The sequence below is a fragment of the Vipera berus genome (genome assembly GCF_964194415.1).
Source record: "Vipera berus genome assembly, chromosome: 1".
NCBI lineage: Eukaryota > Metazoa > Chordata > Lepidosauria > Squamata > Viperidae > Vipera > Vipera berus.
Genome location: NC_138202.1, coordinates 65,379,345 through 65,451,433, shown reverse-complemented (window position 1 = coordinate 65,451,433; position 72,089 = coordinate 65,379,345).

Genomic DNA, 72,089 nt, shown 5'->3' with positions numbered 1-72,089 from the left:
TTGTTCTCACTGTTAGGAAGTTTCTCCTTAATTCCAGGTTGCTTCTCTCCTTGATTAGTTTCCACCCATTGTTTCTTGTCTTGACTTCTGGTGCTTTGGAAAATAAATTGACCCCCTTTTCTTTGTGGCAGCCTCAAATACTGTAATACTGCTATCATGTCCCCCCTAGTCCTTTTTCTCTAGACTGGCCATTCCCAAATCCTGCAACCGTTTTTCGTATGTTTTTGTCTCCACATTTTCCAAAGTTTCAACATCTTTTTTGTAATGTAGTGACCAAAGCTGGATACAGTATTACAGATGGGACCATACTAAAACTTTATAAAGCAGTACTAATACTTCATATGATTTTGATTCTATGCCTTCTTTCCACATTTAGTAGCAAGACAAAGTTCTCCGTGACATATAGAATAACCATATAACTTAGGGGATATAATGCAGGCCATGTGACATCATTAGGTATCTATTCTACATTTGCTACCTCACACTACCTAATGGAAGAGCTTTCCCTACATCTTGGTTATACAGCATTAAATAGGTACAATATATAGAAGAAATCAAGGCTAAATGGGAAAAAATGTAGTTTGATCAGCAGCGTTGCTCTCAAACTTCAGCTGGCAGTAGTAACAAGACTTGTTTGCAGGTAGAAGGGATGAGCCACAATGAAATACCATTTGGAGTTGCCAAAATACTTCTGGGAAGTTGCACAATGTCTCTTAAACACTACTTCAACAATTTTGTTCTCCCACCAAAAATCTTAAACAAATTTAAAAATTAAAATAATGAAGAAGATTTCTTCAGATAGTGACTAAGGAACTAAAGCCCCGTGTCAGTGTAGTTGATTATGTTTATTTCCTTACCAAGTAATATGTTTAATATACCATACACTATGGCTCATAATAGAACTGTATGTTTGGAATTAAAAGACAATATATAGTCTGAGTAATCAGCAATCAGCAGTGATAAGTAATCCTTTCCCTCAGACTATAACATTTTGTATTAGTGGGCTAGATGACCATAGATTTTGGCCAGTGTCTCAACAATTATTAGTAAACAATACTGTAGTACTTTTCACACATTACACTGAATGCATGGAAGAAAGTCCCAAAATAGGTATGCTGTTTCCAATCACAGCTGTCCTGTATTATATCTGCATACAGGTGTTATCCGGCATGTGCACAGCTATACATAGGTAATGTTTTTTTTCTATAAAATCTAGATCTCTTCAAATCTCTTAATCATGAAAAACAAATATACACAATTAATAGACTTAAGCTGAATGGGTGAAGACCAGAATATGGTCCAACTACATAATCTGTCTGCTCCTGCCACTGTTCCACAGGTCATACCTATGGAAGGTATATAAAGCGCCTATAAGAACCCACTGTTTTTTGTGGAAAGTTAGAATGCTTAATGGGATTAGAAAAAAAAAATCTCTTTAGTAGATTTGGGTGATTTGTTGAAAGAAGTAGAATTATATTATTTAAAATTACATAGTAAAATATAATGACACACTTTTACTTTAGATATAGGTTTTCAGAGTAAAAGGAAGAATTTACTATATTGTAGTGTTTTATTACTTTTCTACTTCTCCTTTTTTATTCGTTTTTTACATACATACAATAGTAATTGTATAACCAACATGCTGTCTGAGTTTATTTATTTTATTTATTTTATTACATTTATATACCGCCCTATTACATGCTAGGTAAAGGTAAAGGTAAAGGTTCCCCCGCACATGCGTGCTAGTCGTTTCCGACTCTAGGGGCCGGTGCTCATCTCCGTTTCATAGCCAAAGAGCCAGCGCTTGTCTGAGGACGTCTCCGTGGTCATGTGGCCAGCATGACTAGACGCCAAAGGCGCATGGAACGCTGTTACCTTCCCAGCGTAGTGGTCCCTATTTTTCTACTTGCATTTTTACGTGCTTTCGAACTGCTAGGTGGGCAGAAGCTGGGACGAGTAACAGGCGCTCACTCTGTTACGCGGCACTCGGGATTCGACCCGCCAAACTGCCGACCTTCTGATCGACAAGCTCAGCATCCTAACCCACTGAGCCACCGCGTCCCTAATAATATGCTAATACATATTTAATTCCTAATCCTTTCTTCTTTCCTCCAGCCAATGGTAAAATAAATACTTTTCCACTTCTAAGGTGAGAAAGAAGAAGACCCAATAACAAGAAGACAAGAACTTGGCACAACTTCATTCTAAGGGCTTTTCTCAGTTCCAGTTTATTTTATTTATTTATTTTATTATATTTATATACCGCCCTATTACATGCTAATACATATTTAATTCCTAATCCTTTCTTCTTTCCTCCAGCCAATGGTAAAATAAATACTTTTCCACTTCTAAGGTGAGAAAGAAGAAGACCCAATAACAAGAAGACAAGAACTTGGCACAACTTCATTCTAAGGGCTTTTCTCAGTTCCAGTTTATTTTATTTATTTATTTTATTATATTTATATACCGCCCTATTACATGCTAATACATATTTAATTCCTAATCCTTTCTTCTTTCCTCCAGCCAATGGTAAAATAAATACTTTTCCACTTCTAAGGTGAGAAAGAAGAAGACCCAATAACAAGAAGACAAGAACTTGGCACAAGTTCATTCTAAGGGCTTTTCTCAGTTCCAGTTGCTACACTAATTAACATTCGCAAGTCTATTGTCGTTTGAATGGGAGATGCAGGCTCAGTATTAGAAGCTGAAGTTTGGTACTTTTGAGTGTAAACTTCCTCCTCCTCCTCCTCCTCCTCCTCCCCTTCCCCTTCCCACTAAATATACTGAATTCCAACTTCCATCAGCATTAATCAATACTGAAAATAGGATTTTTAAGGATTACCACTAGGAAACTCATGTGAAAACCTATAGAATTGCTCATGATTCTACCAGCAAATATAACAAGAAAAGATTATGAAACATAAAAACATTTACTAGTGAATAACTCCCAATGGCATTTGTTTCTGAATAAACAAGCATAGGACTGTCCTATTAGACTAACAAATATTTTACTTCAAAACAAGAGATGACTGACATACATATCTGAATGTTGATATTTATGTTATAAACTTGCACTTCAGTGTTGATATTTATCGTATAAACTGGGTTCTATTAAGCTAATTTAAACCTATGATATACAATAGTTTTGGTTTACAATTTAAAAATATAAAATGATTCTATTTGAACTGTGTAAGATAGTCCTTCTTTGCTTGTATCAGTTTTCTAAACTTTATAGCATGGTGATTCTTGCATTTCCTTGTGAATGATTGTTCGGTTTCACTATTGCTGTGATATGGAACAGAATTTTAATTCATCTGAAATATTAAATAATATATCTATACAATATGCCAGTGTAATTAATCAGTCAGTTCCTGATGAAAGTAATGTTCTTGTGCTCTTCTGGAAATTTATTCCATTAGTGACAAAATGTTACTAAAAGTTGCACCAAAAACTATATTAGAGATTCATTTGCTAAGGAAGGAAGGAAGGAAGGAAGGAAGGAAGGAAGGAAGGAAGGAAGGAAGGAAGGAAGGAAGGAAGGAGAAAGATTTCATATCTACTTGAAAGATGGATATGGTGCCATTTTTTTCTACTTTGTAGCTAATTACTATAATTAGCAAGTATTAGAAAAGCTTCCTAAACTTCAACATTCAAGTGGGGACATCAGTATTCAAACAATTTTAGATAATTTTCAACTTTCAAGTGCATCTTCTTTTTTTATTGAAAAGTTTTAAAATACATTTTAAAAAACATAAACTCCCTCCCTCCCCCTCCCCCCACTTCCTCTCCCTCCCCCTCCCCCCCCCCCGACTTCCCAGAGCTGAATACAGGGTATAAACTTTAACCAACTTAAGCTAAAATATGCTAACCAACTAAAAAAGACACTTTAAATTCTATCGCGCTTTAACTCCTCTTAACATAACTAAATAACTAAATAAAAATAACTAATTAATAATACATCATATAATACTAATACTTATTCATATACTAAATGAAACTTTCTAGTCCCATATTTATTCTGAATATAATCAATCCATCTGCTCCATTCCAAAATATATCTCTGTTGTGATTGTTCTTTCAAATACGCTGAAATCTTTGCCATTTCCGCCAGGTTTGAAACTTTTAAAGTCCACTCTTCTATACTAGGCAGTTCCTCCTTCTTCCAATATTGCGCAACCAAGAGTCTTGCTGCCGTAATTAAATTTAACATCAATTTAGTATCTATAACAGTACAATCTGTAATAATACCCAACAGAAATAACTGTGGAGAAAACCTTATCTTTTTCTTAAATATCTTCTGCATATTCCACCAAATTTTAATCCAAAAAGCTTTAACTTTTTTACAAGTCCACCATATATGATAACAGGTTGCATCATCACAACCACACCTCCAACATTTAGGCTGATAATTCGGATACATACATGCTAATTTTTTAGGATCTAAATGCCATCTATAAAACATTTTATAAAAATTCTCTCTTAAATTTTGTGCCTGTGTAAATTTCACATTTCTGACCCATATCTTTTCCCAAATATCCATCGTTATGGGCTCCTGAAAATTCTGGGCCCATTTTATCATGCAATCTTTAACAAGTTCCCTTTCTGAATCTATTTCTATCAGTGCATTATATATCCTCCTTATATGCGCTGGACTTTGATCTCTTATTTGTTTAACCAAATTTTCATAAGTTATCGAAATACCAACTTTCTGATCTTCCTTCCATCCAGCTTGTAACTGCCCATACTGAAACCAAGTCCACACTATTCTTTCTTCTTTTAAAATATTAAATGGCTTCAATTGCCATACATTCCTTTCCATTCTAAGAATTTCTTTATATGTTGTCACATCATGTTTAAATCCCATGGTATTGCCCAAATTGGTATTTTATAATTTAGCTTATATCGATATTTTTTCCAGACTCGCAACAGGGCATACCTTAATATATGTGTCTTAAAAATATTATCCACCTTCTTATCATATAATAAATATGCATGCCAGCCAAATAATAAATCAGATCCCTCAATATTCAATAATCTCCCTTGTGTTTGATTAAACCAATCACTAATTGATGATAAAGCCGCAGCCTCATAATATAGTTTAAAATTGGGCATTTTAAGACCACCTCTTTCACGTACATCTTGCATTATCTTAAATTTTACTCTTGGTCTTTTCCCTGCCCAAACAAATTTATTAATACCTTTCTGCCATTCTTCCAAATTTGAATCTTTCTTGAGTATAGGTATCATTTGAAACAAAAATAAAAATTTTGGTAAAACATTCATTTTCACTTCTGCAATTCTTCCCAATAAAGACAATTGTAATTTTTTCCAACTATCTAGCTCTTTTTGTATTTTTAACCATAACAATTCATAATTATTTTTATATAATTTCGCATTTGAAACTGAAAGATATACCCCCAAATATTTAATCTTTTTAACTATTTCAAATCCTGTTAATTTTTTTAGGACTACCTTTTGTTCTGTGGTCATATTTTAGGCAATATTTTAGTTTTTGCGTATTTATCTTAAATCCAGAAACTTTTCCATATAACAATATTATATCCATCAGGTCTACAACCGACTGAGTTGGTTGACTTAATGTAATAACCAGGTCATCCGCAAATGCTCTCAATCTATAATCTTGATCTCTTATGTTAATTCCCTTAATTTTATTTGAATCACGTATCTTAATCAATAATATTTCCAGTGTTAAAACAAACAACAAAGGTGACAACGGGCACCCCTGTCTTGTACCCTTTTCAATATTACATGGTTCTGTCAAACTACCATTAACTATTATTTGAGCTGTTTTCTTCTGATATATTGCTCTAATAGGTTGTAAAAACGCATCCCCAAACTCCATCTTCTCTAATACTTTAAATAAAAATTGCCAATTCAATTGATCAAAGGCCTTTTCAGCATCCAAAAAAATCAGCGCTGCAGAGACCTGGTTATTTCTCTCCAAAAATTCCAATATATCTACAATATGTCTCACATTGTTTTTCATTTGTCTACCACTTATAAATCCTGTTTGATCACTATGAATCATTTGCTGCATAACCTTCATTAATCTATTTGCTAAAATTTTAGCAAATATCTTATAATCAGTATTTAAAAGCGATATTGGTCTGTAATTTTTGGTTTGGGTAAGATCTTGATCTTCCTTTGGAATCAACGATATAAAAGCTGTTTTCCACGATGGAGGCACTTGTCCTCCAGATTGAATTGTTCTAAATAATTCTTTTAGAGGTTCCACCATTTCTAACTGTAAATTTTTATAATAAATGGCAGTCAAATCATCTGTTCCTGGTGCTTTACCCACTTTAAGTTGTTTAATTGCTAAAATAATTTCTTCAGCATTTATCAATTGATTCGTCCCTTCCCTTTGCTCTTGTGTAAGTACAGGGATATTCACTTCTTGTAAATATCTCAAGTGCATCTTCTATTTAACTGTGTACAGTGCTCTCTGCTGGGGAGGAATCGAACATTATTACTAATACTTTAAAGTTGTGGGTAACTTACAACTACCTGTGGGTATTTTTTTTTCTGAAGCTAATAATGTTAATTTTGTTCAGTAAGAATTCAATCACGAATTGGGAACAAGGAGTTAGAACTTTTTGGAAACCCAAATTGTTCTTAGGAAGTTTTTTGCTCTCCATTTTTGTTGTTACATCTGAGACCAATAAAAGCAAACTTTGTTTTCAATAGATGTGTAAAAGAGGGCTATGTATATGGTGTAATTTTTCTCATTGTGGGTTATGAGTTGTTTTTACTAAGAGCTCCTGGTTCCTTCCTCTGATATCCCCTCAGACGTTTGCCTAATTCACAAAGGTCTATGTGAAATATTAACTCCAATCAAACCAGCACCTTTCCCTTGCCAAAACTAGATTTTATATTTATACCAGGTTTTTTTTTTGAGCTAGCAATTGGTAGACAGTGTTTTCCATGTCAAGTGTTGCCATTCAACCTTCCAATTATCCTAGGGATTTATCAGAGAAAGAGCAGCAGAAAATTCAAATGGATGCTTTGGGTGTGGAAAGATTTTTAAGGATGAGAATAGAGCATTTTGCAAAGTCTTAGCACAGAAACCCATGTATATCTTCATTTGGGAGGTGGGGAAGAAAAAAGCTGTCTACTTAATATATCAAACGCCTTACTGAAATCTGAGTATACTACTGTATACCCATAGCATTTTCCTGGCCCACTAATTTAGTTGCTTTATCAAAGAAGGCAATAAGATTTGCCTGGCATGATCTGCTTCTAATGATCACTTTGTTCATTTCTCGGTGCTCACAAATTTGCTGCTTGATAATCTTTTCCAGGATTTTTGCGGGTATTGATGTCAACCTGATTGGTCTCCTGGATTCACTTTATTTCCTCTTTTTAAAGACTGGAGCCACATCAGCTCTTTTCCAGTCCTCTGGCTGTTCCCCATGCTCAAGCAGCTCTCAAAGATTTCATTTACTGATTCTGAAATTATATCTGCCAGCTCCTTCAGCACCTTCGGTCCAGGAGACTTAAACTCCTGCAGAATGGCTGGGCACTGTCCAATTCCTTATCTACTTTGACCTGCATTGCTTTTCTGTCTGCAGAGTGCTGCTTTTGACAGGTTGAACTTTTTTCCCCTTTTATGTAAAGCAGTGTTTCCCCACCTTAGCCATTTTGAGATGTGTGGACTTCAACTCCCAGAATACCCCAGCTAAGATTGGGAAACACTGGTGTAAAGGCTGATTCAGAAATGGAATTGAGCACTTCTGGCTTCTTTCTGCTGCTTTCTTGCCATTCTTTCCCATTAGTGGCTCAATCATTTCCTTGACTTTCCTATTGCTCCTTACATAACAACAGAAATTCTTGTTATTGTTAGATGCATTCGCTCATTCCTAGCCTTAGCCTTCTTGACTCTATCCTTACAGATTTGGGCTGTTTGCAGGTGTTCTGCTCTACCTATAAGCCTCTCTTTCCATTTTTTATACTTGTTCTTTTATACATTTGTCCCTTATTTTTTCAGAGAGCTCTTTGTGTAACCAAGTTTCCCTCATCAGGGATCACTTATTTTTCTGTCGTATTGTTTCATTGGGGAAATTATTATCTCATTTTTCAGTTTCCTAAGCATCCTGATCTGTTTTTTCTTCTAGAATTTCAAATCCATGGAATCTTTTCTATTCTTTCTCTTACTTTGTTGAAATCAGCTATCTTAAAATCTAGAACTGTAGGCTGACTTTGTTCAGCTACCCTTGCCTGGTGAATTCTAGCATGAAATGGTTACTCTCTCCCAAAGTTCTTACAACTTCCACTCCCTCAGTCTCTTCATCCCTATTAGTAAGTATTAAGTCCACTATAACTCCTCCATCTATTGGGTGATAAAGTTGTCAGCAATGCTTGTCAGAAACCTATTTAATATTCCACTTGCTGCAAAGTTTGTCTCCCAGGGGATATCAGGGTAGTTAAAGTCCCCTATTAGTATAGTGGCATGTTTCCTGGACACCTCCAATCAATCAGAATAGAGCTGAAAGGGACCCTGGAGGTCTTCTAGTCCAACCCCTTGCTCAAGCAAGAGACCCTATACAACTTCAGACAAGTGGCTGTCCAGTCTCTTCCTAAAAACCTCCAGTGATAAAGCACCCACAACTTCTGAAGACAAGCTGACTCTGCTAATTGATTTACAAATATATCTATTAAACAACTTTCCATGGAAGACATCAGTTAAATAAATCTCGTGGAGTTTTCAACAGAATCATAACAATGGCCAAATTTAGAACAGAAAACTATAGAGGTTGATGCCTGCTAATGATCACCTCAGGTCTTTTCTGTACTGATAACCAAGTCAAAGCATTGTGACCCTTCCATCAAAATAGGACCTGTTTTTAAATTAATTTGATGGCTGCATTGCTTAGAGAAACTTTTCTCTGTTTGAGCAGGGGATGTTTCTCCCCCCCACCCCCAATAGGTCAATCAATTCATTTGAATTTGGTGTCAAGAGAAGAAGGCTGTGGAGAAAGAGGAACGGAATGGTGTATAATACTAATCAAAGTCTAAGATTCCTGAGAGCAGCTGTGGATTTCAATGACACTTTAAAGCAGCCAGTTAATTATAATTGTAAATGTGTAGTTAAGGGGAAGGCTTTTGAAAATGTGGAGCTATTGTTAAACTGGGGCAGGATCTGGTTGATCTCTGACTCTTAGGGTTAAATGTTTGCTCTAGTAACACAGCAGGGAGGTGCAGATATTGAGAGAGGCAATGGACTTGTGGTTGAGGCAAGTTCCAACCCATTTTTTTCCGGGATACTGAACCACTGCAAGTAATTTAGATTTTTTTGATGACATAAAGGAATGTGTCAATGAAATCCATTGAACAGACACAAGCCTTGTCTCCCTCATGCTAATGATTCCCCGGATCAAATTGTTTCATAGAAAAGGCCTCCACAGCTTAGTGATGATAATGCAAACACATGCCCCATCAAATAGGAACTGTATTTGTAATAGTAATAGCATTACTGAGTTCAAAGTAATGGTTGAAGACTTGGATCTTCCCATACACATTGGGCTTTAAATGTTGTCCATTCTGAATCTGCATCCGCCCAGTTTGATTGTTTTTATTGTGCTTTAAAAAAACAAACAAAAATCATGTTTTAAGCCACCCAAAGCACCTGGCAAAAGGGAGGCTTTAGAAATTGATTAAATGAAGACATTGTTTGAAGAAATAAATGCACTCTCTGGTATAAGAAGTGAGATTGTGGTCTTTGTTGTTGTTAGTTGCGAAGTCATGTCCGACCCATCGCGACCCCATGGACAATGTTCCTTCAGGCCTTCCTGTGCTCTACCATCTTCTGGAGTCCATTTAAGCTCACGCCTACTGCTTCAGTGACGCCATCCAGCCACCTCATTCTCTGTCGTCCCCTTCTTCTATTGCCCTCAATCTTTCCCAGCATTGTGATCTTACTTGCCTTTTATTTTTACTTCATTAGAAAAACAGGCAATGCTACCAAACAGAAAATAGGACTGAAATAAAAAAAATAGGAAGCTACCATATATTGTCTTGGAATACAGTTCCAGTGGCTTCTTAAGATTTGAGGAAGGAGCCTTTCCCAGCAAGACTATAAGAGAGACTAATTGAACTTAGGACTTTTCCCCTGCAGGAGATGTGTGCTTACGTAGAGCTAACAACCACTTTAAAAGAATGAATTTCAAATGGAAAAAATGCATGGGAAGAAGATTAAATACCCCCTTTCCCAGTACTCTTTCCCTAATCAATTTAGTAGTTCCATATGTCTAAACTGAAGCAAAAAAATGAGCAGAAACAAACAGGAGATAAATGGATTTCCTGTGTAGTTATGTGCTTACAGTTATGGAATGAAGTTATTAGTTAGATGTTAAATAAATTGTGATTCTTAGAGAATTAAATATTGGCAAAGATTGTTACTTTTTAGATTAAAATACTAAAACGTTGAACTGACAACTGTCAGTTTAACTTTTCTGCTGAAATTTCCTCTGGGCCATCTGACATGGTTAAGCTAACTGAACGGTTATCTGTGAATTTGTAAAAACCTTTCATTCCATCCCACAGCATAAATTATAATTCTGTAAATATTTCAGCCCTGGAATTTAACCTTGACTCCTATGATACCTCACTGCTGTCTTTAAATTTTGAATTGTTTCCATTTATGATCTCCCTACATTTTCTATCCTAGTTAGCATCCATGTAGGCTTTATCATTTTTGCCATTTCTTTACTGACAAATGAGGGAGATCAACTGTTCAGAATAAGTTGGATCCATATTTCCTGCTGAAAAAAACAAAAAGTACTGTAGCTGATTGCTAAGAGACTTACCGGTATCTTCCAAAGTTTATTATCTTCATAAGCACTGTGAATAAGAAACATTTGTGACAGGATAAAAGAGTTGGAAAGGACCTTGACTCAAGCAGGAGATCTAATACCATTTCAGACAAATGCAAAAGTTCTAAAAATGCAAAGAAAAGAAACTTTTCAGTCTCAAATCTATTTTGAAGGATTGTTCTTTAAGCAGCGTGTATGTGTGTGGGACACGGTGGCTCAGTGGGTTAGGATGCTGAGCTTGTCGATCAGGAGGTCGGCAGTTTGGTGGGTCAAATCCCGAGTGCCGCGTAGCAGAGTGAGCGCCTGTTACTCGTCCCAGCTTCTGCCAACCTAGCAGTTCCAAAGCACGTAAAAATGCAAGTAGGAAAATAGGGACCACTCCGGTGGGAAGGTAACAGCGTTCCGTGCGCCTTTGGCGTCTAGTCATGCCGGCCACATGACCACGGAGACGTCCTCAGACAAGCGCTGGCTCTTCGGCTTTGAAACGGAGATGAGCACCGGCCCCTAGAGTCGGAAACAACTAGCACGCATGTGCAGGGGAACCTTTAACTTTACCTTATATGTGTGGGGGACTAGGTCAGTAACTGGATCAATCCTACTGTATTCTTATTTTATTTGTTTACTTATCAAAGTTAGATTCTGCCCATTTTACTGTCTGACTATGGGCAATTTACAAATGAAAGCTCTAAAACCATAAATAATACATTTTAAAACAGGGTTAAAGGCAGAATTAACACACAATTAAAAAGCAAGTTAAAAGGTGAAGGGAGCACTTTAAGTCACCACCCATCCACCCAAGGATTGCATTCTTTCATCAGTTTTTACTAGCTATGTTCCTGCATTTGAAAACAATTTCTTAGCAATTGGGAGCAAGATTTGTTGTTTTGTTGATAATTTGATCCATTTTCTTCCTCCTCCTAATTCTCCTGTGAGCCAGAAGGAGGGAACTTCCTTTCAGTCAGCAAGAAAGTGATAAAGACTGATGCCATGAGGAAGATTATCACAATATTTATGGTTTATAATTACTTCAACCAAAGATGGTGGGAGATCTTCTCTTTATACCTCCCTCCCTCTTCTGGTTATACTCAAGCACTATCTTGGCTCTTAATATTGGAATAGTCCATGAGACGCTAGGCTTCTGCACAGGTTATCTTTTTCCCCAAGAATTTTATTAAGATTATCATGGTATAAAATACAAATGAAGATAAAGATAATAGGAAATAAGCAAGGGAAAGAAAGGGGAAAGAGAAATGTAAGATAAAAGGGGAGGGAAGCATTGACTTTCAACTTTTTTCAGCACAGTAAAATACCAAATAAAATTATATCCATATTTTACTTTACCAATTTAACAAGTACTCGTTATTTCTATAGCAACCAACTAGATTAATCAGCAAAATTCAGCCAAGAGGGGGGTTTTTCTGTCACATGCACAAAACTCAGAAGCAGTTTCCAAGTATAAACATAATAGTTTGTCTAATTAAAATAGTCAATTTTGCCATTTCTGCTAGCTGCATCATGTTTTCCACCCATTCTTCTGTTGTGGATATCTTTTCATCTTAATGCTTAATCAGAATAGAGCTGGAAGGCACTTTGGAGGTCTTCTAGTCCAGCCCCCTGCTCAAGCAGGAGACCCTATATCATTTCAGACAAGTAGCTGTCCAGTCTCTTCTTAAAAACCTTGAGTGATGAAACTCCCACAATGTCTAAAGGCAAGCTGTTCCACTGGTTAATTGTCCTCACTGTTAGGAAGTTTCTCCTTAATTCCAGATTGCTTCCTTCCTTGATTAGTTTCCATCCATTGTTTCTTGTCTTGCCTTCTGGTGCTTTGGAAAATAAATTGACCCCTTCCTCCTTGTGGCAGCCTCTCAAATACTGGGACACTGCTATCATGTTCCCCCCCCCCGCCCAGTCCTTCTTTTCTCTAGACATATATTTTAGTCTCTAGGCCAGGGGTCTTCAAACTCGGCCTTTTTATGACTCGTGGACTTCAACTCCCAGAATTCCTCAGCCAGGCATGCTGGCTGAGGAATTCTGGGAGTTGAAGTCCACGAGTCATAAAAGGGCCGAGTTTGAAGACCTCTGCTCTAGGCCTTTAATTGTCTTAGTTGCTCTTCTTTGCCCTTTTTCTCTGTGCATATAGAATTCTCGCTGCAGACAACATATACGATAGCAAATCTTTTCCCCAACTCCTTGTCTAAATAATATTAGAAGAAAAACTTCAGGTATCAATTTCTATTTTAATGTTAATCATTCATTGGCATCCTTCAGTCTCGAGAGACTATGGTATCGTGCTCTGGAAAGAGGTCCTAAAGCAACATCTGGTGTGGCTAAAAAGGCCAATTTGAGAGTGACAGTCCCTTCCACACTGAGGGCAGATACATTCTGTCCCCTGTCCAGCCCCCAGATTTTGCTGGTTCCGGGACTGCCTCTTTGCCTCAGCCTGCCACACAAGTGGCTCTTCGAATTGGAAAAGGCCATGCTGCATCTTTAGCCTCCAAGCTGAGTGATCAGAGGTCAAGGTTTCCCAGCTGTTAATGTCCATTCCCAAGGCCTTTAGATCCCTCTTGCAGATATCCTTATATCGCAACTTTGGTCTCCCTCTGGGGTGCTTTTCCTGCACTAGTTCTCCATACAGGAGATCTTTCGGAATTCAACCATCAGCCATTCTCACGACATGCCCAAGCCAGTGTAGACGTCACTGTTTCAATAGTGTATACATGCTAGAAATTCCAGCACATTCCAGGACTGCACTATTTGGAACTTTGGCATGCCAGGTGATGCCAAGAATACGTCGGAGACAGCGCATATGGAAGTTGTTTAACTTTCTCTCCTGCCATGCGTAAAGGGTCCAAGACTCATATGCAGTACAAGAGTGTGCTCAGGACGCAGGCTCTATAGACCTGGATCTTTGTATGTTCTGTCAGCTTTTTATTAAGCCATACTCTCTTTGTAAGTCTGGAAAATGTGGTGGCCATTTTACCAATACGTTTATTCAGCTCAGTATCTAAAGAGAGTGTCGGAGATGGTTGAGCCGAGGTACACAAAGTCATGGATGACCTCCAGTTCTTGTGCAGAGATTGTAATACAGGGAGGTGAATCCACATCCTGACCCATGACTTGTGTTTTTTTCAGGCTGATTGTTAGTCCAAAGTCTTGGCAGACCTTGCTAAAACAGTCCATAAGTTGTTGAAGATCTTTGGCAGTGTGAGCAGTAATGGCAGCATCATCAGCGAAGAGGAAATCCTGTAGGTATTTCAGCTGAATTTTAGACTTTGCTCTCAACCTAGAGAGATTAAAGAGTTTTCCATCTGATCTGATGCAGAGATAAATAATAATTAATTTAATTTAATAATTTTATTTATATACCGCCCTTCTCCCGAAGGACTCAGGGCAGTAAACAGGGCAGATATATAAAAAAATACAAAAATACAAAGGTTAAAAAGAATTAAACATATGCCCAACTAAAAACAGTAAATACATATATTAAAAATGACAATAAAAAAAACCAACCAACCCATCCCCCATCAGGCCGGCCCTCTGGTGCAGTTCCAAAAGCGTGTTTCAGCATGACAGCAAAAAAGATCCCGAATAAAGTTGGTGTGAGGATGCAGCCCTGCTTCACTCCACTTTGAATGTCAAAGGAATCTGATGTTAAGCCATAAAAAACTACAGTGCCCTTCATTTCCTCGTGAAAGGACCTGATGATGTTGAGGAGCTGAGATGGACATCCAAACTTGGGGAGAAATTTATAAAGGCCATCCCTACTAACCAAGTTAAAAGCCTTCGTAAGATCTATGAAGGCTATGAAAAGTGGCTGTCTTTGTTCCCTGCATTTCTCCTGCAACTGTCTAAGGGAAAATACCATGGACCTGCTGGCTTGGAATCCACACTGTGATTCTGGGTAGACTCTCCCTGCAAGTACCTGGAGCTCTTCAGTACGACACGGGCAAGCAGCTTCCCTACACCACTGAGAAGAGAGATGCTGCGGTAGTCACCCCTGTCACCTTTGTTCTTATACAGTGTGATGATATTTGCATCCTTCATGTCCTGTGGTACTCCACTTTCCCTCCAACAAAGACAGAAGATTTCATGCAGTTCAGTGGGGATGTTCTCTTTGCAGCACTTCAGAATTTCGGCAGGGATGTTATCTTTCCCGGGTGCCTTGCCGGAGGTAAGGGAATCCAGGGCCGCTTTTAGTTCTTCTAAAGTTGGTTCACTGTCAAGCTCCTCCAAGAGAGGCAAGCACTCAATATTATTTAATGCTTCTTCAGTTACCCCATTTTCTCTGGAATATAACTCAGAGTAATGCTGCACCCAGCGTGCCATCTACTGTGCTTGGTTCTGGATAACCTCGCCTGTAGCAGACTTCAGAGGGGCAGATTTCTTCTGTGTTGGACCTTGATGTTGCCTGTGTCAGCTGCTATCTGGATCTGAGAGCAAAGCTTCAGCCAATAGTCATTAGCACATCTCCTGGCGGTCTGTTTGACTTTGCTACAAGCAGCTCTCAGAACCTGTAGGTTGCGCTCACTGGAACAGGCTTTATATGCAATTAGAGCTCTCTTTTTTTTCCTCGATGGCTGGCATCAGCTCCTTCGAATGGGCTTCAAACCAATCTGTTGTCTTTCTGATCTTTTTACCAAATACTGACCAGGTGATGTTATAAACAGCATTCTTGAAATATTCCCATCGTTCAGATATGTTTGCTTCAGCTGGGCCTGGGAGAGTTTCCTTGAGTGCTTGTGCAAATTCCTCCACTTTGCCCTGATTGTGGGTCTTGATGATGTCGATTCATGGTCTTCCTTCCTTCTTCGAGTGATGCAATCTCTTTGTTTTCAGTTTTATTTTGCTGCACACCAAGGAGTGGTCTGTATCGCAATCAGCACCCTGGTAGCTGTGTGTGATTGTAATACTGGGAAGGTTGGAGTGCCTGGTAAGAATCAAGTCGAGCTGGTGCCAATGCTTTGATCTTGGATGTCTCCAAGAGACTCTGTGTTGAGGCTTTGTTTTAAAGAATGTATTGCTAACACAAAAACCGTAGTAGCAGCAAAACTCCAGCAGGTGTTGACCATTTTCGTTCATCTTCCCGATGCCGAGCTGACCTAAACAAGTGGGCCAAGAACTATAATCAGCTCCAACTCTGGCATTAAAATTGCCAAGGATAAACAGTGGTTCTTTCTCAGAGATTTTCTTGATAGTAGCAGCCAGATCATCGTAGAATTTTTCTTTGGATTCTACTGAAGATGATAATGTTGATGTATATGTGCTAATAAGAGTAACCAGCCCTGTTGATGAGTGGAGCTGCAGGGACAGAATTTTTTCACTTCCTGCAGCAGGTGGAGTAGGGTGTTTCTGACCGCAAAGCCAACCCCATATTCCCTAGTCTCATTTGATGGTTTTCCCTGCAAAAAGAATGAGAGGTTTCTCTCCTTAACAGATCCCGAGTCTGACAGCCTTGTCTCTTGAAGGGCAACAGTGTCCATCTGCAGTCTGCTTAGCTCCATGTCGATGACTGCTGTCTTACGTACGTCATCTATTTCTTGCAAATTGTCAGAAAGGCTGGTGGTCGTTGTCCAAACATTCCAAGTGCCCAACTTTAGGGCTAAAATTTTCTTATCTTTGTTGCATGGTGCAGAGTGATTGAACTGCTTGTTGGCTTTGACCCTAAACCCCATGCACCCTGTGAGGTTAACAGACCGTGACAGGGCAGCACCTTACTGGCTGGGGGCTGCCCAGCTTAAGGCGGGCGGTAGCTGCCCAATGAGGTACAATGACCTCTCCCACCATCGAAAGTGGCCCCTGGCATCACACTCTATGCCAATCAAGCAAAGACTTATAACCGGTAACTGCCACTTCCCATGTTCTTTCAATGCTATATGCAAAGCTGGAGTGTCCTCTCCAGAGCACGAGATCTGGGTAGATTAATATGGAGGATAGACTGTTACCCAAGCAGCAGATCCCCCCTCTCCAGGTTGCTGAAATAGTCCAATGGAACGGCGAGGCCAATACAATTAGTTCCAGCTGCATCGCAGGAGTTACCAGAACGTGACTGTACAGTCACAAACTGCTTCCGGGACTCCGGCTCCAGATTTTACCTCAAGGTTGACTCCTGAAGCCTTTTCCAGTAGTAGATATAGCTACGAGGCAGTGGAGGTTTGAAGGTTTCTCTTCTCCTAGAATATGGTTCTGCTGTTTTACCTGCCGTTGGGGCATAGAGCCCTCTTTTGCCTTCAAAACCATTGACCATCTTCTCCTGTAACACTGGAAAGGGGCCCTTATGAGGTGCTACCAGCTGGGCCAGTTGGACCAAGGTTTTTTAGGGAGCTATTACTCCTCCAATGTTAATAATGTTTTGCATTATAACATGAATCTGGGCCCATCAAGTCTCTCCATCTATAGTAAAGTCTTGTGTTTAACCATACAGCTGGGCATTTGCATCGCACACAGCAGTATTTCTCCCAGTGTGGATTTTAGTTCTCAGAATTTATCAAATTTAGATACAGCCCATCTCACTGTCCAAGTGAGCCTTGCTGTGTGGGGATTCTGGGAGTTGAAGTACATACATTTTATTTATTTATTTATTTTATTTTAATTCCATTTATATCCCGCCCTTCTATGAAGACTCAGGGCGGCTTACAAGCTTAGCAGTAATTTTAAAATTGCCAAGTTAAGAAACACTGGTGTAAAGAATGGTGGTGATTCCCATCTTTCTTCCAACATGGTCCCTATTGTCTTTGCTTTGTTCTGCATATTGACTGGAGCCCCCCTTAAAAGCATTAAGGCCATAATTTCAATAATGACAAGACTATTGCTCTTATCCCTTTCCCTGGCCTTTTTGACCTTGTTAAGTTGTGATACTGGTAACTGTATGCAGCCTTTGGAAAATGAACCCCATGTCACAGAAATGCAATCACAAAGAGACCTGACTCTCCTAGGTCAGTTCAAACAGGATGGAAAAAATTCTTCCCAGCCCAATAATGAGCAGCCAATCCCTTCTGGGCTGAACTCATTATCATCAGGAGGATGGAATGTTATTTGCTGGCCGAGAATGCAATCTTTCTGTGTGAAAGAAAGCTTTCCATTTGTCTCAACCCAAGCTTTGCTTTCCAAATCAATTTAGTGATTAAAGATTAGAGGAAAGAAATGCATGCACTCTTGAAAGGGAACCTCTAGGGGTATCCTAATAAGGATTTTCTTGGATGATGACATGGATTGGATTTGAATTGACAACTGGTGTGGACTGCATCTATCCCCACCTGTGTCCATCTGTTTGAAATAGAAATAATTTGGCAATTGACAAGCAGCCAGCAAAAAAGTCAAAAGTAGAAATGTGCAGCAACCATAAGATTCCGTTCAAACTAAGCCGATTTGAGATTCCTCCATCACTGAAAAAGACTTTGGACTAATTTGGAGGCCATCGGTTCAACATGAGTCCTGAATACAAACTTTTCTTCAGAAGCAAAAGTTTTATGTCTGTCACTGACTATCTTTGAAAATTGACAAATGACAGAACTGGATGCATTCTTCAGCAGTAGCCATTACCTAGGAAACAAAAAAAAAAGATGCTAAATGTATACATATTGGTGGAGCACATTTTTTTTTTAAAAAAAAATAAAGTATGCTGCAGTTTATTTCTTAGGCCTCAAGAGACTAAATTTATAGAAAGATCTGGCCCTATTAATAAATATGAAGTGTTGGCAATTTTTAATCAGGTCACTTTGGAGATTTTCCCAAAACTTACTGGTCTCTGATCTTTATAAATAATATTTGTTATCTGGGATCATCTCTGTGCATTTCTTTTGACACTTAGCTCTGGATTTAAGAAGATTGAGCATGCTTAAAAGCTGTACTTCTTTTTGGGGTTTTTTTAATCTACCATTTTAAACCAAGGCTATGAGCAGAAAGAGACAATAAAATAAAAGCATCAGACAATAAAATAAAAGTATCAGACAATAAACGCAATCAGACAATAAAATAATAGCAATTTACATAAGCATTTTGAATTATTAGGCATAAGCATTTTGGATATAACTGTACATCTACTTTACTCTTGTAAATTTGCAAACGTAATGAGATTAATGTTAGTATCCTGTAGTATCAAAGTACTCTCTAAGGGCATTCTTGGATTAGATTTCTTTCATAAAGAAGCCATTCAAAACAAACAAAATGACCTCACCCCAAAACAGTCTGTAACTTACTGTAAACGGAAATTCCATAAAACCCTAATGAGAAACATACCTCAACAGATATAAGGACAGAAGATTAAAAAGTGATATTTAAATTGGATAAGATTGGCTTTTTTTTCTCGAAAGATTTTGCATTGTATTAAAAAAATAAGATGAAAAACTTTGCAAAGGTTGTTTTAAATTTATTTGCGCTATTAGGGTAAAAAGAAAGTCAGAAGAGCTGGGTGAACCCACAAAGAAAATACTACCACATTTTCTCAATACATGTATAAATAACGCTACGTGATGGTTGTCTGCTTCACACTGGACGAAGACGGCCAATTTTTAGAGCCAAAGATGATATGATTTGAGAGGAGCTCATTCATCATAATGAAAAAAAACTGCTTGTCTAAATACATTGCAATATATATGCATGTATATTGTTTTATGTATTAAAAATCATCCTCTAGAGACAATGGATCATTTTAAGCAACTTGAAAAAGATAGAATGTAATTTAATAATTTTTAACATTATACATTGAATAGATGACATATTAATGTATTCCAACCAGGTTTCTCAGTTTTTCAGTGTAAATATATGAAGCAATCTATTGAAATGCTCTAAAACGTGGGTCGGCAACCCGCGGCTCCCAGCCGCCCGGTGCGCGCGCACCTCTTCGAATGGGCAGTGGTGCGTGCGCACCTCTCCAAATGGAGAGTGGCACGGCCCATTTGGAGAGGTGCACGCGCACCTCTCCGAACGGGCAGAGGTACGTGCGCACCTCCCCAAACCTTTGGAGAGGTGCACGCGCACCTCCGCGCGAACGGGCAGCGGCGCCGCTCTTTGAGAAAGCTGCCGTGGCACATTTGCAGGCTGCCGAAAGCGGCAGCTCTGCAGACGGGCCGCGGCAGCTTTCCCAAGAAGCGGCGCCGGTGCCCGTTCGCGCGGAGGTGCGCGTGCACCTCTCCAAAGGTTTGGGGAGGTGCACGCGCACCTACGGTTGTTCGGAGAGGTGTGCATGCACCTCTCGGAATGGGCAGCGGTGCCGCTTCTTGGGAAAGCTGCCGCGGCCCGTCTGCAAAGCTGCCGAAAGCGGCAGCTTTGCAGACGGACCGCAGCAGCTTTCTCAAAGAGCGGTGCCGCTGTCCGTTTGCGCAGAGGTACGCGTGCACCTCTCCAAAGGTTTGGGGAGGTGCACACGCACCTACGGTCGTTCGGAGAGGTGCGCGCGCACCTCTCGGAATGGGCAGCGGCGCCGCTCTTTGAGAACGCTGCCACGGCACGTTTGCAGGCTGCCGAAAGCGGCAGCTTTGCAGACGGGCCGTCGCTGTCGCGCAACCGGGAACCGGTTCCATCACACATAAAAAAAATGGCAACCGCGCGCATCCATGCATGCGCAAGAAAAAATGTTTTTTTGCGAATGCGCATGCATGGATGCATGCACGCGGCTCCCACTTTTTTTATGTGTGATGGAACCGGTTCCCAGTGGCTCTTTTCCTTTTTCAGGTTGCCGACCCCTGCTCTAAAACAAAGCCATTTTAAAATCATGTAGCAGATGTAGATAAAATAGATAACAGCAAAAAAAGCAACAGTAAAGACAAATCAATAGGCTCAAAAATATGAAACTGAAAACTCTTTTTTTTAAAAAAAGGAATCTGTTGCTGAGGACTGATTGATCTAACTTGATTTATACAGCCTTTCAGCTCACATGTTTGACTCTGGATTGCTTACAGTTAAACAGATAAAATAAAATAAAAACACATAGCAGCTGAGCTTCATAATCGTCAACAAAGTCAAGAGCCTGTTTGTTTCTTTAATTATTTAAAGTTACTTCTGAAATACTTCAAAATATTGCCCACACTTTACATTCTGATAATAAGATAATTTTTTTCAAAAACATTTGCTTAACATTTACATTTTTAAAAAACATTACAGTTATTTTTTTTTTAGAAATACATATTGATATTGATAAGAAATGCTATATTTTATTTACGTTATAGATCTATGTTATATAATCTGAAGGATTAAATTAGCAACTGTTCATTATAGAGAAAATTGGTGAAGTTACTAGGGATTGACAGTGGCACATTAGAACATGGCTGGCGATTCTATACCATTCTCTTCTTAAAAACTTTCAGTGATGGACCACCCACCACTTCTGGAGGCAAGCCTTTCCACTGATTAATTATTTGTACTGTCAGGAAATTTCTCCTTAAATCTAGGTTGGATTTCTCTTTAATCATTTTCTACCCTTTACTTCTTGTCCTGCCCTTAGGTGCTTTGGAGAATAAATTGACTCCCTCTTCTCTGTGACAGCCCCTCAAATACTGAAAAACTGCAATCATATCATCCTCAGACTTTCATTAGACTAGACATACCTAGTTTCCTCAATCGTTCATCGCCCCTTTGTGGACCGAGATGCCCTACGTACAGTCACCCACGCACTCATTACCTCCCGTATAGACTACTGTAATGCTCTCTACATGGGGCTGCCCTTGAAGACCACCCAGAAGCTTCAACTGGTACAGAGTGCAGCTGCACGGGTAGTGATGGGAGCACCCCGATACTCCCATATTACACCCCTCCTGCGTGAGCTGCATTGGCTACCGGTTGCCCTCCGGGTGAGATTTAAGGTGCTGGTACTTACCTTTAAAGCCCTACATGGCTTAGGACCGGGATACTTGCAGGATCATCTGCTGCCGGGAACGAATTCCCATCGGCCAGTACGCTCACACAGAGAAGGCCTCCTCAGGGTACCGTCGGCTAGACAATGTCGGCTTGCAACCCCCAGGGGAAGAGCCTTCTCTGTGGGAGCGCCAGCCCTGTGGAACCAACTCCCCCATGAGCTTCGGATGGCCCAAGATCTCCAGTCCTTTCGCTGCGGCCTCAAAACACTCCTTTTCCACCTGGCTGACCTGGACTGACAGGGATTTTAATTATGTTTACAATTTTAACTCTAATCTTTAATTTATTTCAATTTTAAATTTTAATTTACTGTACAGAGACCTTTAATTTTTGTTGTTGTTAGCCGCCCTGAGTCCCTCGGGAGATAGGGCGGGATATAAGTCCCATTAATAAATAAATAAATAAATAAATAAATAAATAAATAAATAAATAAATAAATAAATAAATAAATATGGTTTAGCCTTCAGAACCCTTGTCATTTTTATTGATCTTCTCTGTACTATGATGTCAATATCTTTTTTTGTATTGTGGTGACCAGAAGTGGACTCACTGTTCCAAGTGTGGTCTCACCAGTGCTATAATAGAAAATGACAAGAATTGCTTTACATGGCTTTCACATTACAAAATCTTGAGGACCTGGATTTATTTATTTATTTATTTGAGACCATTTTCAAATGACTAGCATTTAGAAAAATGTGTGCTCTATACTATGCGCGACTCTTCTTGTTTTGTTAATAGATAAAAATTGGCAAAAAATGTCTGTTCATCAAGAGGGGTTTGTTTAACTTTAAACAGAAGTTATTCATATAAAAGTATTCCACTGTATAAACATTTCTTAATATTCCATTTTAGAATATGTTATTGCTCACATTCTGGGATTAGGCTCCCTCCCTTGTTAACAATGAGGTTAATTTTAAAAGTTTTCCTTCCATCGTCTTAAATCCTTTGTCAGAATATTTTTTTTGTGATGAGTCACTGCTGTCCGGTTGGAATCTCTATACTCAAAAGGATTCATGATCCTTTCTCTTAGCAAATTTACTTCATAGTTAAACTGACTTCATCTCTACAACACTATCCCAACTGATGACTTCTTACACATCTTGTTTTGTTTTCCATGTTTTATATAACTTAAAATCTTACTGTGGTTTCTTACTAGACCCGATTGCTTTTCTGTAGCAAGTTAGTGGAAATGATATTGCCTCCCATAACATTCTTTTAAAAAATTTAGTATGTCACATGCTTTTGTTAAAGCTTTGACTGAGAGAAAAGATAGAGGACAAATATTTTCAATATTAGAGGTTTACCTTCTGAAACAAGTTATACACTCATCATAAATGATGGTTCACTTCACAATCCCATCCTTCTCAATTCACTTATACTTTTGAAACAAAAATCTCAGTGTAGTTAGAATACAGAATAAGAAAATTGGAAGGGATCTTTGATGTCTTCTAGTCCAATCTCTTGTCCATAAAGAAGAGCCTATACCATTCCAGACAATGGTTGTCTAATCTCTTCTTCTACTGCTAAGCTTGTAAGCCGCCCTGAGTCTTCGGAGAAGGGCGGGATATAAATGGAATTAAAATAAAATAAATAAATAAAATAAATAAGTGATGGAGCGCCTATAATTTCTGAAGGTAAGCCATTCCATTGACATCTGTTCTCAACATCAGGAAATTTTTCCTTAGTTCTAGCTACTCAACATAGGTTGACATCTTCAGCCATTGTGAACTAAAGGCCGAATTCTAGGTATAGAGTGGTTTTTTTTTAGAAAGTTCAAAAATAGCAAATGAAAGCAATTTGAACCATCAGGATGAGATCTGATAAATATCGAGATCAAGCAAAACAGAATAATATTCTCAGATAAATAATATGATAACTCAGGGTTAGGTTAATATATTGCTGTATTTGCCTCAAAAATTTAAAATATCCCATGGTGCCCTGGGGGTTAATTTTGATACACATCTGGGGAACCTTGGCCATACAGTGTGTATTAGTATTTGGATCCTAATCAAATGCTGATATTCTAGATTCTTGGCTAAAGAATTTTTATATATTTTTGTAAATCTATTGTCTAAATCAGGCATGTCAAACTCACGATGTCACGTGATGTGACGTATCACAACTTTTTCCTCATTGCCAACAATGGGGTGGGTGTGCGCGGTTTTGGCATGACACATCCAGCTCGTGGGCTGGCAGTTTGACATGCTTGGTCTAAATCATTTCCATTATCAATAACTAAAGTAAAATAAACTGAATATTTATTGGGTGTGGGGGTATGTACTGTACTAATAGAGTCATACAAATTTACCAAACTTTGATTTGTGCAAAAATTGAGATTCAGATGGCTTATTTAGAAGATGATGAGATTGTCCCAGCCTCTCAAATAGGGAATAAGTTTATTTTAATTTTAAGTCACAAATCTGTGGTCACAAATGCAGTCTAAATTCAAAAGAAATTAGAGTACTTGCTCGGAGTGAAAGGGAAAGGACCTAGCCTTTCTAAGAAAGCTGCATATCAAGGAGCTGGAGATAAATCATGCAAGGTTAACCTTTGTTCCAGGACTGGGTATTTAAATATATCTTGAACCACAGGAAGCTCTAGTCCAGGGGTGTCAAACTCAATTTCATTGAGGGCCACATCAGCATTGAGGTTGCCCTTAGGGGGCTGGGTGGGTATGGCCAGGGTGGGCGTGGCCTACTGGGTGGGCGTGGCTAGAGTGCGTACGGCCTACTGGATGGGCATGGCCAGCTCTACATTGTTCGCATCAATGGTGCCTATGGGGGCCTGGGCAGGAGTGGGACAGATCTGAGGGTCTCTGGCAGAAGGAGGGTCTCTGGGCCAGGGCCAAGGCAGTGGGAGCCGTTCCCTCACTGTTTCCAGGATGGCTTCGTGGGCCACATGAAACCACTTCGCGGGCCGGATCTGGCCCCCGGGCCTTGTTTTACGTTTACGTTTACGTTTTATTTAATTTGTATACCGCCCTTCTCCCTAGGGACTCAGGGCGGTTCACAGGGCATATAAATAACAATACAATACAATACCATACAAAAGTTAAAACAAAGATTAAATCAATGCCCAATTAAAAAACAATAAAACAATTCTAAAAACAACAATTTAAAACCCAACTCCCCCATCAGGCCAGACCGGCTAATTCAAATAAATGGGTCTTCAGGCCACGACGGAAAGTTCGGAGGTCTGATGCCATCCGGAGCTCCACCGGCAGTTGGTTCCACAAAGCCGGGGCACCCACAGAGAAGGCTCTCCCCCTGGGGGCCGCCAGTCGGCATTCCCTGACCGGAGGCACCCTGAGGAGGCCCTCTCTGTGGGAATGCACAGGGCGGAGGGGAGTTGAAGCCGGCAGCAGGTGGTCCCCGAGGTAACCCGGACCCATGCCATGTAGGGACTTAAAGATCATAACCAAGACCTTGAACCTCACCCGGAAGACAACTGGCAACCAATGCAGCTCGCGGAGCAAAGGTGTAACATGGGAGTACCGGGAAACTCCCAAGACAACTCTCGCGGCCGCATTCTGTACCAGTTGGAGCCTCCGAGTGGTCTTCAAGGGAAGCCCCATGTAGAGAGCATTACAGTAGTCAAGGCGAGAGGTCACGAGTGCATGAGTGACCGTGCACAGGGCATCCCGGTCCAGATAGGGCCGCAACTGGCGCACCAGGCGAACCTGGGCGAAAGCCCCCCTAGTCACGGCCACTACATGATCTTCCAAAGTAAGCCGTGAATCTAGGAGGACTCCCAAGTTGCGAGCCCTATCCACGGGGGGTAAGAGCTCACCCCCCATAGAAAGAGATGGAACATTTTGAATGTCCCGGGATGCCGGAATGCACAGCCACTCAGTCTTGTCAGGGTTGAGTTGAAGTCTGTTCCTCCCCATCCAGACCCGAACCGCCTCCAGGCAACGGGACATCACAGCGAGGGCATCACTGGGGTGGTTTGGGGTCGAAAAGCCCTGCTCTAGTCTCTAGTCTCTAGTCTCTTCTTGAGCACAACTGACACTGATCGTTCTTGATTCTCAATGTCAGGCTAATAAATTTACCCATGCCATATGTTTGCTTCTTAGCCATATATTCCTTGGCTTCCTTGTTCTCTACATGAATAGGCCTTCACTTGAAGATCTGTGCCAACTGCTGCCAAAGGTAACCCTTCCCATCAAGTCAGGACACCTCAAGAGGGTCTGCTGAAAATTTGTCCTCCTTGGGGACAAGACAGCAGATTTTCAAGTGGTGGCCTTCCCTCTTAATGGGATACTAGGACCATCCAATTCTGTTAGTCTTTTAGTCCTAATTGATTGTGAGTGGACACCTGTATATTTTCTCACAAATTTTTGTCTGTTGTGCTGGTTTTATTTATTTTTTTTGGGGGGGCGGATAAAACAAGGGACTGAGGTGATTAATAAATATCATTTGATAAATAAACAGGGTTTGGGTCCAAAGGGCAGCTATTGTTGCCTCACTGTTATTGCTTGGACCAGGGCTTTCAATGACTGACTCCTTGAATGGTTTCTAAGATCCCCTCTTTTACAAACTTGTAATGTTCTCTTCATGTGATGCAATAGACACCAATTAAGGGAGACTGAATTGGGATTTCTGATAAAGTCCATTTACTGGCCACAAGTAGCAAACTGAAGGAGTGTGCCTAAATCAGAGTCTATGCATACCCTCCTAAATGCTGTGCTGTGGAAGAATTGTCTGGTTAAACATAAGGAGTGTTCATTAGCATATCCTATATATTACCAGTTATTAGAACTCAGCAAGATTTTTAAGCCACATGTTCTCTGCTCAGTTTTCAATTCTCAGTATTTTGACCATTGCTGTTTCTTCTCAAAACTCACTAACAATGCTTTTATCTTTAAACAAAAGCATGCCAGCTTGGGGAAAAAATATGGCTGGTGTTAGGCATATGGTGTTAGCCTACAATGTTGGGTTGAAAATATATTAACCATAATGCTATGGCTTTAAGTTGTTAATTGGCCAATGGGTGTGTAAGTGTTCTCATGGCCATAAGAGGAAGCTAGGAACGTAGCTTCTCTCTCTCTCTGAATTCACTGATCTCTACTATTACTGTTTTTGCTCTGCTGTTGGTTTACTACTGTTGTAAGCTGAACTGTGTATTGACCTCTGGACCGGTAAGAAGACTTTGTAGTTTGGATTACTCCTTGGACTGTTGCTATTGTGTATTACTTGGACTGTTTATTTTTGACTGTGCATTTTTGTTTTTACACCACCTCAAAGTAAAATACTTTTTGCTTTTAGAACTCAGTGTATTTCTGTGTGTGACTTTTACTGCTCTCAGTGCCCTTCCTTGTCTGTGCAACTCTTTGGTAGCACAAGGAGACCTCTGCACAATAAATTCCTTAATACTGGTTATGGGCCCAGGCCTGTACTGAGAGTTAGTACACACAGTATTCCTAGCTGAGTTTGTATTTGGTGTAAAATGGCACAAGAACAGTTGTCAGGCATCTCCTGGATAACCCGGTTGGATGGGACAAACTATGTTTCCTGGTCCACAAAATGCTGCTTGCTTTTGCGCAAGGAAGGACTATGGGCTGTTGTAAATAACCCACCAGATACTACTGCTTGGGATCCAGATGACGAAGAGGATGCAAAGAAGTTAGACAACTTTAAACGTAGCAATGAGAAAGCTCTTTGCATTATTGGACTAACACTGAATGACCAGCAGCTTCTCCATATTCGTGGTGGGGAGTCTGCTGCTAGGTGTTGGGGCGTTTTGCGAAGGCTTTATGTTCGTGACAGTGTGGGTGCACATATACACCTTACACGTAAGCTGTTTAGGACTCGTCTGCAGAAGAATGGAGATATGCTGACCCATTTAAATTACATGAAGGCAACTTTTCAAGAGCTTCATGAAAAGGAGCTGATTTTTTCAGAGTTGCATCAGGTCTACATTATTCTGTCATCTTTGGATGAGAGTTATGATGGGTATGTTTCTTCTTTGGAAGTCCTGACCAGAGAGGAACTGACATTGACTAACATTACTGGGAGACTGCTGGAAGAGTCCAGAAGGAGGCGTGACAGAGACCAGCTGAGAGAGACACAGCCACGAGAGGAGCAGCCATTTACCACTGCTTACAATGTCAAGAAATGTTATTCTTGTGGGGCTACAGGGCATATAGCCAAATTCTGTAGAAAGGGTAAAAAACAGAATGTGAATAGCAGTGGGAAGGCTAAGAAGGGCATTGGTTTGGCTATTTCTGGTGAATCAACATCCAGAAATAATGAATTGTGGGTTGTTGATAGTGGGGCTTCACAATGCATTACTAAAGTGAAAAAGAGGTTTATTAATATGAAAAACAGCAACCAATATGTTTCACTGGCCAATGGTTGGAAGATGAAGGCCTCTGGTGAAGGTAATTCCTATTGTCCATGCATTGATGAACAGTTACCTATGTTATATATACCTAAACTAAGATTCAACTTGTTATCTGTAAGGGAATTGGTTAAAGTTGGGTTTGTGGTAACATTCAGAGGAGAGCAATGCACTATTGAGAGGAATGGAACCTGTGTAACTGCAAATTTGAAAAATGGTTTATTCATTCTCACAAGTAACCAGGTTAGTACAGTAAAAGCTAACTCAATATGTGAGAACAAGAAGCCACATGATGGATGTATACATTTATTGCATAGGCGGTTAGGGCATGTAAACTTTAACTCACTACGTAAAACAGTGGAATTAGTAGAGGGAGTTAAACTGAAGCCATGTAGTAAGTATTTGAATTGCAATGCCTGTAATCAGGAAAAGAGTAAGGCAACTCCTGCAAACAGGATAAACAGCTTCAAAACAACTGTACCTTTGGAAGTTGTGTTTGCTGATTTAATTGGACCCATGAAACCAAGTTTAGGAGGGTCATGTTATATTTTAAGTATATTGGACCACTACTCTCGTTATGGATTTTGTTATCTGCTTAAGTCAAAGGCAGACACTTTCCAACAATTTGCAAACTGGCTGAAGTTCGTGGAGAGAAAAACAAAGAGAAAGATTCAGTGCATAATTACTGATAATGGCACTGAATTTACAAATAAGCATTTTGTTGATATGCTACAATCAGCTGGCATTGAGCATAAACGTTCAGCCCCTTATAGGCCACAACATAATGCATTTGTTGAGAGACGTGGGCAAACGTTACAAGCCATGATGAGAACCATGTTAAGAGATTCTGGCTTAACAGATAGACTGTGGGGGGAGGCAGCAAAATGTGCAAACCATGTTCTGAATATAGTTGTTAATACTTCTACTGGTAAAATACCATATACTATATGGCATGGTAGAAGACCAAACCTTGATTACCTGCACACATTTGGCACCCCAGCTTGGGTCCACATTCCTGCACAACTCAGGAGTAAAGGCCAACATAGGGCTAGGCAATTATACTTCGTAGGTTACGAAGCTAACCACAGATCCTATCGTTTCTGGGAACGAGGCACAACTAATGTATATAACAGTGCGAGTGCAAGATTCCTTGAGCACGTTGGTTGGGATAGGTTAGAGCAAGAAACTGTTAATACTGATCCTCTAGTGTTTGAGGACTCCTCTGATAACGTAACTAGTAATGATAATACATCTCCTGTAAATATAAAAGATGAAGAGGAGATAGGGGAGATAAAAAATGAATCAGAGGAAGGAAAGGAGACAGAAATTCAAAGCCCTGTAATTCCTTGGCGTTCAATGCGTATCAGACATCCACCTGATCGCTATGAAGCTAGTATAGTATGTCAAGTTAGTGTAGAGCCATCTAACTATGATGAGATCAGGATGTATCCTGAAAAGGAACAGGCATCATGGAAAGCTGCAATGAACAGGGAGTTGAAGTCTTTGCAGAATCTTAAGGTTTATCAGAAAGCAAAACTGCCACATGGTGAGCAAGCTATAGGTTGTAAATGGATATATAAGATAAAGAAAGGAGTAGATGGAACTATAACCCATAAGGCACGTTTGGTTGCACAAGGTTTTGCCCAAACTACTGAGGATTATGACGAGGTGTTTGCACCCAGTCTAAGGGCAACTACTTTAAGAGCAGCTTTAGTATGGGCGGCTAAAAACCAATATATGGTTAACCATGTAGATGTTGAAACTGCATATCTACATGCTCCATTGCAACATACTATTTATTTAAGAATACCACCAGGATTGACCAGTGATAGAGACCATGATTGTTGGGAATTAAAGAAAAGCCTCTATGGATTGAAACAATCAGGCTATGAGTGGAACAAATGTTTAGTTAATGAGTTAAGTGCAATAGGTTTTGTAGCCAGTAATGCTGATCCTTGTTTGTTTAGAAGGGAACACAACGGAGCATTATCTTTTATTTTATTATTCACAGATGATATTGCAATAATAACAAAAACTGAGTTAGAAGCACAAACTATCATTTCAAGATTGCAAAATAAATTCACAATTAGAAATCTTGGAGAAATAAGCCACTATTTGGGGTTAGATATTGTGAAAACAAATAGGGGTTTTAAGGTTTCACAAGCCAGTAAGATATCTCAGTTATTAAAGAGATACAATATGGAAATGTGTAAACCAGCAAAAACTCCGATGGCTATGGATTTTAAGGACACTAATGTTGAGAGTCCTGTATTTGATAAGACTATGTACCAATCTTTGATAGGAAGTCTTATGTATCTGAGTAATTGGACTAGACCTGATATTTCTTACTGTGTAAATCAATTAGCTAGGTACAACAATAATCCTACTGTTAGACACTGGCAATCAGCTAAACGAGTATTAAGGTATTTGAAGCAGACTATTCACTACTCGTTATATCTAGAGCCAAATCGTGAGTTAATCCTTACTGCATATGCAGATGCGAGTTTTGCCTCTGATTCAAACACTCGTAAATCTACCTCAGGGTTGGCTGTAATGTTGGGTGATTCTTTGATTGGATGGAAGTCTATTAGACAAAAACACATAAGCTTATCTACAATGGAGGCTGAATTTTCATGTCTATCAGTGTTATGTACAGAACTGCTAGTGTACAAACAATTATTGTTAGATATGGGTTTAAATGTAAATGATCCATTCATTGTGTATGAGGACAATCAAGCTGCAATAAAGATGGCTAATAATGCTGCAGTAAGAACAAGATCTAAACATACTGATCTTCGTTATTTAAATGTCAGACAATGTGTCAAAGATAAATTAATACAGTTAGAGTATTGTCCATCTGATGTAAATATTGCAGACCATTTTACGAAGGTACAAAGTGCTGTGAAACACAATGCTAATTGTGAAAGAATGTGCATAAGATTGTAAGAGTTATATATTATTCTACCCAAAGGGGAGAATGTTAGGCATATGGTGTTAGCCTACAATGTTGGGTTGAAAATATATTAACCATAATGCTATGGCTTTAAGTTGTTAATTGGCCAATGGGTGTGTAAGTGTTCTCATGGCCATAAGAGGAAGCTAGGAACGTAGCTTCTCTCTCTCTCTGAATTCACTGATCTCTACTATTACTGTTTTTGCTCTGCTGTTGGTTTACTACTGTTGTAAGCTGAACTGTGTATTGACCTCTGGACCGGTAAGAAGACTTTGTAGTTTGGATTACTCCTTGGACTGTTGCTATTGTGTATTACTTGGACTGTTTATTTTTGACTGTGCATTTTTGTTTTTACACCACCTCAAAGTAAAATACTTTTTGCTTTTAGAACTCAGTGTATTTCTGTGTGTGACTTTTACTGCTCTCAGTGCCCTTCCTTGTCTGTGCAACTCTTTGGTAGCACAAGGAGACCTCTGCACAATAAATTCCTTAACAGCTGGAACAAAAGAAGTAAAATTATTGTCAGCTGTTTTCTTATATTTTCATTTAATATAATGGCAGAATAGAAATCCAGTTTTTGTTTTTGGACATTCCTGAAACTTTGAATGCATCTCTGCTCATTAAATTCCCCAAATCAAAGAAATTTAAAAATCAGTGACCAAAAGATTGAGAACTGAGACGAGAGTGTTATGAGCTATTAAGACATCTGGGATGTACTGGATAGTCATATTACTTTAGTCAGCTACATTATTGAACAATGATCCATTGTAACAGACCATAGAAGACAGAGTTTAATCCCATTTATACTTGTCTTTTTTGTGTCATATCAAAGCCATATGTCTCCTTATAATAAAAGGAATCTATCACTGTTATATTAGGGATGCGGTGACTCAGTGGGTTAGGATGCTGAGCTTGTCGATCAGAAGGTAGGCAGTTTGGTGGGTCGAATCCCAAGTACCGCGTAACAGAGTGAGCGCCTGTTACTCGTCCCAGCTTCTGTCAATCTAGCAGTTCGAAAGCACGTAAAAATGCAAGTAGAAAAATAGGGACCACTACGGTGGGAAGGTAACAGCGTTCCATGTGCCTTTGGCGTCTAGTCATGCCGGCCACATGACCACGGAGACGTCCTCGGACAAGCGCTGGCTCTTCGGCTTTGAAATGGAGATGAGCACCGGCCCCTAGAGTTGGAAACGACTAGCACACATGTGTGGGGGAACCTTTACCTTTACCTTTTATCACTGTTATAAAATCCAGAAAAGAATTTCTACCCCTCACATTACAAAAAGAACTTAGAAACTTGGTTAACAACAAATAGATTTTACTCTTCGGGTACTTTTTCATTTGGAAGGTGCTGGAATGAACTCAGTTTAACCACAACCTCTTCCTCCATTCTTTTCCAGCTTCCAAAGCTCACTCCTACACCTTTTGTTCCCCTGGCAATATGACTTTCCCCTATGGAAACTTCTGTTTGCCAAAGCCTACTGTTAAGACCATGATTAAGCCTACAAGTTTCAACTGTTCTTTATCTGACTCAGAAGAGCATCTGTCTTGAAGGGTCTGCTGGTTAAGACATGTTGCACAGCTGCACCACTTCGTATCCAAACCAAAGCCCAACAGATGCTTACTACAGCTTACTGTTATACATGTTTATACAACCATATTGCAACCACAAACAACTCCCAATTTCTTAGGGAGTGATTATGTTAAATATTGTAAGTTCAGCATTAGCATGTTAAAAGCATGTTTCTTTTTTCCCCTGCATATATTTACTTAGTTCTACTTTTGCCCAGGCAAAAAATTTCCTGGATGAATGTCTGTCAAAAATAATAAAAAAATAAAAATACAGCACAATAATAATTAATTCAAAGGAAAAAAGATTAAAACATATAAAAATGCATTCATAACCAAGAAATTTAGACTTAAACATTAAAATCTAATAGGTTCCAAGGAAGAGCAGCATATTCACAATCAGGACAATATTCTGTGTCACAGAGTAGACAACCAGATGCTAATGAACAGGATATGGGAGTATAAGTTTTCTTCCATGTTGTCTCTCAGCAGATATGTTGCCTGTGATTCAGGAAGTAATAAGTATATTTGTAGCCACTGGTGGCATTAATGAATCCTTCTTAAACTTGTGATCATCACCTCATCAGGCAGCAGCAAATTTCAATACGGAGGGTTTTTTTAAAAAAAAACAACCCTCACATCAATCCTTATTCAGTTTTAATAAATGTTCCTAAGTTCTGTTATTTGAGGCATGAAGAAAACTGTTTATTTTCAATAGAGGATGTCATTGTCAGTGTTCTTCTGCTTATAAGGGCTTTGTGTGATCAGTAGGTCTTGTGATGATGTGGTCCAACCTGCAATTAACCCACCCACCCCCCAATCAGCACTTCACCTCCCAATCACCCTTATGTGTCATGACCTCCCCATCACAAGACCCTCACTTGTGATCCTCACATGACCCATCACAAAGACCCATCCACAAGACCCTTATCTGATGTGACCCTCACCTGATGTGACCTCACCATCACAAGATCTACTGACCATATGAAGCCCTTATAAGCAGAAGAACACCAACACTGATATCCCCTAGATTCTGCTGAAGATGTTACCTAGCCTGGTAACAAAATGTTCAGAAACCAAGTGACAAGCTCGAACAATCCTCCATCCTCAACTCTGATGATGTTATGCCCTATACTGTTTTTATATCTCCTGTGTATCTCTCTTATCTATTGTCTGGATAAAAATCCCATTTACAGGGATTTCTAATCCCCTCACATGAATTTCTTGCCCCTTTCTGTACCTACATAACCCTTATGAGAGGCAAAAGATAGAATTGTAAGGAAAATTCCAAGTGTTGACGATAAGATGCATGATTTTTTATAACAGTTCTTCTAGATTGGCATTTTTTCTTCAGTATCTTTTCATAATGATTCTATATAGATTCATCTTTTTTTTAGGTGCCTGCACATCATATTGTAAGCTGCCCAGGATCTTTTGGGAATTGGGCAGCCTCCACATCCAATAAATTAAATTATTAATATAAGTTTATTTTCTGGTCATTTGCTTACATTGACCTACTTTTGCCATTTTATACCTTCACCAAATTTTGGGAATGATGCAAATTGTTCTATGCTAAAAATGCTGTTTTGCACAGAATTTTGGGGTGACTGGTGTCTGGCATTCAAAGCAGAAGCATTTTGCGATAGGAAGAATAGCCAAAAAGGCAAGGTCTGTGATAAACTCCTTTCCTTTCCTTTCCTTTCCTTTCCTTTCCTTTCCTTTCCTTTCCTTTCCTTTCCTTTCCTTTCCTTTCCTTTCCTTTCCTTTCCTTTCCTTTCCTTTCCTTTTCTTTCCTTTCCTTTCCTTTCCTTTCCTTTCCTTTCCTTTCCTTTCCTTGAAGTAATCTGGAAGTCAGTGTGGTTAGTAAAGTTTATTTGGCTTATTCCCAGTTAATAATTTATCAGTAGTTTTTCGTATTAAAATTTTATGAACTACTTGCTAGTAAAACTTTCTGAAATAATCAATCTGGGAGGTAATCAATCAATTAAAAAGTTAGAGATATTGGACATCCAAGGAAGGTGGGCAGTTAAGTGTGATAAACAAACAAACAAATAAATAAATAAATTCTGAATGTCAAGGTAGTCATGATTCTTCACATTTTTTCACAACTCTGTTTTTGTATCTGGGGAAAAAAAGAATGATACCTCCATTACAGTTGTTTCCATACAACTCAAAAGTTTTCACACAACTAGTCTGCAAAGCATGTCCCAAAGAACAAATCTAGAATGTTCATTTTCCAGAAATTCAACTTCCCTCCCTTTGACACCAACGGAACAACTTCTGTCAATAGAACAAAGAGGAAATGATAACATATTTGCAACTACTCACCTGCCCTCAAAGCCTTTTTAAGAGGAGCCTTTGGAGCTGAACTGGACTGGAAGGGGAGGAGAGGATGGGAACATTATTTAATCACACAAACAGAAGTATGCTCACACAACGTGGGATTTAAATCTTTCTTGAAAGAAGCAACAGACTATATTTAGACCCTGATTCCAACAGTGATGTAAACCATTCCACCCAGGAAAGAATTGAAAATAATTAGGAGAAATTCAGGCTATACATAAAGCAGACATTCAAGTTATCTTTAGTCAAGAGCAGTGATGGAATACAGCTAGTTCACACCAGTTCAGCAGAACCGGTAGCTAATTTTTTGTTGCCCAGACCCAGAATGGACTTCCGGAAGCGGCATCCACACAGAGAACCAGTTGTTCACATATTTGAATCCCACCACTGCTCAAGAGATATCAAAGAAGATATCAAAGAAGGCAGCTCAGGTCATTTTGAAGAATGACAGGGTGAAGCCTTTCATAATGAAGGGTGATCTTGCAGTCCAGTTAACTCCCATTCCAAATTTGCCACAAGGGCTTTGTGCTAACATAAAACAGAGGATCCAGCATATATTTTAATATATTGTCTTTTATTCTATTTGTCCAAACCCTCCTTTTTCTACTTCCCCCCTTTTATTTTCAGGATATGTGGATTGCAGTATTATATCTTCTGAATACTGTTTAGGAAATTCTTTTTTAATGAGAAGATCATTGGTTATTAATCCAGTCACACCATTAATTTAGATTCCTTGTCTTGGCATCCAGGGCTCTCAGTTCAGACACTCTTTTATGCTTTATTATTTCCGGGTGTTCTTTGGTGAATAAACTAGCCGATTTGTTATTGCCAGCTCCATTCATCTGGACTGCAAAATGTTATCTCTGGGTTCACTTTATCTAGTGCCAGCTTTATGAAGCTGTCCTTTGAACTTTCAGTTAGGGTCTGAGTTAATATAATTTAAAAGAGGAACTAAAAACAACATTATTTGATGGCCTGCTCTAATGGAAAAATTATTACTACTTTAGATGATTTTTGGCTAAGTTTATTACCTTATGGAAATTCACTGGAATTAAATGTTTTGAAATAGATCACCAACATTATGTTAGTTGTTGATCTGATGTGGATATTTATTATGTTATATTTTACTGAACTGATTGTGCTAGTTAGATTTTTGGCTATGGTACTAGGATTGTTGTTACACTGTGTTGAGGAACCATTTCATTTTCACTGTATATTGTGTTTACGACATATCATTTTTAATATGAATTTTGCAACATTTAATTATAACACAAAATAAGTTCTAGCCATTAAGGGCTGCAGAAGACTTCACTAGCCCTTTACTGGCATCTAGTGGTTGATTGGAGTTTTACAGCTGAAAACCGGTAGCTCTATTTGTATTATTTCTGCTTTCCATTTACTAAATGGGAATATGAAATGATTGTTTGTGAAAATATTTGGATTTTTCTTTATTTTGGGATATAATTTTAATTTCTCAATATCACACAGAGATTTTTAACTTGGCTCACAGGATGATTATGGAAAAAGTAAAGAAACCACAAGATGAACAATGATGAATTTATTTATTTTGCTTTTCAAAGTACTCGATTTCTACTAGTGCTGTACTTGCAAGTAAGCTAAAGAAAGGACCTGGTCACTGGTAATACTTGTAAATAGCATACATTTAAATATGTCACTTCATTATTTTTATTAGTCTAGTCATACAGAGTTTTATAACTGGACACATCAGCTAGCAATAGGAGAAAGACAGTATTATAGCAATGCAGGATCCAACTTGTACTAGACTTGCACAAATGTATGTGCTAAACACACAGAAAATTATGAGCTGCTTTACATGAGAGGACAAGAAATTAAACCAGTTATAAAAATGTCCATAATAATATTTGGAGGTTAATTATATTTGCAACTTTTTTGATGCTGTAATATTTCACACTCCAGTTAATTCACTGCAGAAATGGCATAAGTCCAGGTGTCTGTTCCAAAATGGAATTTGGAATTGTATTGTTAGTCTGGAAACAATCCAGCTTGTCCTGAGGAATAGAAGGCTACAATTTTCATTTCCTGTCATCACAATGCACTAGTCTCCTACTATAATAATAGATGGAATGTCATCATTGTTCACTCCAACTAAATATTTTGTTCTTCTCTTCATAAATAATATTAAGGCTAAGAGTGAACAGCTTCCTTACTCTCTATATTATGCCATTGTTTTTACTTATTTGTTCATTTACTGCTTTTTGTTAAATTCTGCTTAAACTGGTTTTAAAAAAGAAAGAGAATAGGATACTTCCAAGCTTTAAATTCTTCTATTTTATTGGTTGATTTGAATTCTGGACCAAACTGAATATGTACTGCAACCTTCCTCAAGCAGAAATAGCACAGGATCAGAACCAAGCTTATTTTATAAATCCCATTGGGTCATCACTTCAGAGATATTCCCTTATCTTAATAGAAAAACAGAATGACCACAAGTGGACAAAAAAAGCAATGGGAGCAGGAGCGACTTCCGACTTTCTGCCAGCTTTTCCATTGAATTTCCTGACTATGGCAATGCTGAAGCAGCCACAGCTTCCCAAATTTCATTCTCTTGGGACCAGTGGATCTTGGTATTCTGGAGGTTAGTCCATTTGAGTTACCTTTGTTCAATCATTGTTGCCCTATACTTTCCAATTTTGCCCAATTGAAGGTTACAAAGTGTCAAACAAGCACGAGAGTTTTAGTAGTATATACAGTAGATTTGGTAATTTACTTCTTCTATCTCTTTTGTTCCCTCCTCTTCACCCCACCTTCCAATTTCTAAGTGTAACCAGATTCCAAGTGTAGCTTGAATGCAAGACTGGGTAATAACTTTTGAACATGTACTGCAGAGAGGTTTTACATCACTCTCCCCAAATCTGGGGCCTCCTGATGCATTGAACTAGACATATTATCATTTCCTGCCAGCATTGTCAACAGCCGTGCAAACTTGAGACAATGACAGTTCTAGTCTAATGATATTGAAGGTTGTCAGGTTGGGAAAAATTATTTTGCACTGATAAGGTATAATATTTTGAATGTATTAATTCAGATTTAGGATTTCATAAACTTTCTTTCATATGGTTTCAGCAATATTGGGTTGGATAGACAACCATCTTGCACAATATTTGGAAAGGGATCTCTAAACATTGAAGGTAATTTATGTCAACATAAAAGGATGTTTCCCTGATGAGTAATCAGCAGCTCTGGTTTGCATATAAATTCTTTCATTAGAACTCATTCACCTATTACACTTTGCTGGAGAAAATTCTGTTTTGAGATTAGCATACTACAGGAAGTATTCTGCAGAGTTTTCCATAGAAAAAATATCTGTAAGACGAACAGCATTAGCTGCCTGGGAGTTTGCCTATGGGTTATGCTCAGTTTCCAGAGTAAAATAGGCCAAAATGTATTTGTATGTGTCTGATATCCTGTGCTTATTGTACATCCTGTTCCTTTGATTCACTTATTCTACAGATATAGAATACTTTTTCTTTAAAATAAACATATACACAGTAATAAAGGCTGAGCTTCCTCCATCACTTAGTTTCATCATCCACTTATGAGTGTTTGATAAAGAACATTTCAAGACTCCCCCATGGAATTAAGGGCTGGCGCTTGTTATGGTTCAAGAAAATCTTGTTTTTTTCTTATTATGATTCAAGAATTACAGATTGCCTTCAGAAGCAGTTCCTTGCTCCCTTCAAACAGATCTTGACTCTTAACCAATGAAATGCAAGATGGTTACCATCCAAATGGGCAGGGAGCTAAGGAAGAGACAGGATTGATATTCTTAGAAGCTCTTGAGGACATAAGCTATTCACCCAAGAGATGTTTATGAATGAAATTTTCTCCATCTCTCTCTCTTCAGACAATTCAGGAAGTGGATTCTTTACTGAAAACTCATGGACAAGACTAGTTACTTTATGGCAGGTTAGAATTCAGTTCAACACAATCAAGTGAAGGAGAAAGAGGAAGGAGAGAAATTCAATTCAATTTTTTTTCTCCGACCTTTCTGGATCAGTTGGTATTTTGCTGTGTTCCTCAAGGGTATGAGAGCATGAACAATTTCTCCAGCAAAGGAAGTGTGGTTCCAACTCACAATCTTCAATCCTCACACAGCACTTGAGATACTAAACCCGTTTTTTTCAGGTGATTGAGTGATCCTGACTCCTATAGTCAAACCAAAGTATAGATGTGGAGAAAATGAAAATATATTCATTGAAAATATTTGCATGTAGCTTTTAAAGATAACTATCTCTGGGTAGCTTATATATGACAAATATTTTCATCTTTCTGCAACTGTATTTTATTTTATCAAATTTATATTAAATTTTATAGTTAGAAGTATAAATGGCTCTTTTTTATTTATCCACTTAATTTATATGCTGCTCATCTTACTTTCCAAACTCAAGCATTTTTAAATATGTAGGAATTTAACTAAGAATTATATAATAATGAGTCCAAAGCGGGACATTTTAAGAGCCAATTTTATCCCTTCATGAGAGTTAGCCATTGTATTCTGACACAAGACCTCCATTAATAAAGCAAATGTTAAATTCTGGATTGGGAAATTTTACCACTTCCAAGTTATAACTGAGGGAGTTTTCCCTTTCCCCATAATTAAGAATGATAGTTATTTAGCTAAGTGGGTGGAAGCAAAACTTCTGAAGTTATTAAAATCAGAGATGTTGGAAGAATACCTTCGGTTTCACTGACTCTCAGACTTTATATCCTATTGACTAGAAGAGGAAGGGGTATACTAACCCCCTTTATCTTTCACTCTGTCTGCTCTTTGTCTGTGTGATTGCTAATCACAAAATACTTCCTTCCTGCCTTTGCTTTTGCAAGCACAGGTGCTCTCTTGTGACTGACCTAAAAAGAATGAGTTAACTTGTAGGTAGGCTTTCACTCTTCTTCCATGTATATCCTATATTAAACACTCTTTCTGTGAAAGTTATGATGGGCTGCTTCATTAGTCATTGTTCATTTCGGAGAGGTTCCTCCTCTATAAAAGCACACTTTTGTCATTGGCATCTCCTTGACCAACCATTGCAGATGCTTATGTACACCATGAAATGGGGTCCTTTCTATGGCTAGTAATTCCAACCATTAAAGCTAAGCTTATTCAAAGTGCATTGCTCCCCATATATGTTCAGTGTTCAGATCATGCCATAATATGACAAGTCTATGACAATTCGCCATAGGCAACTCACCATAGCCTATTCACCATGGCCAACTTGCCACAGCCAACTTGTTTCGGCCAGTTCACCAAGGGACAACTCACTGCAGAACAAGAGTTGCACTAACATCAAAGAAATGATGGCATAGAATCATTGAAGAAAGGATGCAAAAGGAGGGACAGAATGAAATGTAAATGACAAAAATTAAAATATTTTTTATTTTTAAATAATTAAACTGAATTGTTAAATTGTCCCTCGGCAAGTTGGCCGTGGTGAGCTGGCCATGGCAAGTTGGCTGCGGAGAGTTGTCCCATTCCAAATGTGGCAAAAAAGACACTCACCATAGGCTACTAATATTACTTACTAAAAGAGGTAGTTGTTGAGTCTTATTTCTCAAGATGTCAGTGTCTGAGAACAATTCAAACCTCAATTCATATTTTCTCAAGCTCAGACTGGGCTTTTCTCAATCCTTTTATTATTAGTAAAGTAAATTAAGAGTTTGGTTTAATTGAATTGCAACAGCTGTAAGTTGAAGGATTGATGTTTTCATGACTTGCATTCTGTCTAATCACACTCAAGGGAATAAATATTTGCTTCTCTTCAAGGAGATATGCAATAGAGGAAAAAATGTGGTTGGAAAAATAGCTCCCACTCATTCCCCACATTGTTCCTCTAAAAAAGATCTTATCCTTTAGCTATATTCTCATACAGGCTTTTTCTATTCAAGACATTCATGATTCATGTTTTATATATACTAAACAATTTTATTATCCTCTAGCTCACTTAAAAGAAAAGAAAAAAGAGTCAAGTGCCCCTCTATATTTATAATTTAACTGTTCATACTGCCTTTCTTGTAAACCAGTGGTTGAATTTGTTTTTTTATCTATGCTGTCATGAGAGATTTGCAATATGTTGACTTGTAAATCAAATGAATGAATGAATGAATACATGGAATGGATATTATCTATCATAGACAGCATCTAATGGCACATTCTTTTATGATTTGTGGACTTGTTCTTATAATTTGGAGGACTAAAAATAGTTGTTTAAACTTAAACTGGGGGAAAATTGCTCAAAGCCACCCTCTTTCAAACTGTAGGGAACCCATTATGACATATTATAGAAACAAGCAGATTTTTAGATTCTTCTTTCTTTTCATTCTCTTTTATTTCCAGAGAAAGGAGGAAGGGATTTGGGCTGTTCCAAGCCAATAAAGTGGTTGTAGAGTGGAATACATTTGCAATACGTTGTTTAGAAAATTATTGTCCTCCCTCCTCCCCTTGCAATATCACCCTATTATAACAGCCTAATAATAATAGTATTACTAACAATTTACAAATGGTAAAAATAATAAATATTTATACATCCAGGCATATGCACAGAAGGCACACAATTCCCCCCTTTTTTAAAAAATTCCATTTATATCCCGCCCTTCTTCGAAGACTCAGGGCGGCTTACAAGCTTGTGTGTGTATGTATGTGTGTGTGTGTATATATATATATATATATATATATATATATATATATATATATATATATATATATATATATATATATATATATATATATATATATATATATATATATATATATATCATTTCATTTATTTATTTGATTTCTATACCGCCCTTCTCCCTACACACACACAAACACAGAGTCAGATGGCTCATGGTGATTTTAGCAACCCAAGATCAATAGAAGGGAAGACAATCTACAAGTCTTCTTCAACCTACTGAGGACTGGAAAAGGAAATGGTACATGTGGAAAAATCTTCTATTTAGAAACATAAGAAGGAAGAACCATCTTAAATAGAATTTGTCTGTCAGTGGAAAAAGCAAAACAGAAATAATTGTGAGATAGGCGGATGTGTGACAGATGGCCAGAGTATAATGACAGAGTAGTCATTTTATGAAATAATAAATATTGAAATACTCTTAACTTATTATACTGGAGCAATATTAATAGCCTTTGTCATTAAATAATGTGAGTATTTGCAGAACCTTTTTTGTGTCATTGTCCATTACAATCTTCAGCCCTACCTAGAAACAGAATTAAGAAGCAGACCTTTCGAACTAATGGCTTATTTCCCAGATAGACTGAAGAATTTAAACTTCCATATTTTTTTTAAAGGAGTAACCTCCATCTGCAAGCACATAAATTCTGTTCTCTTCCATATAAAGAACTCTTTATTTCCCTCTTAAAAGTCTAAAAATGTTCTTTTGTCATAATTTTTGCTTCCTTTTTATAGTCAGTCAGTCAATCAATTGATTGACTGATAGTCAAACTTTTTTCAAAAAGTTTTTTCTACATTGTATTTCCATCAAGGTGTAACCTCGGTTCAGCCTGTGATTTCTTCAATACCTAGGTTTCTTTGTCTTAGAATGCAAGAAGTATTTCAAAACATATACAGTTTTTTGCTTGATCCCTTAACAATTAACAATTGCACTTCCAGCAGTTTCTTGCCTAATCAGGCAGTAGCTGCCCCAAGTTGAGCTTTAGCTCAGAAACTCTAAAGTTTCCCTTCAGCAGCTTTTGGAAGTTTCTATTCATAAACATTTGTTTTATTTGTGACAGTTCAAAAATATCCTCAATATCTTGTAAAAGTAACTGCTGAAAATAAAACTCAAAATCACTTAATAACATAAAACCATGCCCTTGCTAAAGGAAGTTACCATGAGAGTAGGAATAATAAAACAACATTGTATTTAACGTTTGTTTCCAGAAAGCTAACTCCCTCTTCCCAACACATGACAGAAAAATAAGCAAAAGGGCACATTTTAAATTCAAGCTGTCACAGAATTTAACAGCGTTCCCTAACCTAATGTACTCCAGGTATCTTGGATTTCAACTCCCAAATATCCTTCAGCAACTGTTTTCTTCAACACTCCTGAATAGTTGATGTAAGACATATGGCAATATCGAAATTGAATTTTAAATAGCTAGATTACTTTAAGCACGGAAAGTATAATATAAATAGATTCATCGCTCAAAGGATCAGGCCATCATCCACAAAGTGGTAAACTGGATTACAACTAGTCACAGTAAAAAAATCTGACTTGGTTCAAATTCGGTACTATAACTCAGAACTAATACAGCTAAGATTTCTTGATCTGTATTGCTGTGTGCCAATTAGCGTGTGTGCCAATTAGTATGTGTACCAAACGGATATATAGGCAGGCATGTGACACTGATTTATGTATTATTATGTCTTTTTTGTTAGGGCTAATGATATAAATCCAGAAAAAATACTGAATTCTCCTGTGGCCTCTATCTCAATAACATGCAGTTGTTAGTTGCGAAGTCGTGTCCAACCCATCGCGACCCCACGGACGACGTTCCTCCAGGCCTTCCTGTCCTCTACCATCTTCTGGAGTCCATTTAAGCTCACGCCTACTGCTTCAGTGACTCCATCCAGCCACCTCATTCTCTGTTGTCCCCTTCTTCTCTTGCCCTCAATCTTTCCCAGCATTAGGCTCTTCTCCAGTGAGTCCTTCCTTCTCATTAGGTGGCCAAAGTATTTGAGTTTCAGCTTCAGGATCTGGCCTTCTAAAGAGCAGTCAGGGTTGATCTCCTCTAGGACTGACCGGTTTGATCGCTTTGCCGTCCAAGGGACTCGCAGGAGTCTTCTCCAGCACCATAGTTCAAAGGCAGTAGCTACCAATAAATATTTATATTTGTCAACATGTGCCTAGTCTAATTTAAAAGTGCTTCTTCCTGCATAAATAAAATCAAGAAACCATATATTTGCTTTAAAGAAGCCTTAGTGTAACTTTGTTGCTGTGGATATGCATATAACCTCTCTCTCTCTGTTTTAACATTGGAGATATTATTGATAAAAATACGGAGTTCGGAAAAAATTAAGGGTATTCAAATTAGAGATCAGGATTATAGACTGAGGGCGTTTGCAGATGATCTGGTTGTTACGGTGACTCAGCCAGAAAACTCTGTTGTGGACCTGATGGAGATAATAATGCAATATGGGAAGGTTTCTGGATTTAAGGTTAATGCACAAAAAACCAAAATTTTGGCCAAAAATATGACAGCATCGCAAAAGGCCCTTTTAGAAGGACTAACTGGATTTGAGATTGTTAAAAGGGTCAAATATTTGGGGGTGTATTTGTCACCCTCTAATACAAAGTTATATAAAAATAACTATGAAAAGTTATGGGGAAAAATTCAAAAAGAATTGGAGAGCTGGGAAAAATTGCAATTGTCTTTGTTGGGAAGAATTGCAGCAGTGAAAATGAACGTCCTGCCTAAATTTTTATTTTTATTTCAAATGATACCGGTTCTTAAAAAAGATTCTAATTTGGAAGAATGGCAACGGGGTATCAACAAATTTGTCTGGGCAGGGAAAAGGCCACGAGTTAAACTTAAGATTATGCAGGATACTCGTGAAAGAGGTGGTCTTAAAATGCCTAATCTTAAATTATATTATGAAGCTGCTGCGCTATCAGGAATAAGTGATTGGATTAATTTGACACAAGAGAGATTATTAAATCTTGAGGGCCACGACTTGTTATTTGGCTGGCATGCATATTTGTTGTATGATAAGAAGGTAGATAATGTGTTTAAAGTGCATATTTTAAGACAGGCATTGTTGAGAGTTTGGAAGAAGTATAGACATAAGTTAGATTACAAGATGCCGTTGTGGGCAATCCCAAAACACGCAATAGAAAACATAAATGTTGGCTTCAAACATGATGTGACTACGTACAAGGAGATTTTAAGCTTGGAAAGAAATGTCTGGTGTTTGAAGCCGTACAATTTCTTGCGAGATGAGAAGATCGTTCAAACTTGGTTTCAATATACTCAGTTACGGGCCAGGTGGAAAGAAGATCAGAAAATTGGTTTTGCAATTTAATTTTTAATTTAATTTAATAATATTTATATACCGCCCTTCTCCCTGAGGACTCAGGGCGGTTCACAGGGCAGAATAAAATACCAATTACAAACATTAAAAAGAGATTAAATAATTGCCCAAGTAAAAACAATAAAAATACAATTCTAAAAACCCCAAAATAAAATTAAGACAGCAAAAAATAAAACAACCCCACCGATCCCCATCAGGCTAGGCCGGCTTGTACAAACAAAAACGTCTTAAGATCGCGACGAAAGGAGCGAAGATCGGGCGCCATCCGGAGCTCTACCGGCAGCTGATTCCACAGCTCCGGAGCGCCCACAGAGAAGGATCTCTCCCTGGGGGCCACCAATCGACATTCTCTGATCGGTGGCACCCTGAGGAGGCCCTCTCTGTGGGAACGCACAGGGCGCAGGGAGCTTGATGCCGGCTTGATGATGCAATGACCGATGAAAATCTGATAAAGCAAATTAGAAACCAGGGTCCAGCTCATATCAAACGGATATATCTTGCATTGATAGAAATTGACTCAGAAACAGAACTTGTTAAAGATTGTATGATAAAATGGGCTCAGAATATTCAAGAAGTTATTACAATGGACACGTGGGAAAAGATCTGGGTGAGGAACGTAAAATTCACGCAAGCCCAAAACCTAAGAGAGAACTTTTATAAAATGTTTTATAGATGGCATCTAGACCCTAAAAAGCTTGCAAGTATGTATCCGAATTATCAGCCTACATGTTGGAGGTGTGGAGGCGAAGATGCAACGTATTTTCATATATGGTGGACCTGCAAAAAGGTTAAGGCTTTTTGGATAAAAATTTGGTGGAATATGCAGAAGATCTTTAAGCAAAGGATAAAGTTTTGTCCGCAACTGTTTTTGTTGGGCATAATTACAGAAGCTACTGTGGTGGACGTTTAAGTTGATACTGAACTTAATCACAGCAGCAAGACTTTTAATAGGTCAATATTGGAAAAAGGAGGAACTGCCGACTATAGAAGAATGGACTCTAAAAGTTTCTGACCTGGCAGAAATGGCAAAGATTTCGGCTTACCTGAAAGATCATTCGCAAGAACGTTATATTATGGAGTGGAAAAAGTGGGTTGATTATATTCAGAACAAATATGGGACTAAGAAATTTCATTTAGCATTTGAGTAAGTTTCCTTTTCTGTTTTCTTTTCTTTTTATATGTAATATTAATATTGTCTGTAATCATTTTATATGAGCTAGAGGGTGATAGGATTGATGGTTTATTGTTGTTAGCATATGGATGCTTATGATTGTTCTTTGTTTTTATACCCTGTATTTAGCTCTGGGAAGTCGGGGGGGGGGAGGGGGGAATGGGTGGGAGGGATAGGGAGGGTTAGGTAGGGGTGGGGGGAGGGGGGATTGTTAAAGTTAAAATGTACTGTAAAACTTTTCAATAAAAAAAAACCTCTCTCTCTCTCTCTCTCTCTCACACACACACACACACACACACGCACCACAGAGAAAATCCTGAGAAGATTACTTGCATTCCAGAATGAGTACTACTGAAAAGGACCTTCTATTATTAACCTTCCCCTGTAATGATTATGCAGTGAATGTCTCTTTCTTTTTACAAAACTTCCTCAGAGAACATTTTTTCTGGCTGTGACGAAGCTGAACAGCAAATATTCAAGCCATATATAGACAGCACTATTATTTCCATGTAGAGACTGTCCCTTTTAAGCAGCCAGATATGATATGATTCAGAGAAATTTAGCATGGGGATTCCTTTTGATGTAGCTGCAGAAAGCTATTTTCTAAATTTGGGGATAAATAACTAAGCTTTTAGACTTGGTTTAGACTTTATTTCACTTAAAGCTTTTCAAGTAGGGGATGGTTCCTGGTCCATTGTTGCTAACATAATTTAATCTTCATTACAATCTTATTCACTAATTAGTGTATTTTTCTGTATCAGCCAAAATCAAGTTACACTTCAGTTTGAACACTCCCCACCCTCAACTTCCCAGTATCTGTAAGTATCTGTAGATCCCAATGGAATTATTTATGCTTATTATTTAATAAGGGACGCGGTGGCTCAGTGGGTTAGGACGCTGAGCTTGTTGATCAGAAGGTCGGCAGTTTGGTGGGTCGAATCCCGAGTGCCGCGTAACAGAGTGAGCGCCTGTTACTCGTCCCAGCTTCTGCCAACCTAGCAGTTCGAAAGCATGTAAAAATGCAAGTAGAAAAATAGGGACCACTACGGTGGGAAGGTAACAGCGTTCTGTGCGCCTTTGGTGTCTAGTCATGCCGGCCACATGACCACAGAGACGTCCTCGGACAAGCGCTGGCTCTTCGGCTTTGAAACGGAGATGAGCACCGGCCCCTAGAGTTGGAAACGACTAGCACGCATGTGCGGGGGAACCTTTACCTTTACTATTATTTAATAACTTCTGACACGATTATTTAACTATATTTCTCACTTGCGTGTTATGTCATTATCTTAGGGAGCTAACAACAATAAAAACTCCAATTAAGAAGATTATGAAACTAACCTTCCAAAAATCCTTCAACTTGGTAGGAAGAGAAAAAATACAGCCACTTTACAAAGTTACAACCCAATGTGTATTATATGTTAGCCAAACTATCTCACTATCTAGGTGGTTCATACATCAGCAGGCAGTGTATTATTACGCCAGTGTTACATGATATTGTTAGTGGAATGTCTGAATAGGGAGATGAAGTCAGTGATAAAAGAATTTAGCAAACTTTACTTGATTTAACAGAACCAAAGGACTAGAAAAAAAGAAACTCTGAAACATAATCATCAGCAGACCACAAAAGAAAAGACTGATGGAGAATGAAAATTGCATGTAAAATACACATTTCCTTTCATCATTACTAAGACACTATTTCTATAAAGATGAAGTAACTTTTTTTACCCTGATGTAATTTTATTCATCTTTTTTCCAGTGGTCATAGCCAATACTATGCAATGCTATCGCTATATAACCTTAATCCATCATCTTTTTCAACACACTAAATGGATCATTTGGTCCAGTTCTAGCAATGGTCATCCTTCAAATGACTAATGTTTCTATCCTGTTTTTTAAACATCACATACTTGAGATGTTTAAACTGTGAATATCTACTTTAGTCTTATTGCTGCACGTACATGCAAATGAATCACATTTCGGATGGTGCTTAACATTTGTTCAGTCATCACTTTTCACTTTCAGTATCCATGCAACCGAATTGTTGATCTCTGAAATATTCCTAGGAAACATTCTTAGGAAATCCCAAGTACGTTACAACAAGCCCTTTCAATACTTTATCTTATCAAAATTACAGCAACACTATCTTTGTACTGATCATCAAGATTTAGAAGTGTTTGCACCAAATTTCTGAATAATAATGATTACAACATCCTAAGTTCTTGGGAAGAATAATAAACCTTTACTGTCAAAGTACATGTGTACATTGAGATTAGCTCGATGCATCTGAAGGCTAACCCCAACTAAACAACTGGCAGCTTTGACTTTACATTGTTGTGAACATATAATTCTAATAATAAAAGCTTAAGAACAAATGCTTACAAAGCCAGAATTGAGAAGACAGCAACAGAAAGCAAATTTTGCCTCTGCAAAGAAGCTGAAGAAATTCGCTAGCTGCTGCAAGAAGATCAAACAGACTGACTACAAATGACAGCATGACAAAATAGCAACAATGGTGTATTGGAAGATCTGCAAAAAATACCACTTCCCTGCTAGCAACAATTTGTGGAATCATAAATAGATAAAGTAATAGAAAATGAAGAAGCTAAAGTGCTCTGGAACTTTAGAATTCAAACAGACACGCACCTGTCGATAAGAAAGACAAAAAAAAGTCTGGATAGTGAACATTTCAATACCTGGAGACAATCTAATAGGTGAAAAAGAACTGGAGAAATTTACAACATAAAAGACCTCAGAATAGAACTAGAATGATTATGTCAAAAGAAAACAAAGATAACAATATTAGGCCTTCCGGTTTGCCGCACAGCCACCATGGACAGCTGGGAGATTTGCCCCATTCAGTTTTGCATTGCTGGGGGGCCCTGAAAAGGGCCGAAAGTTGCCCTGAAGAGGCAACCAGCAAGGAGGGGCTCTCGCTGGATCACAGGAGAGCAGTAACTCTCCCATTAGAGCTGGTAATCTCTACAAACCAGCCATAGAATTATGGCTCATCCCTAGGCTGCAGGCACCCGAAGTCACAATTTCCATCAGGCAACCTTAAAGCAGCGCAGAAGAGACTGGGTGAGATTTACCTCTTTTACACCCTAATTACTTTCGGTACCTGTGTAAGCTGCTAACCATTTCCCCCCCTGTGGTGAGGGAAGGGAGATTTTAGCCCTCCCTCTAGAAAGAGTGGCGACCGACTATCCAGGGGAGTCTAAAACGTTTGAAAAAATAACTGGATCCCAATTGGAATTTTACTTCCTAAAGCTTGTGGACTGAAAAAATTTTTACTGTTTACTTTTTACTATCTATTTCTGTTGAAAATTTGGGTTTTTTCCTTATAAACAAGAAAAAAACCCTGAAAAGATTAAAAAAAAATCTGGGACTCAAAGGGAAACTTTAAAGGGTAGAGGTGACACCGTGTTGTCAAACTTGGTATCTCAATCTGTTATTCTTCAGGGGCTTGGCTGACACCATAGAAAACAGATAAGACATACTGTATGTCACCTTGAAAATTTTGAAACAACAGCTGTGAAAAGCTCTGCTGTGCTTCTTATCCAGGAAAAAACAAAACAAAACAAAAAACACCCTTTTTCTTTCTTTTGGACTTCCTAATTGTAAAGCCTCTAGTCTAAAATACCGATATGGAAGAAGATCAGGAACAGAATTTCCTTATGGATAAAGATCAACAAATTCTTTTAATGATGAAAACAATTATTTAAACTCTCATCACAGACGATGGAAAATTAAGAGGCTACAGAAAAGAAAAAAAATACAGCCCAGATGTGAAAGCCCAAACTTTGACCACAATTAAAGAACAATCTATACAAAATACAATAGAAAAAGTGGAACATTTAAATAACATGACAGAAGAATCAACTGCTCAACAAATACTGACATTTGAAAATCCAGAAAAGACACTGATAGCATGGAAAAAGGAAAATGTTTCTTAGGTAAATCAGAAGGAATTGGACGATCCAGAAAAAGAATACTTGGAAGAGAAGACAAACAATTCAGAACAACCACGTCGACACAGAAAAATAAAGAGACAACCTGCCAGATCTACTAGTCTTCTCAAATAAATTGTGACCGGATGGTTTTGTCAATGCCAAATAACATATATGACAATACAAGAAGATTGGTTTGACAACGCAAAAACAAGGACATGGAAGATGGCTTGGCAAAGAAAAAAAGCTAGAATAAGACTGAAGAAGAATGGAGTTTTGACCGTCTTATGAAAATTTAAAATAGAATATATTTAAATAGATAAGACATGTATGTTGAATATAAGACATTGCTATGAATTGAGATAAAGAAAAGATTTTGGCCATTAAAACTTAGCAGCATAAATACTAATAGTTAAATTTGAATATTGATTTGTGTATAAAGAAAATGTGTGTATAAAGGTCATGTAAAGGTGAATAGGATACAGATAAGCTAAAAACCTATTGATGAAAGTAATAAACAGGTCTATATGGAACAGTAAAAACAAAAATTATTAGTTCAAACATGAGATAGCAGATACAAAGAGGAAGAGAAAGGAAATATTAAATATTGAAATAAAAAGAAATTCAAAAATTAGCAGAAAATAAGGGTATCATATTGTATTATTAATTTGTTGATATAGAGGGTGAGACATGAAATAGATAAGACATGTTTTCTGAATATTAGATTTGTGAGGAATGGTGATAGAGGAATTGGGAGTATTTAAAATTTTGGGAATGATAAATATCAAATGTTAAATTTAAATATTAGTGCAAATTAAAATTGGAAAAACTTATTGGTCATTGATTGTCTAAAAGATTTTATGTTAAAACAATTAGAATATATATAAACTAAAAAAAATTGATATATGTAAGAAAGTTATGTTTTATGTGACTGATAGAATAAGAATTATTTTAAGTTACATATGGACAGTATATATTAAGGGGAAGAGAGAGGGAATGTTTACGGTAGTAGTTTGAAATCTATACTAATGATATATGTATGTAATTGAATTATTACAACCCAGCTGCCATGTTGCTTTTCAAATATGTGAATGTTATATTAGAAAATCAATAAAATTTCTCTCTCTCTCTCTCTCTCTCTCTCTCTCTCTCTCTCTCTCTCTCTCTCTCTCTCTCTCTCTAGAGAGAGAGAGAGGTGGATAAAATGCTAAATGCATTCTAAACATCTGCCTGACTGTGAGACCACCAACCACCACCACCAACAAAAACAATAGTGAGTTTCATTCCTGTGATATAGTCAACTTACTTTTTGAGTTGTACAAAGATCATCTTTTATATGTATATGAATATGAATATATATGTGTGTGTGTGTGTGTGGGTGGGTGGGTGTGTATACAGCCATTTGACAGCCATTTGTCTAAAATGGTATAGGGTTTCCTGCCTTAGCAGGGGGTTGGACTAGATGACCTCCAAGGTCCCTTCCAACTTATTATTATTATTATTATTATTATTATTATTATTATTATTATTATTATTATTATTATTATTATTATTATACATGTACTGAATACGTGTGTGCACATGCACACGTGCATATGCTGAAAACACAACATTTGGTGGCATCATTTTAATAAGATGCAAATGTTGCTGCCTTTTAAATCACATTCACTTGTGATTTTCATTTATGAAATGCTTTTCAGTCCTAACACAAACATAATTTTACTGCATTCTACCATGCCAAAGTGTTTTGTTACAATCTGTCTGTTTTGGAGAAAAAGGGCTATATCAGCAGACATTTCTTGGCAAATAAAGATACAGAATCAGAGCAGCCATGCCAAGAAGGGAAAAAAAATTGTTCTCCAACTTGCTCCAGTCCCTTCCAGTATCTAAAATCTTTGATGCAGGGCATATTAAATTAGGACTACCCTACCTAGTCCAGATGACCATGGGAAGGCAGCCAGGAGATAGCTTCGCCTAGAATCACAGCACTGTAGAATGTTTGCAACGAAATGCTAAAACTCATGAGTTCCATTCTGTTGCTTAGATTTTGCCCCATTCTGATCCATGACATCACACAAATAGCCCAGATGGTTTGTCTTCTTCTTTTCTCTTTCTCCAATCGAAAGCTTTGGGCTACCAACATGTGCCCTTTTCCAGCGTCAATGCCCACATTTATTTTCTTCTAAAAGATAATAGAGTGGAAGATAATAAGAGTAAAATTATCGTGATTTACAGTTAGGATATTTTGCCATTAGATGACCATCGACTTTGGAACTGAACCTTCAATTACCACATCCTAAGATGGTAGGGTAGGGATTGTTTTTCTGTAGCAGGAACCTGGGATTTTAGCACACATACATATTTAGATGAATTAAATAATATTTTTATTTATCAATTTTTTTTATGATACACATCTCTCCTACAAGATGACTCTGTTTAAGATGAATTAAAAATAAAATATAGTAATGTAATTAAAATCTGCAGTCCCTCTTGATCTGGAATCTGCCTTCTTGGAGGGATAAGTCAGATAGTTCAGGCAGCAGATATCTCAGGATATACACATCTGTCTTTAAAGGTCTGAGAGTGCCAGACCTTCTTTCTAAGAGATCAAGACCAAGATCTACACACACACACACACACACACACACAAACACATATGTGCAAAACAAGCTGCCTATTTCAATGAGCCTTTGACTCAGAGTAGCCCTGAGTAGGGGCAGTCAAATCCTATATTTAATTTAATGATTTTAAGGTTATGTAATTTTATATAGGGTATTGAGATTCACTGTCCAAAATTCTACAGGACTATAGCAGAATATAAGCATTGTAAATGAGTAAATGAATGAAATATTCATGATTATGAACTGAGAATTCAGCAACATTCGTAAACATTCATAAATGCAGAAACCAACCAACAGGGTTGCAAATACTACTGAAGCTGCATTTGCAATGTTTGGCACAATTATCACAGGAACAGCAGCTTTACTGTTACAACAATAATGTCAACCTCATAAATATATTTTGGTGCATGCAAAGACAAAAATAAAGTTAGAGCTCTTCTTGCTATTGTTTTTGAGTGGTTCAACATGGAGCAGTCTGAAACCCTATTTAATTGCTCTATTTCTGGCACACGCTTGTAATCTAGCGGTTGCACGCTGCCATGTCTGTATTTGTCAGCCAGTGATAATTTTCACATATTTGATACATGACAGAGCCTCACAATCAGCCTGTACTATGTGGTAGCATTTACCACATGCCTATATTTGTAGGAAATTGATTGGAAAAATGTAATTTTCCACTGCTGTAATACTTAATAGACGATTTGAAATAACCCAAATGACTTCTGGTGAAGTAATCCCACAGATAATTTCTAGAAGCTGCATTAAGCAGCCGCTGAAAACCCTCAACAAAACATAAATAATCTTTTTTTAAAGGAGGTAGTGTAATAAAAGCTGCATACTCTTCGTGGATACTTTAAAATAAAGAAAAACATTCATCTCCCCACTCTTCACTCCCAGGGATGAAACAGTGAAGAATAACTGTCATTCAGTCCTGCATTCAGGAGATTAGGGGTAGAAAGGTCCAATTCTAACCATCTGCCAAAGTAGTGGACACAGTCAGTGGTGGGATTCAGCCAGTTCGCACCAGTTCGGGAGAACTGGTAGCTAATTTTTTGTTGCCCAGGCCCAAAATGGACTTCTGGAAGTGGCATCCACACAGAGAACCGGTTTGAATCCCACCACTGGACACAGTACTTAAATAAGGATGGGATCATGCCTCAGTAAGGAACCAAGAATGACATGAGGAGTTCTTTTAGAGTAGTTTCTTCATTTTTGTTTACCTATAGATAGAAAACTTGCCAGACTAAAGCACTTATCCGCATAACTATTAGATACCAAATACCAAAGATTCTAAGCTATGTTGTCTCTTTGCTCCCTGAGAAAGAGACTCTTCCTCCTGCACCTTTGGACTACATTCTACCATACACAGAGGCACAATACTACACAGAAGGAAGGACAATAATGAATGAAAATGAAAACAACAACAATAACAACAAAGTAACATGCTAAAGCCTCTAAGCTTCATGACCCTGATCTAGTTGTGGTGGTCCACCCAAAGCAAATGGGTACCTCGTTTCTCATCAGTGCTGTCTAAGGGGAAAGAGTGTTGTAGGAGTTTGCAGATAAAAGGGGATTTTTTTCCATCAGGCAATAATAAAATATTTTTTTTCCAAAAGCATTGCTAAGAATATTTAAGTTCTAGTCTATGGTATGTTTACATTATATTGAAAATGAACCCTTCCCTGGGGTCTCTGTGTGTTTTAAACAATAACATTTGAAATGGAACAAAACATATTTCCCAAATACTGTTCTGGGGGTTATTTTTCTCATGAGTCAAAACAGACAGATATTACTTAGTCGCCATTATGGAAATTTGGAGATATAATCTGATTCATACATTCATGTTTTATGAGAAGTAAATTGTTACTGACTTAGACTGTTCTTATCAGAATTCTTTTACAGCTGAGGTAAGGCAGCTCTGTCTGGACTGTTATGTTCATGGACGGCTTCAACTTTTATTTGGATTTGTTTCAACAATCATCTCTTCTCTAACATGAAAGACACCATACATATAGTGGAGGCTTTGTATGAAACAGCCTGGCTCGATTACATTTTCAGTGGAAGAGTTCCACAAATTAGCTTTACAAAGTTATCTGTATTAAAGTTACATGGCCTGAAATTATTGAACTTCTTGGAGGAATCTTTGTAATGGCAGCATATGAAAGAACTGGAGCAGCTTCCATTTTATAAACAACACAGCAATAGCTATCTGCTTCAAAAGCTACTAGTCATTTACTCTAGGACGGAAAGTACCCAAACACTTCATGACTCAAAGACTAAATATTCTTACTTCACTCTAGGGATATCCTCACATATTTCTCAGACTTTTTCTCTTAATCAGACCAAAGAATGAGACTAAATGTGTATGACAAGAAGAAAAACAACAAAGTATTAGCTTAATAGAGCTGGATGATCCCCACCTATGTTATGTGTTTACTTAGAGTTGAATAAAAATGTACCATTGTATAAAGGTATTCTCTGAACATAAAGTTACTCCAAGGATTTAGGGTACAAAAGGTCAGATAGTAAGCCTATGTAACAAAAGTTCCTTTTCCATTGCAAAAAAACTTTAAAAAGCATACAGAAAGAATGTGATTAATATACTCCCACCTGCCTTTGTTGTCACTTCTTCTCATTTGTATTTCTTTACTTGTAAAGTTTAGCCTAGAACTTTATGAGGAGAAATATTAGTTGAATAGATCAGTGGCCTGGGAAGAATAAGTACTCAAGTACTCTTTGCAGTTTTTCTTTAATATCAGTAGGGCTAGAACAGGGGTAGGCAACCTTGGCTCTTTTATGACTCGTGGACTTCAGCTCCCAGAATTCCTGAGCTAGTCCACGAGTCATAAAAGAGCCAAGGTTGCCTACCCCTGGGCCGGAAGAATAGAGCTCTATAACTACATACAGGAGAGAAGGTAGAACTTGTTTCCTTGTTTATATGTTTAAAATTTGGGACCAATTAATAACAATGAGTGGCAGAAGGATACTGATTACCCCATTTTTTTTACTTCCTCAAAAAGGCTGAAGCAATTGACTCATTCATAATGTTACCAATCACATCCCCTGGGCACCCCAGAAACCTTTTTTTCCCTTTCAGGTATAAAAACAAAACAAGAAACAATATGTTTTGTATAATAATTACTTCTCATTGCAAACATTGCATTGGACTTTTCTCCATTGGTCAAGAAATTAGGCAGATTAGAATGGTGTGTGTATGCCAGCAACACTAAAAGAGGCCTCATTTCCATCAATCTGCATAACTCTATTTTTATACTTTTCATATCTCCTGCAAAGCTGGTTTTTTTTCAAAGAAGGAACCCAGAAGCTCTGATGGGCAAGGAGGTGCTAATTTAAAGTAAATGAGGCAACCAGGACTGATCATTATATTTAAAGTCAAAATTCATTTCCAAGTAAAATAAATGGAGGAAAACTTTTGACCAATGAACAAGCTTCATTTATTGATTTACTTATTCTTATGTGCCACTCAGATCAACAGCTCTGAGCTGCTTATACTTTTGGTTCCAATAATAAAATTACAGTAAATAAAATAATTACATTGTGTCAATAAACTACAATCAACTAGCAATACTTCTAGCCAGTGGTGGGATTCAAATACCTGAACAACTGGTTCTCTGCGTGGATGCAGGCCTGGGCCTCCGAGGCCTGGAATGGACTTCCGGAAGTGGCCTCCACACACTTCTGGTGGGCCATTCTAGGCCTGGGATGCCTCATCCAGACCTCTGAGGCCTAGAACAGACTTCTAGAAATGGTGTCCATGCACTTCCAGCAGGCCGTTCTAGGCCTGAGAGACCTCCTCCAGGCCTCCAAGGCCTAGAATGGACTTCCAGAAGCAGTGTGCATTCAGCCGGTTCTCTGAACTCAAGAAAATTTAGCTACCAGTTCTCCTGAACCGATGCAAACCAGCTGAATTCCACCACTGCTTCTAGCCCAAACTACCCAAAGCTTATCCACTACGAAAGAACCTCTGAAAACTAAGGTTTAACTGATGTCAAGAATTGCAGCAAGGCTAACATTCTCTACCTTGAGTTCAGAGGTGCATGACAAAGGTGTGTGGGTCAGAAAAGTCAACATAAGTAGCAGAAGAAAACAGATTATTACTGATTTGCTTGTAGAACAGCTGAAGAATCAGGAAGGCATTTAGCACAAAAGTCAGTTGGTTTGTTGTATTTATGTCATGCATTTGCCCTAAAATAAGTGATCCTTATGGCTAATGTAAAATGTAAGTAAGTACAAAAATACAAGGAAAACATGAAAAACAAACTAATAATAATAATACAATGAAGAACATCTATAAACCAGTGATTAGCAACCAAAATATTGGTTTTGAGAAATAATTATAGATAAAACTGGTGTTTATTGGCATTAAAATAGTTCCTTTATATTTAATTTAGCAATTAAATTGTGATCATTGCCCTTTTGCCCACCTGTCACTGATTCATTCTGGGCTAGAATCTTTTGGTGAAAACACCTGTGAAATACATTTGCCAGTCTGGTATAAAAAAAGGAGTTTTGCAATTTTGGTGCAAAACAACCTTTCTCTCGTTCTAGAACAATTTGTTCTGAGCCAGAGTGAGAAAAATAGGTTAATCTCATCACAATAATTAGTTGTTTTGAAATTTACTGGTAACTATTGCACTATAGACATTTCTGTGGAACATAAGTGATCAACTTACTATACGTTTCCATTAAAAATCCCTAACCAATTAACCGTCCTTCTATATTTTTCTTGGAGCTCAGTCTAAAACGAATGTGATACAGTCACTCATGTAGGATGAAATGTTTCTAAATCTGTGCCAGTTTCCCCACTGGCATGGCCTTCATTCTGAGTAAAAAGGAAGGGGCAGAGGCATATCGCTACTATATATGCCAGATACACACGATATTCATTTCTCTTTTTTCTCCCTTGTCACTAAAGGAAAGCACTCTGAACTCAAGCAGAATTCCTGATCTTTTGCAAAAAATGACCACTGTAGCCTAGATCATTTCAAAGGGCCAGCATTATCCCGTTCAGCTAGGCTTTGACTTAGAGCCATTTGTTTAGTGACCGTTTGAAGTTTCAATGGCCCTGGAAAAAGTGACATGACCATTTTTCATTCTTATGACCGTTGTAGCTTTCCCATGGTCATGTGATCAAAATATGGCAACTGGCTCATATTGATGACAGTCCCAGTGTCCCAGGACCATGTGGTCACGTTTTGCAACCCTCTGACAGGCAAAGTCAATGGAGAAGCCAGATTCACCTAACAACCAGATTACTAACTTATCAACTGCAGTGGTCCATTTAACAAGTGTGGCAAGAAAGGTTGCAAAATGGGGCAAAACTCACTTAACAACTGTCTTGATAACAATGGAAATTTTTGCCTCAATCATAGTCCTAGGTCGAAGATCTGTAATGCAATCTGTAGTCATGGCTTTAAAAAATGTCCATGGGAGAAGCACTTTGGTACAACCAAGGAAGTGAGCTGTGAGGGAGGGAGGGAGGGAGGGAGGGAGAGAAAGAGAGAGAGAGAGAGAGAGAGAGAGAGAGAGAGAGAGAGAGAGAGAGAGAGAGAGAACAACAGTTCCTTCTCTTTGCAGTACAATTTTCTCCTTTGTCCTTTACAAGCCAAGACTTACATTTTTGTTGTTGTTCAGTCGCTAAGTTGTGTTTGACTCTTTCAGACCCCATGGACCATAGCATGTCAGGCTCTCCTGTCTTTTACTATTTCCGGGAGTTTACCCAAATTCATGTTCAATGAGTCAATGACACTATCTAACCCTCTCATCCTCTACCGCCCCCTTCTCCTTTTGCCGAGACTTATATAGGCAACCATAAAGTCATAGGATGGGACTAAATCTGGGACAAGAATGTTTCCAGCATAGTCAACTGGAAAAGCAGAAAGTTAGTTTCTGGCAGGATCAGTATAGAGATGCTATGGAACCTGTCCAAGCAAAAGAGAACAAAAGACAGCTATGCGTAAATTACCCAGGTTATGAGATTTTTTTTTAAAAAAGAACCAATTCACTATGAATTGGGTAATAGTAGTTTATTGAGAATATGATAGAGAGCCTCTGCATCATGCCAGGAACATTCAAGAGTGCATTTAAACAGTGAGTGGTGATAATCGCGAAGGAGACATAAACACTGAGAAATATTATCAATTCACATACCAAGGGGACATCTCACCACAATCTATAAACCAGTGAAATGAACTACCTCTAGAAAGACTGCTATCCATGTTACCCTTGAATAAGAAACTCATATCCCCACCCCAAATAGAGTTTTTTTATTACAAGAGATGAGAGCTTTCGCTAAGCTCCAATTCCGAGGAACAATTTAATTCATATGAAAAGAATTAGGTGTCTCCATCGCAAAGTAGAGAATTTTGCAAGGTAAAGCAAGGTAAACACTTAGCCAGCACTTGATGATTTCCCTGCCCTGTGCATTATACAAAAGGAGTGAGCATGACCACCTTCTTCCTGCCCACACAAATGATTTATTTTGGGTGTTAACAGTGTCTGAACCAGCAGCTACTACTAAGTCGGCTGTCAAGTGTTGCACTTTAAGTGGACATGAGTCAGAGTGCTGCATAGATTGGATGGCCTTTGGCATGTTCCTTCATAATGAATTTCCTTTGCTATTATCACCACTTACTGTTTAAATGCACTCTTGAAAGTTTCTGGCATGATGCAGAGGCTCTCTGTCACCTACTATTATGCACTCCAGAAGCTTTCCATTCATAGTGAATTGATTCTTATTTTTTTCATCTGCCTAAAACAGAGTTCTTTGTGTGGTGTGCATATTCTTTAAACAAATTGTATTTTTTTTAAAAAAATATGCAAATATCATTCAAGCATCACAACAATATTACTAGATTCTTTCAATGTAGTTTCTCCTTTGGGTATCTGAAGAAAAGTCCATCCTCATTTTCTTTTATATGTATGAAATAATCTGCAATATTTAACTTTGAAAAAAGTTAAACCAAACCCTTGCAATAAACACCAAAGTCCTAACACAATAAAATTAATTGTACCTAAGAGTACTGAGCTTTAACCGATCACAATCAGGAAGTGGACTATCATCAGCTAAGGATTTGGGGATCTTGTGATCTTTTTACCCTTGGCTTTCTTCAGCTTTCACAATTATAGTTGTGACAGAGGTGCTACCAGATTCTGATTTTTGGCTAGCACAGCTGTTCTACAATGCTCACAAGCAGGCAGCACAGTGTGTTTTTAGAGCAGGCAATGATTTTGTTTATCACTCTCTATATTGTCAGCAACTGATTGTGTTTTTGGTATGTTTGGTAAAGGTAGTTTTGAATAAGATCAATGGGAGTGCTTTGGTCCACGTTGTCAGCCTCTATTTTAGATTTGCAAAAGTGAAGACATGTGGGATGACAAGACATCAGTTATCTTGGGCTTGTGTTATTTGCACTGAGTAAGCTACAAATGGCCAAAGTGTTTCTGAAATTGATCAGTTACAGCTGTTTGCTTCCTTGGTTTCTTTTCATTCAGGCTCAGACCTGATTCCATCCTAAAACTACACTTAAGTTGTTCAAGTCCAAATGTCCTTAAAAATATTTGGCAGTTTTATCACAAATTAGGCAAACGTACTTTACAATCTAATTCCAAAAGTCAAACCTCTTTGTTAACTAATAAAAAAGGTAAAGGTTCCCCCACACATGAGTGCTAGTCGTTTCCAACTCTAGGGGCTGGTGCTCATCTCCGTTTCAAAGCTGAAGAGCCAGCGCTTGTCCGAGGACGTCTCTGTGGTCTTGTGGCTGGCATGACTAGACACCAAAGGCGCACGGAACGCTGTTACCTTCCCACCATAGTGGTCCCTATTTTTCTACTTGCATTTTTACGTGCTTTCAAACTGCTAGGTTGGCAGAAGCTGGGACGAGTAATAGGTGCTCACTCTGTTACGCAGCACTCGGGATTTGACCTGCCAAACTGCCAACCTTCTGATTGACAAGCTCAGCGTCCTAACCCACTGAGCCACCGCGTCCCTCTCTGTTAACTAATGCATGTTATCTAATAAACTCCAATAATGTTTTATAAGGTTGTGCAGAATGTGAAACAAATAATTGAGCAATACTATAATAAAACAATGCATTGTTGTAGATGTTTCCCTCTGTGCATCGTTTCTCACATGAATTAAAAGAAAGAAACTTTTTTTTAAGGAGGGGTAAACTTTCATTTCTAAGAAAGTGTTTTATACATTTTTTTTTCTTTTTACCTTTAAGCTAAATTACAGATACATATCAGGAAACCATGAGAAGAATCTGGGAATTCAATGTGATTAGTGTAATGTATTGGGCCTTTTTACTTGAACTGTTTTCACGTGTCTTTGAATGCTGCTTGAGATTGCCTAATTAGGGTGTCTGTGTAATGGTCGCTGGCTGCCCAGACATGCAGTGTCCAGGACGATCATTGGTAGGCTCTAAGGCGGGAATAGGTTCCTTCAAACCTATTGCCTGCCGTCTAGTGGCCAACCGTATAAGTAGCTGTGTAGAAGCCTCTGTTCTCAGTTCTGTTCCTGTTCTACAATAAACCAATGTTCCTGTTTGAACCCTCTCATCTCGCCTCCTACTTGCAAGAAACCTACTACACAACAATTAGGTTGTTGTTAATATGTCTCTTGATGTTACAAATTTTACAGAGAATAATCTTGAAAACAAATAACTTTCCTGCAATCTTTCCTGTAGGTCTTAGCATGAATTGTAAATATCAACAGGAGTGTCCCTATTTTTCCCATCATAGTCAGCTCTTAAACAATCAGATGTGGAAATTTTTGGTAAAACAATCAGTGTCTGATACTACTGTTCAAATGCATGTTTTTATTTAAGAACAATTTATTAATTTTTGATTAGGTTTTTACAAGTGTTGTTTATTGATGAACCAATGCCATGTAAAGCAATGAATAAATAGCTGACATTTTTTTTTAGTTCTCCTGTTGGCTTCTTCAAACCTCTTCACACTACCAGACACAGCAAGAATTATATACTGCCTTCAGTCCATCACTAATCATGTAGATGGAAATTGACCTTTCTTCTCAAATTATTTGGAACTTAGTACATACTAAGAGTGCAGAGAAGAGCAACAAAGACCATTAGGCTAAAACATACAAAGAATGGTTGCAGGCATTGGGCATGTCTAATTTAATGACAAGAAGGACTAGTGGTGGCATGATAGCAGTGTTCCAATATCTCAGGTGTTGCCACAAAAAAGAGGTGGTCAACCTATTCTCCAAAGCACCTGAAGGCAGGACAACTAATCAAGGAGAGAAGCAGCCTAGAACTAAGAAGTAGTTTCCTGACTTAGAACAAGTAATCAGTGGAATGATTTGCCTCCAGAAGTTGTGGGTTGTCCAACACTGCAACACTCACTCAATCAATCAGAATAGAACTGGAAGGGATCTTGGAGGTCTTCTAGTCCAACCCCCTGTTCAAGCAGGATACCCCATGCTACTGGAGATCTTTAAACAGAGATTGGACAATCATTTGTCTGAAATGATATAGGGTTTCCAGCTTGAAGACCTCTAAGATCCATTCCAACTCTGTAATTTTGTTAATCTGTTACATTTCTACTGCTCTCTAATATTTCTGCAGAAATATTACTACATAGATGATAATGGTCTCCAAGTCTACTTGTCACAGGTCCTTGTGATTGCCTTTAGCCAATGTAGACTCTTATGTTTTTACATCGATATTCCTTTCACATTCTGCAGTCTATGGAACAATGTACCTAGTATTTTTTTTAATGCACTCCTTTGATTCTTAACTCCACTTCTGAGAATGCTGGCATTATATAAAGACATATCATTTCTTGCTGCATTCAGTTTTAATTCTGATTGAAAAAATTAGCAGCATAGCTGGTAAAATGTCAGTATACATTTTATTTCTTGTATAGCATTATCCAGAAGTCATTTCATCATTATTTTAAAAAAATGCATTAAATTTGTTTCTCCCCTGCTCCTTTCTTGAACTAGGTGGCCTGTCAGGTCCATTCCACTTGCAAGATTGCTTTAATGTATCTTACAATAAAATTGAATTATCTGCTTCCTGTCTGGACTATTTTGCAAGGTTACAAGGTTGAAAGTACATTTCTCTCCTTTTGTCTTCACAGCCCAAGAAACTAGGGTGGCTTCTTTCTGAGATGTTTGCCATGTCCACATTCCTGTTGGAAGTTAAGTTACCTCTTATCAAACCATTTCCCTGGCTGCAGCCCTTCACACTGTCTCCCAAGGTCATTCACACATACTATTCAGGGGACAACCTCTTGATATTTCTGGGTAGCCTTCTTATAGAAATAACACACACGAACCCTTTTTCCAACCCCTTTCCAAATAAAATGGAAATTTCTCCAGGGCTTCTCAGTATTATATTCTATGTTTCTCTGCTAAATTGTAAATTGGGGAAAAACAAATATGGGTGCAGTTTGATTCCCAAAGTTCTGTTTTGGATTTGCTGTTATCATATATACTTTTCAGATCATTTTGTGAGCCATTTAGTTCATGAAGCAAACACCACGCAAGTTAATCATGATGGAACTCATGATAGAACTTTCACTGAAAGCTACATTTCTGAAGAATATCCCATTATGTGCACAGTTTCTAAAATGCAGCCTTGACACATTATTAAATACAAAATTCTTGCAGAAAAGTAACACTTTCGGTAGTAATCCATATCTTACTTAATCCCCTTATTAGATCTACCCACTTGCTATTTCTGTTTAGCCAAGGTCTAGCCATGCTATCATGTTGCTGCAAATAAGAAGATTAAGACTTGAGACTTAAGAAGTTAGATTCACAGAAGAGCTATTTCCTGTTCTCTCTCTTCTTACACTCACCCAGATTCTCTCCCAGTAAAAATTATGTCTGAACTATGAGCAATTCCTCTTGAACAACATTGGTAGAGTATGGAGAACTGTTATCAACTTTGATGAATGTCCTTAATTTAACTTTGCTGAGGAGCCAAGCATAATTTTAAACAGTTCTTTCTAAACCCAATTCTACATGATTCAGAATGACTTATAGCAGTAGGACGGTTGGGTAAAGCCAAAAGGAGCATTGTGTGCAGCTTGTTTTCCATTTATTTCTTCAGGTGAAATACTTTTACTTCTTGAGTGTATTTAGTTTAGCAAACCAAACAATGCTTTTGTGTTATTATCATTTTTTAGGAGATACAAGATCTTTGGTTGCTTTTACTGGCAATTACTTCAATTAGTCCGCTGAATTTACATATCAATTGAAGAAACCTTTACATATTGAAACATCATGCTAAAGTCAATTTCACATGGCAAGACTACTAAGTGAGAATTACTCCTAGGAGTAACATGTATATTTGAGTGGGTAACCAGGGGACACAGAGAACGGTTTTACTTTAATATAAAGTAAATATTAATTATGGGATATTATATGAACTCTGTATTGCTCTGTGACAGCATGTTTGTAACAATTAGATGTTTGTAAAAAGCACTCCCACTCACCCACATGCCTTTACATGAGATGTAGCAATAGCACTTAGACTTATATACCATGTCATAATGCTTTAAAGTTCTCTCTAAACCGTTTATAGAGTCAGCATATTGCCCCCAACCATCTGGGTCTTCATTTTACTGACTTCGGAAGGATGGAAGGCTGACTCAACCATGAGCTGGTCAGAAACAAACCCCTAGCAGTGGGCAGAGTCAGCCTGCAATACTGCATTGTAACCATTGTGTCACCGCTGGAATTGGTTTGAGTCCTAAAGCTAAGCAGTGCTACTGTCTTATTCTTCTGGTAATGCATTTTTGAGGTCAGCTGCATCACATCATTATTAATAATTGATCATGATCCAACATAAACTGTTCAGTCTGTTTCAGAAGTTTCATAGTTTAGCCAACATTCCTCTTTTGTATCGTAAAGGAATTTCCTTCCAGGATGTGAACACTTAGCATTCTGTAAAAGGATCTAATGCTGGGAAAGGTGAAAGAAAGGAGACGAAGAAGAAAACCAACAGCAGGGTGGTGGACTCTGTTATAGTGGTGAGGAGTACATTGAAGGACCAGATTAAGGGTTAATGGAGAAAATCTATCTGTATGTGGTCACTAGCAGTTGAAAACAACTTGATGGTATATAATCATTCAATTAATCAAATAATGTTGAGACATTTTTCTGTAAAGAATTTGTTGCTTGTCTACTATTTCAGTTAAATTTCAATCATTTTTCATACCAAAGTTTTCCATGCTAAATCCTGACCGCAGGAATGATGGTACAACATTCTGTGATGGTAGGAAGGCCTTTGCCCTTTCTGAAGCTGTCATAATTGCACACCATTGTTAAACAAATGGTTGTTGCTTCAAGCCTTTCAGAGTATGTACTTCCCTCTTTGCTTCATAGAGGAGTCCTTTGCTAATATAAAATCTGTTTGCAAAGCAGCCTTTTAAACAGTCTTGCAGTTTTTTTAAAAAAAGAAGATATTATTTATACAGAACAGATATTACATTTCAAATTAATAAGCATATAAATGTATACTTTTTTCTTATATTCCCTTTTGGACAATCTTAATAAAGCAGACAGCTGAGGAGTATTCCAAATACGATTAAGAAGAAAGCTTCTAAGCTTTGATTGGACCATGTCCATCAAATTTTACTTACAACATGTAACATATTTGTAATGAAATAATGTTATCTATTAAAAGAGCACCTCTTGAATGTGTGAGAACAGGATAAATGCATTCAGTAACTATGTTTCTGGGTTCATGCCATTTCTATAGCTCACACCCTGGTTGGCCTCTTTCCATTTCAACAGATGCTTCAAACTGAGAACTTGTTTCTATAAGCTGAGAATGAATTGATCTGTGCCCCTTGTCCCATATTATTATTGTCTTTATACAGTAAGCATCCGGAATTGTTGATGGTTCATCTTTGGATCTTGACAGGATTCATAAAAGTAAATGGTTGATTATTTTTCAAATATGTTAATTTGTTACAGAGATTTAATCTGAATTTCTGAAGACATTTCCTATTTTAATCTTTTTTTAAGCCATCTGAAATTCCATGTGTTTTCTTTCAAACTTGTATATTTCCAGCGCTATAACATTACATTTAATCTAATGTTGCAGTCCAATCCATATGCACATATCCATCTCATTACAGCCAAAACAGAGTAGGGAAGGCAGCGCTCCCTGGCATGAGGCCCTCCAGATGTTTTTGACTGCAACTCCCCATATCCTTGTTCATTGGCCAAGTCAGCTCAGGCTGATTTGAGTTTTGCTGCAAAATACCTTTAAGAAAACATGTCAGGTATAGTGATAGAAAGCATTGGGGAAAAAGGTATGGGTAACAAAGATGACATCAAAACTATGGTTGGAATCATCAGTACAAAGCAGATGATCCCAAAAGAAAAGAATAAGAGAAGGCATAAAAATCACATGTAAAGTAGGGACCTGGTTGTCATGTTTAGAGAGGTGAAAGCTATAAAGGCAAGCATGAGTAGTAATGTGTGAAACTATGTGACAGAACTCTAAATAAGAAGGTAACTTTTGAGATAAATTGTAGTTCTAGACAACTGTAGCATTAAATGCACAAATCCTTTAAAAAATGAAGTGTACAAAGCAAAGGGAAATCTGGGTGTATATATATTTGAAACCCAGTGAAAATTAACATGCACTTTAGGCAGTGCTTTTTTTGTAAAAGAAAAAGGTGCCAGAACTCACACATGTCATACAACCCGCCTTGCCTACCGTACAAGGTTCCATCCCAAAAAAGGTGCCGGAACTCCGTTCTGAGCGTTCTATGAGAAAAAAAGCCCTGACTTTAGGCATAAAAGACTGAAGGATCTGAACTGTAGCAGTAATACTGATTTGTGAATGGATGGAGATCTGAGCAGTCTATCGTATCTTTACCTAAGCAAAAGTTAAAAAAAAAAGCTTCAGAGATCTACAGTCTAAAATCAGGATCAAAAGAGGGTCAAATCTTGCCATGGAACTTATCTGTAACATAAAATTATTTGTTGTGAAGTTGAATATTTCATTGGAAGTAATCCAACATCAATTCTGGAAGATGAGCTGAATACAATGATGAAGCAAAAAGGTAAAACATGGATGCCCAGTACAAAGGCAACCAAATGACAGTGAAAGAAGCATTTGAGATGCAGCCACTGCCTCTTCTTTCTTCTTCTCTTCAACAACAAGTAATCACAGTTGGAAGGTAAATTGTTCATTTTCAAAGATTCTTATTATGTTTGGCTTTGGTTTTCTTAGGAGCGTTGTTCACACTAGAAACATGGAACAAGACCAATTAATGCAGTTTATTACAATTAATTTTTACACAGATGTTTTACTTAACTAAAATAAACAAATGTATATTGTGCATAGGGCAGGAAAGGCAAACTTTGTAAAATTGTAGAAACACATTATTATAAAACCTGAAATGATATTATAAGTCCAGCCTTCCTAAGCAATTTAGGAATCTTAAATTTATAGCACAGCCTGAACAGCTTTGCCTTCAGTGAAGCAGTGTGCTTCATATTCTATATTTCCTATACTAATTCACACTTTCCCATTTTTATCAACTCTACAGTGTTTGGCCTAGAAATAGTATTCTGGAGGAACACTCATTATTTCCTGATGAGTGTATTTAACTAAATATAAGCTCCAGTGAATCCCCATTTACAGCTAATCTACTGTAGAAGAAAGGTACAGAAAATTCCTATTAAGGAATTTCCTTATAAAGAAATTATAAGGATTTTTAAAAAATATTTTATTTGCCATAAATAAATGCCCATGGATTGCCTTTAAATAATAAAGTTCTATTAAGGATAATACATGTACAACATGAAGTAACTATAGAGTATCATATTAAATAATTACCGTTTCACCAATAAAATAAAATAAAATGATTCAGGATCTAGTTTTTTTGTCAAAATGTTAAAAAAAAATCACATAGTGATGACACAATCCTTGCCACTTTCATATATGCAGGCAATAGTATGACACATGCATACCAATGTGGTGAAATTTACATTGTGTGCCTGTGATCATGTCTCCCTGTTTCCCCATATTTGTGATGGCTTTCCTAAATGGAAAAGGCCATGGCCCAGGAACCAAAATGTTCAAAACACACAACTCAGTTCATATTGACTAAAACTCTTTTCCCTATTGAGACCGTTTCACCTAAAACTACCTTCAAAGGGCATTATCTCCCATATCTGTGAGTTCCTTCCATGGTTGATTGGCTGTGATGGTGGTCCCTAAGATGACAGAAGTTATTTCAGATGTCACTTATGGAAGTCCCAATTAAAGAGACCTTTTTAACAGGCCTAGGTATATCTGTCCTGAGGGACACGGTGGCTCAGTGGGTTAGGACGCTGAGCTTGTCGATCTGAAGGTCGACAGTTTGGCGGGTCGAATCCCGAGTGCCGTGTAACAGAGTGAGCACCTGTTACTCGTCCCAGCTTCTGCCAACCTAGCAGTTCGAAAGCACGTAAAAATGCAAGTAGAAAAATAGGGACCACTACAGTGGGAAGGTAACAGCGTTCCGTGCGCCTTTGGCGTCTAGTCATGCTGGCCACATGACCACGGAGACGTCCTCGGACAAGCGCTGGCTCTTCGGCTTTGAAACGGAGATGAGCACCGGCCCCTAGAGTTGGAAACGACTAGCACGCATGTGCGGGGGAACCTTTACCTTTACCTTTACCTAGGTATATCTGTTACATACAATGGTTCAACTGGTACAGCTCATTCTTCTCGACTGGATGGGAATCGAAGCCTTAACTGAAAATATGTTGGCAGTATTCATTAATATACACATGAAAATGTATGCTGTATGTGAGATTACTTCCTGTGCAGATACAGAATTTCATACAGTTTGTATTGGCAAGTGAGAATGTAAGTACGTGAGTACAGCATTACAGTAAGCTTCACTCAGCTCATTCATTTTCCTGGCACATAGGAGACATCAGAAGAAAAACGTGGTGTCAAAGATCATTTTCTCAGTGTTTAAGAATCATGTTTACATGGAAGTATTTTGTAGGGGGAATGCTCTGGACTGCCCATAATTTGTAGTCTCTCGTGGTCATTCAATGAATGATTAAACTTTGCATTGTAGTTTGTTTTATTCCAATTGGCCAGAAGAAGAAATAAATGATATCCCTCAGAGTATAAGTTGAACAGCTGTTAGCTGATCTTCATCACTGAAAGAGAAAGAATGCAAATTCTTAAAAAAAATATTTAAGCCAGTTTACAGTTCATACTAGTTTCCTGGAAAGCTCACTAATATCACTATAGCTATGAAGCAGGGGATATAGCTGAACTTACGTTTGTTGCTTTATTGAAATGTGTGTATAAAAATTAATGGAAGTCTTTTTAGTTTGTTTGTTTCTGTTTTTGCCCCTGAAAATCTTTTAATTTATGTGGGATTGTGGGAACTTTTTGCAACTACTGGAAAATGCAGTTGATTATAAGATCTTGATCTGATTATCCAGCTTGAAATCAATAAATTTATGCTCTGTCTTAATGATGGAGAATACCAGGGACTCCTTGGACTTTTGGCAAAATCATTTTGTGAATTATTTTTAATGGTCTAACTTAACGTTTACAAAATAATGTGTAGGCTTTCAAATACCCATGTATTCTCAGGCAAGCCAACCCCCATATCCCCACCCTCCGAAAAAGGATGATATGGATAGTCAAGGCAAGACAATATACAACACATCTTAGTGTGTTGACTCTATGCCAGGGCTTATCAACCAGTGGTACAAGGTACCACCTGTGGTACATTGACACCTGGCAGGTGGTATGCAACCATCCTAGAAAAGTGGTAGTGGGGGAGGAGAATGAGCTGAACCGGTGGCAGCACCGCAGAAGCCTGAGCAAGAGATGGCTGGAGCTGCAGGGCTGTCAGGGCTCAGTGGAAGCGCAGGATCAGCGCCAGGCTCCAGCTGGAGCTCGGCGCTGATCCTGGCACTTCTGAGCCCAGAAGAAGCACTGATCAGCTGGAATTTTGCAGCATCTCCAGGGTCTTGTGATTTACATTCAGATGCTTGGCAACTGATTCATATTTATGATGGTCACAGTGTCCCAGGGTCATGTGAAGTGACCAAAACCTGCTGCAACCACCCAGCAGACAGGGGGAATAAAAACCAAACACCTCCTCACCCACCCCCACTGCCAATCCTCAACAGAAATGCTCACAACAATGAAAATCTCGGACAAGAGGAAGAGCACTGCCGGCCAGGCAGGCAGGTGTCTTGCTCGGCTTTGGCTTGGGGGGGGCACTTTTTCCAGTGCCATTGTAACTTCGAACAGTCACTAAGCGAACTGTTATAAGTCGAGGACTATCTGTACTTCATCACTTTTTTCCTTTTTTTTGTCATCAAGTTTTTGACACCTTGCTAGGCGACTGGTGGTACTCGGATGTTGCCGTATCCTGAAAGTGGTACAATGAGTGAAAAGGTTGAAAAGCCCTGCTCTATGCAACTCTCTATATGAATAACAGAATAAGAGAATAATAGAGTTGGAAGGGATCTTGGAGGTCTTCTGGTCCAATCCCCTGCTCAAGCAGGAAATCCTATACCATTTCAGACAAATGGTTGTCCAATCCCTTTTCCAGAGGCTGCCAGTTAAATTATATTCTCCACCTCCTTGAGTAAAGAATGAGACTTTAGATCTTTAGAGTGAGACTTTAGATCTCAATGACTTAGATTACTCATTGCTGCTGGATGAACCATTTCTGTGCTTTTGCAGAGGCTTATGGTATATCAGAGTATAAAATTCTCTGTCTTATTTCCACACTTAATGATATTCTTCAGGCTATCCTGCAATAGTAATTGATTTCATAAAGATAAATGGGATTTCAGAGCCAATCTAGTCTTGTGGTTCAGGTGTTTAGTAGAAGCAAGGAGACCTAAGTTCTGGTCCTCTTTTAGGTAGGGAAGCTGGATGGATGGATGATTTTGGGCCAATTACAATTATTCAGTTTCTGTGTGCCATCCCAATCTGCACTGGATTAGTGTTGTAAATTATAATCTATAATCTTTGATGAAGAAATCCTCATTTTGCAGTGGATTGATTTGGGATTAATATTATTTTAAAATACTGCACACTTTGCTGGCCTGAACTGGTTCCTTCTGTTTGAAGGCCAGGGCCCCAGAAGGGGTAAAGTGTCTTGTAATAGTTACTATGTGCAGAAAATGTTGAGATAAAATTATGAACAAAATAAGATCTTATACAAGGACAGCAAATCAGGTTGATAAAGTAATTCATTTGCTTTATTTTTTTTTTAAAATGTATTAATACAATTAATAGGTCATTGCCTGCCCAATACATTTTATATCTTAACTTTTGAAACATATCACTGAATTTCACATAAGTTCATAAAGAAGTATGCCTAAAAATGTACACAGTTTTATAGCATTTTTGTTGCCTTGGCTCAGTTCTAGGATGAGATTTTGAAACCTATTAAAATGTTCTGGAGATAGTAGTCAGACATAACTTTCTTTCCATGAATAACAACTTTTGGTTGATGGCTCCCCTCAGAGGAAGTATAGAAAGTATGCAGTCATCTTAAAGCTTGTGTGTGTGTTTGTGTGTGTGTGTGTGTGTGTGTGTGTGTGTGTGTGTGTGTGGCTGTATTTGTATGAAGAATATATTGTGTCTGGTGTGAAACTGAAAAAATATTATATCTTCTGCCTTTTAAGCAAACAAAAACACAAAATTTTTCTTCCTTAATAGATATGAGACCAATGCAAAAGCATAAATGAAATGCTGCTTGTGGAAAAGATGAAATTTTTTTTAGAAAGACAGAAGAATAATCAAAAGCTAATTCAATTTTATACAGAGCAACTATTAACTGCTATTTCTTTTAGGGAAAGAAAGTTAGGAGATCCCTCCCAAAGTGTTGGTACATTAATAATTGTAGCAAGGGGGGGGCAGGAGTGTGTCCAAAACTCACCAATTCAGGAACAGAACATTTCAAAGTTCTTTAATTCATGCCAACCTTTTCTCAACCATGCAATTCTGGAATGGGGCTTTATAGATTCCAGAAGTAAATCCTCGGAACATCTGATGGCTCAGGTATTCTGTGGTGCTCCAGTCCCCAAACAGGCTTGTTTTATCTAGAATGCTATGTTTCGAATACTCTGAACCAATTCTGATTCTGAGGATTAATTTCTAAAAATGATGAATTGTATAGTGCAACATTTGCCATGATACAGAAAAGAAACAGGACATTCCTGGATCAGGGTGTTTTGACATTTCTACTAAGATTGGAAATTCAAGGAGTGCAAGTGTTTGTAAATGATCTGGACTTAGGCTGAACAGTAGGGTAGCAGTATTTGTTAATACCTAACTGTTCATTAAGGTAAAATCAAAGGGATTGGGAATAATTCTGAAATGTTTTTTTCCAAGCT